Below are 72,089 nucleotides of genomic sequence, written 5' to 3'. Positions count from 1 at the left end.
GTCCAGTCAAAGATGCCATTAGGGTTTCTTGCACTGTAAGCCACCCTCTCCCCTATATAAGGAGAGGGGGCAGCCCTCCTTCACGGGCGCGGAACACAGCGGGACATGAGTAGCACAAACCTGTAACTTGTGAGAATCAATGAACATAGGTGATCTAGAGCGAGTTCTTCCTTGTGTCTTTCTTCTTCAACCTCTGGCCTTGGCCAAGTTCTTGAGGGAACCATCCGGAAGTTCATCCTACCCGATCACAAACCCTCCCCCGAATCCTCTAGCGTCCATTCGGCCCCAATCTAAGCCATTCTATGGCATCTGCTCGTTCACCACGACGACACCGGGCCTAACCCTAAATCGCACGCACGACTAGACAGCGACAAGAGATTGAACGGTGGTAATGGCGGACTAGGTGTTCTTGGCCAAGTTTTTCTCCATTCAAATCTCCAATTATAGCAGCTATTCCCCTACGCTGGTTGATGTCCTTTCTTCATTGCCCTCGTCTCGTGGCCCTCCTGCCCAAGCTCTCTGTAAGGGTATTCTACCCTTATCCATTATTTTGGTATCTATGACACCGTGCTAGAGTATCTGGACTAATACATGCCTACAAGATGACTTTCAGGTATTAGCCAAAGAGGTATGATGGTGTTGCAATGGAACAAAAGGCAACGGGAGACCCCCCCAATTCGACGAAAAATCAGCTAGTTTTTCTGAGCCGGAGCCGGTCACAGATCCGGTTGGACCGGCCCCGGCACCGGGCAGCCCTGGTCGCCAACCGGACCCCGAACCGGTGCCATCCGGCGACATCCAGTAAAGAAACGAAGCCATCCGGCGCGCGTCCGGTCACCAGCCCGGTTTCGGACCGGCTGCTCCGGTCCACGGCCCGGTCTGACCGGGCGCCTGACCGAGCGGCCCGGTCAGCAACCGGGTTCTGCGCCTGTGACATCCGGGCCACATCCAGTAAGCCCAGAAGCCTGCCCGGTCAAGTCCCGGTCCCAGCTCCGGTTGGAAACCGGCCGGCCCGGTCTGTGGCCCGGTCTGACCGGGCTGTGGACCGGCCTGTCCGGCGCAAAATCCGGTTGACCGGGTTTCTCGAAGAATCTGCTGATGTGGCAAGTGACCAACGGCCGTATTTAGAAGAACACTATAAATAGGTCTTCTCCTACCTCTCGAACAGTTAGGCACTACACTACAAGCTGTTCTTGAGCTCTCTCTCTCATACTCCATTGCTAGAAACACCAAAAGCCTCGGATCTCCCTCCTCCTCCACCCAAACTCAAATCCCTCCGGGAATCATTAGAGGAGGACCCGATCTACCGTTCTACCAAGCCAAATCTCATTCCCCCTTGTATTCATTGAGAAGCTTGCTTCCTAGGGTTCCTAGGAAACCCTAGGTAGGCAAGAGGAGTCCGGAAGCATCCGGGCTGTGGATTTGCTCCGGCAAGATTGTGAAGGTTTGGAGGCTACCTCAAAGTCTACCACAAGTGAGTGAGCTATTCCTTCGTGGGATAGGCTCCGGAGAATAGGGTGAGCCTTCGTGGCGCGGGGAATCCTTCGTGGGACCTCCACTCCTCCAAACGTGACGTACCTTGTTGCAAAGGAAGGGAACACGGGAATACATCCTCGTCTCCGCGTGCTATCGGTTATCTCTAACCGAACTCCTTACTTGTGATTTAATCGCCTCTGTGAGAGCCTTCGTGCTCGAGTTAGTTGTATCCTCATATAGGTTGCTTCACCTAGTTTGCATTAGGCTCATCTTTATATTCCGCAAAGCCTAATATTGCAAAGAAAGAATTAAAATTTGTAGAAACCTATTCACCCCCCTCTAGGTTTACCATCTCTATACTTTCAATTGGTATCAGAGCCTGGACTCTTATTAAGGGCTTCACCGCCTTAAGAGTGAGATGGATAAACTCTTCGAGGGTCTAGATGAAGACTCTAACCTTTCGGTTAAAGAGATGAAATCTAGATTCTTGGCATATGAGGCCGAGAAGAAGAAAAAGGAGGATGAGCTACAAAACCAAATGGCAGAAATGACTGCCATGCTTAAGAACCTAACTGCGGGTGGAACTTCTAGTGGGGCTTCGGTCTCTAAGGAGTCCTACCATGATGTTAACTATAACTATCCTAGAAACACTTCACCCATGCCTCATATAAACCATAGTGGGACCGTTCCCCATTACGATGGAACTCACTTTCCACATTGGAAATCTGCTATGGAATCTCATATTCGCAGCTGCAGTGTGGAGCTATGGGAGCTCATTGTTCATGGATATCCGGAGCCACAAGATCCCACTCGGTTGACATCCACCGAGTTCTACAACCGTCAACTCAATGCATCCGCACGTGACAAGATTAGAAGTGGCATCAACCGCAAGCTTCTTGATCAAGTCGATGACATTGTCTCCGCTAAAGAGTTGTGGGATCGGATCGTAGTACTACAAGAGGGAACCGATTTGATCCAATCAGCTCTCTATGAGACCGCAAAGCAAGAGGCCTACCAATTCATGATTCGGGATGGAGAATCCATATTTGATGCCTATGCTAGGCTTGGTGCTCTGAAAGTAAGGGTCAAGGGACTTGGTGTTGAGAAGTACAATGACGGATTTGAGATGAACGAAGCCTTCATAAATCCAAGGTCATTGCTATGATTGCCGTCAAACAAGAAGACACCAACCTTGGACTCAACTTGCAAATCATGACCAAGAGTGCCGATCTCAACTCCGATGATCTAGTCTCCTATGTGGCCGCCAATGAAAGCATGGCCAAAGCCGGGAAGAGGCTCAAGGCAATGAACCGTGTTGATGAAGCCTCACACAACCATGAAGCGTCACACAACCTTGCTCTCAAAGCTAGAGCCGACCATGAAAGCAAAGAAGACTATGAGATTGAAGAAGATGAAGAGATGACTTCAACTAGTGACATTGCTACCGACTTTGCTTTCTTTGCCAAGAAGTACAAGGCAAAGTTCCCAATGCTCCTCAATGACAAGAAGAAGAAGAGAACTTGCTACAATTGTGATGAAGATAACCACTTTGCAAATGAGTGCCCTTATGAGAAAAGGGTAGACAAGCCAAAGTTCATCAAAGGGGTCAAACCAAGATTGAAGCCGAACCCAATCAACGATCGGTACAAGAAGAACAAGGGAAGAGCTTTTGTTGGGGCCGAGTACTTGTCCGATGAAGAAGAGGAAGATGAGGAGAAGGAGGCCGGAGTGGCCGGTTTAGCATACTCTAAGCCCGGGTCACTCTTCACATATGACTACTCCAAAGATTACTCCACGGAGAATGATGTTGGCTCTTCCTTCATGGCAAGAACAACTCAAGATGATGACTCCGATGACTCTCCCTCCTCTCCAATCATTGGCTCTTGTCTTATGGCAAGGGAAACCAAGGTAATGGAACCTCCACCTTCCCTATCTAGTGTTCTTGATGATGAAAACGAAGATCAAGAAGAATTAACTATGCTTAAGGAACTCTATGATGTTAGATGCACCCTTCGTGGTGAAGCTCTTGTCAAGTTTGATTTCTTGATGGACTCACTCAAAGAAAAGGATGAGTCCATTGAGGAATTAGAATATCAATTGAATGAGAAGGAACGGAGATTCAATCTCCTAAGACAAGAGCTAAAAACCGAAAGGTGCATATCTCAAGGCCTTAAGCAACAAATTGAAACTTATGAACTTGATAAAGTTAAGGACCTAGAAACTATTGACAGGGCTCAATTATTGACCCAAGAGCTCAATGCTTCAAAGGAGGAACTTGAAGTTGCTCATGCTTCTCTCACTAGGGATCTTGACCACCTTGAAAGAGCTAACAAGCTTGTCAAGGATGAGCTCAAGAAACTTGGAGAGAATCATGATCTACTTCAAGAATCCTACAAAAGGCTCTTGGATCAATGAAGGATCCCATTGATGTTGAAAAGCTTGCTTGTTCCTCCATTTCCTTTACTAGTGAGCATGCTAAACTTGTTGAGGAACATGTTCGTTTACAAGAGGAACTTTCTTTGCATGTTGAGACCAATGCATATCTTGAGTCCTTGGTGACCAAATATGGTCTTGACTATCATCCTAATGAATCTTCTTGTGAGCAAGCATCTATTCTTGAGGAAAATGTTAGGCTAACAAAGGAACTTGCAAAGTTCACCACCGCCAAGAACAAGATGGGATTGGATGACCTCTTGAGTAAGCAAAGGTCAAACAATCAAAAGTATGGACTTGGATATACTCCCAAGTCTCACAAGAAGAACAACTACAAGAAGGAGAAACCCGCTCAAGATAAGAACAAGAAGGTCACTAACAATGGCAAAGCCTCAAAGGGCAAAGCCACTAATGGTGCCCACACGGGGCCAAACGATCACTATGCATTATTTGTTGATTATTATGGTGATGTCTATGCTAACTATGTTGGCCCTCCTAATGGCTATGCTTATAGAGAGTACTCAATTTGGGTACCAAAAGATATTGTTGCCATTGCAAAGGAACCCATTAATCGATGGGTTCCTAAATCCTCTACTTGATCTTGTAGGGGTATTCCTCCGGTGGTCCAAAATGGGTGTTTGATAGTGGATGCACCAATCATATGACCGGAGGAAAAGGTGTGCTTGATCAATTCATTGAAGATATCCACAAGAAGTCAAGCATTACCTTTGGTGACAACTCAAAGGGAAAGGTACTTGGATATGGCAAGGTAGCAATCTCTAAGGACTTGTGCCTTGAGACGGTTATGCTTGTTGAACACCTTGGCTATAACTTACTTTCTATATATCATCTTGCCGATGCTCGGTTACAATTCATATTTCACTAAATATTATGTGCAAGTCTTTAGGAGTGACAATCTCAAATTGGTCCTTGTTGGATTTGTGGAGAACAACCTTTATGTGGTTGACCTCTCGAAAGAGAGCCCCTCCTTCTCCACATGTCTAATGGCGGCCAAGCATGACGAAGGATGGTTGTGGCATCGCCGCCTTGGTCATGTTAACATGAGGAATCTTAAACAACTCCTAAAGGGTGAGCATATTGTGGGACTAACCGGTGTTTCTTTTGAGAAAGATCGTGTTTGTAGTGCATGTGTAGCCGGAAAGCAACTCAAGAAGAAGCATCCCATCAAGAGTATTGTTACCACATCTAGGCCTTTGGAGCTCCTTCATTTGGACCTCTTTGGGCCATCACACTATGATACTCTTGGTGGAAGCAAGTATGGACTTGTCATTGTTGATGATTACTCAAGATACTCTTGGGTCTTTCTCCTTAAGTCTAAGGACGAGACCCATAGAGAGTTCATCACCTTCGCCAAGAAAGCTCAACGTATGTATGAATCCGAGATCAAGGCAATTAGGACCGACAATGGCACCGAGTTCAAGAACTACACTATGCAAGAGTTTGTGGATGATGAGGGTATCAAGCATGAGTTTTCGGCGCCATACACCCCTCAACAAAATGGTGTTGTTGAAAGGAAGAACCGGACTATCATTGAGATGGCAAGAACCATGTTGAGTGAATTCAACTCACCCCACAACTTTTGGGGAGAAGCCATCTCTACGGCCGTCCACTACTCCAACCGGCTCTTCCTCCGTCCCCTCCACAACAAAACCCCATACGAGCTCCTTACCGGTAACAAGCCTAATGTCATGTATATTCGTGTCTTTGGATGCAAATGCCTTGTTAAGAACAACAAAGGAAAGCTCGGTAAATTTGAAACTAGAACCATAGAGGGTATATTTGTTGGATATGCGGAGAACTCTCACGCCTATAGATACTACAACCGGTCCTCCGGGACTATTGAAGTATCTTGTGACGTGGTGTTCTTGGAGGATAATGGCTCCCAAGTGGAGCAAGTTGTTCCATGTGTTGCGAGTAATGATGTTGATCCATCTAGTGCCATCAAGCATATGGGCATTGGACACATCCGGCCCATGGAGGTTCATAACGATGATCAAGATGATGGAGTAGATGTCTCAAGCACGCCACAAGTAGAGCCTAGCTCAACTCAAGCCGAACCATCAAGTGCAACTCAAGAACCATCCTCCACTCAAGATGAGTCTCAATCCGAAGAACAAGAAGAAGATCCTCATTCCATGGAGCAAGATCATGATGACGATCAAGAAACATCCTCTACTCATGATCAAGCTCAAGTGGTCCCTCATGATCAAGTACTTGCAAGAGATGAATTCATTGATCATGAAGGAACCATTCGGAAGATCAAGGCCGCTACAAGGGCAAGTGACATGAAAGTGGATCAAGTCCTTGGTAGCATCTCAAGAGGAGTGGTAACTCGTAGACACCATGCATTACTTATCACTTATTGTCAACATCATGCTTTTGTGTCTAGTTTTGAACCACTTAAGGTACATGAAGCCTTGGTTGATCCGGATTGGGTAATTGCCATGCAAGAAGAATTGGAGTGTTTCACTCGTAATGAAGTATGGTCTCTAGTTGAGAGACCCAAGGATCATCGCATCAATGTCATTGGGACCAAATGGGTATTCAAGAACAAGCAAGATGAGAATGGCATTGTTATACGAAACAAAGCAAGGTTAGTGGCGCAAGGGTTTGCCCAAATAGAAGGTATGGATTTTGAGGATACCTTTGCGCCGGTAGCCCGTCTTGAAGCTATTCGTCTTTTGCTTGCATTTGCATCTTTCCACAATTTCAAATTATATCAAATGGATGTGAAAAGTGCATTTTTGAATGGTCCCCTAAAAGAAACCGCATATGTGGCTCAACCCCCGGGTTTCGAAGACCCATGCCGACCCAACCACGTGTATTTACTCCATAAGGCACTCTACGGTCTCAAGCAAGCTCCACGTGCTTGGTATGAGTTCCTTAGGGATTTCTTACTACATGATGGGTTTTGCATGGGTACGGTCGATTCCACCCTTTTCACCAAGCGGGTTAAAGGGGTGGCCTCTTTATATGTCAAATATATGTTGATGATATTATTTTTGGTGGAACTAACCCCAATCATAACAAAGCTTTTGAGCTATTGATGACTAGGAAATTTGAGATGTCCATGATGGGAGAGTTGAAGTTCTTTCTAGGCTTCCAAGTGAGGCAACTTGCAAAAGGCACCTTCATCTCTCAAGAAAAGTATGTGAAGGACATGCTCAAGAAATTCAACATGACCAATGCAAGTCCAATGAAGACACCCATGCCCGTAAAGGGGCAACTTGGTTCATGTGACGGTGAGAAGGATGTGGACATAAAGGTATACCGCTCCATGATAGGATCCTTGCTCTACCTTTGTGCCTCTAGGCCGGATATCATGCTAAGTGTAGGGATGTGTGCTCGTTTTCAATCCGCTCCCAAGGAGAGCCATTTAGTGGCGGTCAAACGGATACTAAGATACCCTGTTCTCACTCCTACTCTCGGGCTATGGTATCCAAAGGGGTCAACCTTTGAACTCATTGGCTATTCGGATTCCGATTGGGCCGGTGATAAGGTTGATCGGAAGTCTACCTCCGGGGCTTGCCAATTTATTGGCCGGTCATTGGTGAGTTGGTCATCCAAGAAACAAAACTCCACCGCCCTATCCACCGCCGAAGCCGAATACATATCCGCGGCATCTTGTTGCACTCAATTGTTATGGATGAAGCAAACCTTGAAAGACTATGGTGTGTCTCTTGGTACGGTGCCTCTTCTTTGTGACAATGAAAGTGCAATAAAGATCGCCAACAACCCGGTTCAACATTGTCGCACCAAACACATTGACATTCGCCATCACTTCCTACGTGATCATGTTGCCAATAAGGATATTGATCTCACTCATGTGGGAACAACCTACCAATTGGCGGATATTTTCACTAAGCCTTTGGATGAAGCCCGCTTTGTTAACTTGAGAGGAGAACTTGGTATTCTTGATCCTAAAAACTTGGATTGATTAACTTCTTGCACTATATTCTTGCATTTATCTTGCTATCTAGCTTAGAGGCATAGCACATATGGGGATAGTCATCTTACCATGTCTTGGTATGATGCATACCTATGTGTGCAACATAAATAGACCCAATGTCATTATATGGACCCAAGCATGTCTCTTCGAGGTCTCATGACATTTGCGCTTTCACATAGGGGGAGTAATCCCCCGCCCCTCATTGAGCCTTCATTACAACTTGATTTGACTATATAAGGCCAAATGATCTTATTGCAAAAACTATTTCAAAATGCTCTTATGATTCTTGATATACTTCGAATCATGCCCATTGTAGCTATTTGTATCTTGTTTGCATTTTCACTCCAATGGGTATGCCTAGAGAACTTTGTGTTTTCCAATCCCATGTCTATGCTCATCTCATCATTATCTATCTATCTATATGTACATGTCATCATATGAGCACTCACACACATTTACACAAAGAATAGGGGCAAAACGAGGCAAAATGACACATTTTTGGGAAAATTGTCTCTGGCCGGTCACTGGCCCGGTCGGACCGGCCTGTGCGCCGGGTCGTCCGGTCACTGGCCCGGTCGACCGGGTGCCCGACCGGCCGTGCGGGCTGTTATGTTTTGAAGAGGATACCCCTTGGGGATCTTCTTCCTCATTATCCCCCACCTCTCAAACCTCCATGGCCGCCGCCTCCACCATCTCCACCACATCCTAGGCACTTCCCACCACTAGATTCTCCCCAAACTTCACACAAACATAGATCGGGATCTCGCAAGCATCTTCACCAAAGCATTTGGTCCCTCTCAAGCTAGTTTGGGAGATCGTGGGGATTTGGTCCTCAAGCCTTCTTCACGAGTTCCTCTTGCTCACTTGGGCCAAGAGGACAATGTCTTCGGGTAAATCTTTCTCCCTATCCCTCTCCCTCTTGCTTTCCCTCCCACATTGCTCATTTTTGAGGAAAGTTGAGAAAAATTAGGGTTAGGGTTAGGGTTAGTAAGTCCTCATGCCACCTAGAGTGTCACACCCCTCCTATGCACATTGTTCACTCTCCTGGTATAATCTATGTTCAAGTTTGTGAGTTATGCATGATTTTATGTCGAATTTCTGGGCAAACGTTACAACTCAGCATGACCCGGTCCACAGCCCGGTCGACCGGCCTCTCGACCGGCTGGTCCGGCGCACAGCCCGGTCAACCGGATGGCCAACCGGCTCGTCCGGTCTGTCGTCCGGTCGGACCGGCTCCTGCGCCGGCTCGCTCAGCTTTTTCGCATGATCTCGTCGAGGCACTTGAACCTAGGCTATGCTTTTGGCTTCCTCACATATGCTGATGACATGTACACTTACCTCTTTGCTATCCTCTCCCTATTATGCTGATTCACAGGTGATGAATGGACTGAAGCGAACCCTGGCCATGTTGCCAAGAGAGGGAGGAGCTCCGGGGTTCCACCCCGGCGCTCTACTGGTCGTGCTCCTCTGACTAGGGGTGGCAGCTCAACTGGAGGCCGAATCAAGAAATCTGCCAATAAGAGGAAAGATAAAGAGGCAGCACAGGATGGTGATGAGGTACTGCCAGATTTCCATGTTGGCAGTGTGCATATTGGGGCATGGAGAAGACTCAGAGAGTCCAACCCCTATCGCTTTGCGGAACCCACTTACACAGGGGGAGATCAATTCTTCTGGACCAACACACAGCAAGTCATGTGGGAAGAATTCTATGACTCCCGCGAGTACATGAAGAAAGGCACCATTGTTATGCCCAAGGCCATCAAGAATGTCATTGGAATGTATGAAGCCACCAAGTTCCGCTTTGTGGTTGCGACCTTGAGGCGGATGGGGTTGTATGATCTTATGTGCTTGACACCTACTGATGGGTGCTATTGTCCAACCTTGGTGAGACAGTTCCACTGCACAGTTTTTTTCCATGATGATGCAGCTCGGACTATGACTTGGATGACGGGCAAACAGCAATACACTTGCAACTATCTTGATTTCTGTGAAGCCTTGGGGTTTGGTGGAGGGCGTACTTCTGGCTTCAAGATATATTCTCGACGAAGTTCAACCGTGGGGACATTGCTGGTTGCTATCCGCCGGAGCCCACACTGGACCTCCCACCATATCCGGGATGTACTACTCCTACCTCTTACTTGCCAAGCTCTTCCGTGAGACTCTCATCGGCAAGTCCGGCGATACAAGTGAATGCCGTGCATACCATCCGAACTTGATGTACTATCTTGTCTCCCCGAGCACCGGCAACCTATTGATGGCTGTGATCTCATCTACTGCGAGTTACGGCGCTGTGTTCGCAAGAGGTTGACTCCTAATCTTGCCCAGTACGTTCAGCTGCTCATCAACAAGGTTGTGCCCGCACCTCTCAATGTTTTAGGTGAGCGGGTCAGGATGGAAGCATTCAAAATCCCTGCCCAAGGTGATAACCCGGATGTTCCGGAAATGATGCCTTCTGAGCGCCGGTCCAAGGCACGCCATGACCATGCTAGCTCCAGCTCCTCTCGTCGCCCACAGCGTGGTGTCGCACGGTTCTTCTCTCGCTTATGGCAGATGTGCAAAACTACACATGATGTTGCACATCAAAGTCTCGCTTTGAACCAAGAGACAAGGAGGCGCCAAAATGAGTTCATGGCTGCTAGGAATGTGCCTATCCCTCCTCCTGGCCCTGAGTTGGAGCCTGTCCATGCACAAGACTGGGAGATGCCTCCTCTCACTGATGAGATGTTCCAGAACTTTGATCCTTCTCTGTACTTTGGTGGTAGATTTGCTCATGCACCTCCTGCTGATGATGATGATGAAGAGGATGATGACGGTAATGAGGATGATGATGAAGAGGATGATGATGAGGATGATGATGACGAGGATGACGATGGGGATGGTGATGGCAACTCTCCATCCGCGGTGCCCCACTTCTATTGATGGGACGCTAGCATCTCTCCTCTTTTCTTCGCCTTTTTGGTGTTCCGATGCCAAAGGGGAGAAGAGAGTAGAGTCTAGAATTACGGGGTTCTTTCGTTGTCACAAGCCATGGGAGTTGCTTTATTTGGATTTTATATGGCTTGTGCGTATTTGCTTTGATTTCTCAAGAACCATTTGCTACTTTGAATGATTCATGTATGGATATGTATGGACGACTATTATGTGTGCTACTCTATGTTAGGATAATTATGCTTTATGGATAATCATGCTTTGTGCTTATATATGTTGATATACTTGTCCATACCATGCTTGTTTCCTAAAGATATTGGGGGAGCTTCTCATATTCCACAAATGGTGCACTTTGCATTCAAACGCAAACTCTCCAAGTGCACACATTATGGGGGAGCTGTCGTAATATCTTCTATGGAATCAAGGTTTAGAGCTTATCATAATATCTATGTGTTACTCTAGCTCGGTTTGTCATCGTATACCAAAAAGGGGGAGATTGTAAGGGTATTCTACCCTTATCCATTATTTTGGTATCTATGACACCGTGCTAGAGTATCTGGACTAATACATGCCTACAAGATGACTTTCAGGTATTAGCCAAAGAGGTATGATGGTGTTGCAATGGAACAAAAGGCAACGGGAGACCCCCCCAATTCGACGAAAAATCAGCTAGTTTTTCTGAGCTTGGCCGGTCAGAGATCCGGTCGGACCGGCCCTGGCACCGGGCAGCCCGGTCGCCAACCGGACCCTGAACCGGTGCCATCCGGGCGACATCCAGTAAAGAAACGAAGCCATCCGGCGCGCGTCCGGTCACCAGCCCGGTTTCGGACCGGCTGCTCCGGTCCACGGCCCGGTCTGACCGGGCGCCTGACCGAGCGTCCCGGTCAGCATCCGGGTTCTGCGCTCGTGACATCCGGGCCACATCCGAGTAAGCCCGAAGCCTGCCCGGTCAAGTCCCGGTCCCGGCTCCGGTTGGAAACCGGCCGGCCCGGTCCGTGGCCCGGTCTGACCGGGCTGTGGACCGGCCTGTCCGGCGCAAAATCCGGTTGACCGGGTTTCTCGAAGAATCTGCTGATGTGGCAAGTGACCAACGGCCGTATTTAGAAGAACACTATAAATAGGTCTTCTCCTACCTCTGAACAGTTAGGCACTACACTACAAGCTGTTCTTGAGCTCTCTCTCTCATACTCCATTGCTAGAAACACCAAAAGCCTCAGATCTCCCTCCTCCTCCACCCAAACTCAAATCCCTCCGGGGAATCATTAGAGGAGGACCCGATCTACCGTTCTACCAAGCCAAATCTCATTCCCCCTTGTATTCATTGAGAAGCTTGCTTCCTAGGGTTCCTAGGAAACCCTAGGTAGGCAAGAAGAGTCCGGAAGCATCCGGGCTGTGGATTTGCTCCGGGCAAGATTGTGAAGGTTTGGAGGCTACCTCAAAGTCTACCACAAGTGAGTGAGCTATTCCTTCGTGGGATAGGCTCCGGAGAATAGGGTGAGCCTTCGTGGCGCGGGGAATCCTTCGTGGGACCTCCACTCCTCCAAACGTGACGTACCTTGTTGCAAAGCAAGGGAACACGGGAATACATCCTCGTCTCCGCGTGCTATCGGTTATCTCTAACCGAACTCCTTACTTGTGATTTAACCGCCTGTGAGAGCCTTCGTGCTCGAGTTAGTTGTATCCTCATATAGGTTGCTTCACCTAGTTTGCATTAGGCTCATCTTTATATTCCGCAAAGCCTAATATTGCAAAGAAAGAATTAAAATTTGTAGAAACCTATTCACCCCCCCTCTAGGTTTACCATCTCTATACTTTCACTCTCCCAATGTCGGCCAGCAGCCACCAAGATATTATCTTGTTGACGATCCCCACAACAAATTTCTTACTTCCCTCCTCGCATTGGAACTTCTCGTGTGTTCCTAGTACGCATGCTTTCTTTTCCACAATCCGTTATGTTCTTGGTTTCACTTAATGTTGTTTGAACATAGGAGCTGAACATAACACAAGTATTTAAGGGAGCGGTGTTTTGGAACATGGGTGCATATGCTTCCTATATTTCGAAATGCATCTTACATATATTTTAATTTAAAAAATATTGAAACTAAAAGTTCGCACGTACATCTTCACGTGCTACGTGCTCACAAAGTCGTTTCATAAAAATTGACTTATCATGTGACGTGTGTAAAAAAGATAAAATTCAGTGTTAAAAATAATGCTTTTCACAATATAAACTTTCTCTTTTTTATATAGACCACACAAAAAATTGGTTTTTTGTGAAACTTGACGAACGCACGTATATTATGAAGATGTACATGCATAATTTTTTGTCCAATTTTTCCGACATTTCGAAATATGATTTTTTGGTAGAGGGAGCATACGCACCCGGGAACCGAATTGAATTTCCGCTATATCTAACACAGTATATTTTGTGTTCTCTGCTTGTATTATTTTAATGTTATTACATGTGGATACTAATATATATACATTCTAATATACACCAGCTATTTTTTTTACATGTACACACGTTTATATTGTCTAAACTCAACAAATTATTGAATTTCATCGTTTGTACATCCAAACAAGAACTAAAATTAGATTCCGCCATGATTTCAATAGAAAATTCTAAATACACCCAAATAGTGGAATTTCCATTAGAAGTCATTTTCTTTCCATTTTAAATTTAAATATCAAGTCCAAATAAATTCCAGATTCAATTATGTGCATCCAAGCACATTATTAGCAATAAGGAAGGTCCAGTACACGTAGCTGAGTATGGGTGCAATCTGTACTAGTGAACGCTGCAGCAGGAACGTGATCAAGTCGTGTTTTTCCATATATAAATAAATTATTTGGAATCTAACCAATATAAAAACTGTACATTATCTGCTGGCAAACATCGTAGCTGCACAGCTAGTACTTTGGACCCACTGATCTGAGATGCGCCTGATCTGGTCAATAAACAATAGGGTTTTCTGTTCCCGTGCCCCTGGTTCGTTAGTTGTACTCAGTTTTCTCCAGTCGCTTAACTTTTTCTCAGTTTTCTCCTCCCTCTAGTTTGAAACCCCTTGCAGACGCTCGGACGGGACGGTTGTCGTCTGGTCAGAGGCCTTCCGTTACCGGTGACGGCTAGGGAGCCGCGGTGGTTTTGACTTGACCATTGCTTTCGAATTGTGTTGACTGTTGACTGGAGGAGCTCACCCAAAGCTTTCCCCTCCGCCCGAGACTGGAGGATCTCACACACCGCCCCTCCACCGCCACGTCGTCCTGCCCACCTACCTTATGGCGTCGTCCGCCGCCGAGCCGCCTCCGCCCCCACCACCACTCCCGGGAGGCGGAGAGGGCTCTGCCTCGACCAGATCTAGATATACCCCTGTCGAGGTAGAGTTTGTATTTCCGTCTGGTGTGCCGCCTCTTCCCGTCAACCGCGGAGAAGATTGGGAATCGGAGGGATCTAACGCATGAATTCCATCTGGGTAAGCATCGTCTGCCTATGTGAATTAAAAGTAGGCCGTTTTTGAGCGCCAATCGTTGTTGCTCAACTAATTATGTTGCTTTTCGAATAGGATTGATCCAGCGCTGGCTTTTCGGCTGGTGGTTAGGCTGGATTCTAGCTTTACGCGTGATTCTAAACGCCATAAGAATGGGTTTTACTTCCCTACGGTGGTTGCAACCACCATCTCGTTGAGGGATTTCAAAGCTAACATCTATGATAAGTACGCCTGGAGCTCTCGCGATGCAATTCATTTTGAATATTTCAATAGCACGGAGCGAAGATTTGTTCGACTAATTTCCGACGACGATCTGGGAATTCTTTTTTTGCTTTGAATGCTTCTTTCCGTTTCGGTAAAATTCGTATCCATGTGGACAGGGGCCAGGCATCATCTGGTGTTGGGGCATCATCAGGTGGTCAGGCATCATGTCTCTCTACTGCTGTTGCCTCTGCTAATAGTGTGCGTCGCGGTGCTCCTTGTAGATCCACAGCAGCACCATTTGTCCCCAGTGCTAGTGGTAGCCAGATCGTTCCTGCGATCGATGTGGAGGACGATGCAGAGATTGGGGATCGGTCTCCTCAAGATGATGAGGATGAGTTGATGTTTCCTGAATTGGTAGATTGATGCAGTAAGCAGGCAATGGAGGATCAATACATGGAAGATATTGCTTTTGGTGCCAGATTTGATGACACTGATGATGAAGATAAGAATGAGAACAATGACAACCTCGTTTTAGCCGATTACGAAGGTGATGACTTGCCAACAATTGAGTGGAACAGGGAGGATCCTCAGCTTGCAGCAGGCACCGTATTTCAAACGATGATGGACTGTCGTAATGCAATTAAAGAAGAATCTTATGGAAATAGCATGGAATAAGGTTTGATCCTATTCATGGGGATTCCCTAAATATCCCATTCCAAAAATCGAAACAATCGGGACTTTTCGGAGATTGGATGCAGTTACTAATTCATGATCTGGCATGTACAGAATGAAAACTTCATTCTCGATTCTTACTACATATTGCCTTCGCTCTAAGAATAATTATGAGGTTATTAAAAGTGAGCCAGGTAGGTTCACAGTTAAATGCCCATACAAGAGGTGTAGGTGGAGGCTGCATGCATCCACAATGCGCAGAAGCACCTTGGTTCACGTACTACACCAACCAGTTGTGTATTTTAGATCATGGTGTAAAATTTGTTAACTGTTACTGGCATCCCTTATAATTATGTTCCAGATAAAGAATAATTAGCACGTCCATACTTGTCCACCTCAAGGGAGGAGCCAGAGGTCAAAACAAAGCTAACGAAGACTAGGTGGTTGGCAGATATAATCCTAGATTGGCTGAGAGAAACTCGTTCACTTGGTCCAACAGCACTCAAGAAAAAAGATGCTTGAGAAGTTTGATATAACAGTACCTTACATGAGGATGTTCTATGCAAAGGAAATGGCTCTTGACAAGATCAATGGTCCATGGAATGAAAGCTTTCAGTTGCTTTACACTTTCAAAGCTGAAGTGGAGATGGCTAGTCCAGACAGTGTTGTAGCGATAGACAAGCATACTGTTCCCTACAAATTGAAAAGCGGGAAGGTAATGCTGAAGGAATGTTTTAGAAGGGCTTTTGTTTGTTTCAAAGCTTGCTGGAAAGGCTTTCTGGACGGTTGCAGGCCTTATTTGGCCGTGGATGCAACAGCTCTTCATGGCAGGTTTAAAGGACAGCTAGTTCTTGCTACTCTGCGAGTTGATGGACACAATTGGATGTTCCCTGTTGCTTATGGAGTTTTGGAGGTTGAGTCAGAGGAAAGTTGGACTTGGTTTCTGCAGAATTTGTGCGACCTAATAGGTCATCCACCGGGACTTGTTATCCACACAGACGCTTGCAAAGGTTTGGAGAGTGCGGTAGAAGCAGTATTCCCTAGAGTGGAGCATAGGGAATGTATGTGACACTTGGTACAAAATTTTACAAAGAAATTCAAGGGTAAAGTTTTTATTGACAACCTATGGCCAGCTTCATACACATGCAGCTCTAGGAAGCATCTGTTTCATTTGGATGTGTTGTATAAACAAAAACCTGGGGTGAAGGAGTACTTGGATGAACATCATGGTAGGGTGTGGTCAAGAAGCCAATTCAATAAAATTTGCAAGATAGACTATGTAACAAGTAACCTTGCGGAGAGTTTCAATTCAAAGGTCAAGTCATTGAAAGGGCTTATGATGTGGCAAATATTTGATAAGATTAGGCAGATGATCATGATAAAGATCGATTCGCATCAAAGAATTGCATCCACAAAATATGCTAGCCATCTCATGCTCCCATCTTTGATTAAGTCTTTGCATGACACGGCAAAACAATTGAAGATGCAATGCGTCAGAAAAGGAATGGAGGCTGAGGTAACCTACACTGACAGTAAAAACATGCAGTGGAGGTATCCAGTGAGTTTGGTTGATAGGAAATGTCATTGTAGGGGATGGCAGATCCGTGGGATACCCTGCATACACGCATTGTTTTTCATGAGTGTTATAGGGGGTGAAGAAGGTGAAGTTGATCAGTATGTGTCAGAGTATTTCTCTATTGCCAAATTTAGGGCTGCATATGCTATGAATGTTCCTACCTTGTTGGGAAAAGACCAATGGATGAAAGTCGATCCAGGCTTCAAACTGTACTCTCCAGTTTTGACTAGACCGGCAGGTAGTCCGAGGAAGAATGGGATCAGAGCTAGTGCAGAGGGTGGTGCACCGATTCAAAGACGTAAGTGCAAAAGTTGTGGAATCCCTGGACACATTGCTAGGCTTTGTAAAAGTGGAGTTGACCCAGCTTTTGGAATGGAAGATCAGGCGGGAGCAGCAAATGCAGAGGAGAATGAAGCAGCAATTCAACATGAGGAGATTGAAGCAGCAATTCAGCATGAGGAGATTGAAGCGGCAATTCAGCATGAGGAGATTGAAGCAGCAATTCAACATGAGGAGATTGAAGCAGCAATTCAACATGAGGAGATTGAACCGATGGATCGAGAGCTGTTTGATCTGATGGATCGAGAGCAGAGGAAACAGATGGATCGAGAGCTACTTGAACCGATGAGTCTAGAGGAGAGGGAACAGATTCAGAGAGATTGCTTTGAATTTAATATGGCCCAGCTGAGTGCTAACTTAGAAGAGCAGATTGCAGAAGAAAAAGCACAAGCTTCGCAGAAGAAGAACAAGAAAGAGGGCAAAAGGAAGGTAGACACCGGTCATATCCCTGGTAGGGTTACCCGGAGTAAGGTGGTGGCCCTAGCGAGTCACACCAGGAGCAAGAGAAAGATTTTATTCTGAATAACTAATTTTAATTTGTATGAACAATTTGAATTTGTATGAACAATTTGTATTGGGGATCCATTTGTATTGGGGATCCCTTTGTATTGAACAATTTGAATTTTTATGAAAAAATTGTATTGGGGTTCCCTTTGTATTGGGGTTCTCTTTGTATTGAACAATTTGAATGTAGGGATCCCTTGAATGTATGTGTTAAGCCACATTTAAGCCACATTTATCATTTTCTCTAGGGTTTAGGGTTTTAGGGTTGGGTAGGGTTTACGGTTTAATTCAAAATAATTCAAATCATGGTGGAACCTTCCCATGGAGTCTTGTTATGTTACCTACAACCTAGAGAAATAATAATGGAAAAGGAAATATAGAGATATGAAGTTTTTATGCCAAAAACTTCAAAACCACTTCCTAGTCCATGAGCTACTAGCTATGAAGATGCAGGGCTTTCTACTCAACACACCTCCCAAATACCCACTATGCTTACAAACTTTGTCCAAATGAGTCCAAATTCGTCACACTTGTGTGTCTTTGAATTGCAAACAATATCACGTCGGCCAAAATGTACTATACTGTTCAAATAACACAATTTTATAATTTTTATGCCAAAATCTTCAATTTCCCTTAGTCCCTTTATTATTTGGGTGCCCCTGTTTTAGTTAGTGTTACTCAGTTTTCCCCTCCGGGCCCACTTGTTTTACTCAGTCCTACTCAGTTTTGCCCTTCCGATAAACATTTCCTCACATTTCCCCCTCTTAGTTCTACTCAGTTTTCCTCACTTGTACTCACTGGCTAATCTCTGATTGGTCGAGATGTATGTCACACGGATCTTGGTTGGTTGAAAGCTCAACGAACGCTTGCACCGTTTAATCATTTATGATCGGACGGCCTGTATATCTCTCTACCACGATGGACGCATACGGAGAGAAGAGCAGAGCACATACCTACAAACCCTGGCAGTCGCATATTCCAGTCGCATCTTCCTCTCTCCTATTTCCTCTCTTACTCCGGCGGTCGCGGCGGCGCGGATCTAACCGTGCGTGCGGCGGCGCGGATCTAACCGTGCGGCGGCATGGATCTAAGAGTGCCGGTGAGGATCTAACCCTGAGAAATAGTTGAAATGTCTCTCTCTTTCTCTCTTTCGTTTCTCTTCTCAGATCTGTTGATGATGAAGAACACCAAGATGGCGGCCGTGCCGACAGTGGTCATCGATGGCAAGATCATTGAAGCCATCACCTACAACATCACTTCGACGGCGTAGATCTAGCATTCAATGTCGGAGCCTGTTGATGTCTCACTTCCGTTGCCCTCCTCAGATCCGTTACTGATGAAGGACACCAAGACGGCGGCCGTGCCGACAGTGGTCATCGATGTCACGAACATTGAAGCCATCGCCTACAACATCGCCTCGACGGCGTAGATCCAGCATTCAATGTCGGAGCCTGTTGATGTGTCACTTCCGTTGCCCTCCTCAGATCCGTTGCTGATGAAGGACACCAAGACGGCGGCCGTGCCGATAGTGGTCATCGATGCGATGAATATTGAAGCCATCGCCTACAACATCGCTTCGACGGCGCAGATCCAGCCTTCAATGTCGGAGCCTGTTGATGTCTCACTTCCGGTGCCGAGAGTGCGAATCGATGCCAAGACAATTGAAGTCATCGTCTACAACCGTGCTGCGAAGCCGCCAATCCAGCCCTTCGCAGATCCGTCGCTGATGAAGTACACCAAGACAGCGGCGGTGCCGATAGTGGTCATCGATGCCACGAAAATTGAAGCCATCGCCTACAACATCGCTTCGACGGCGGATGGCGCAGATGACCACCCCTCAGCCACCCGTCGTCCCGGCCCTTCTTGCCCATCGCTGCGCGGCCATGTTCGACGCTGCAAATTGGGATAAATTATGATAAATTTGTGTTTTTAAATTTCGAATTGGGATAAAAAAAATTCAAACTACTACCTCCGTCTCAAAAAAGCTTCTCCACGTTCTTGATGTATCCATGTACATCCGTATGTATGATTTGAATTCTATCACAACTTGATTGGGAAGATTGATATGTATTTGATCCGAGAGGCTGGTACATGCTTTCACTTTTGGAATCCCTTCACTTTTATAAGATGTTCATGCATGCTAAAATTATCGCGCGCATTACTTAGCACAACTAGGAAATTGTACGCTAACATACAGTGATAGAGCCACAACAAAATACAGTGGTTAGAGCCATCTACTGAATAGCAATTTTATACTATCTAAATCGTCTACCACAACCACATAATTGCTAGGATAGGGATGGCAATTAATAAAACTGCCCAGATGAATCTACTTTTGTCCTCTCCCATCACTTGAAGTTTATGTTCTAGATTTTCTACCACTTGATCAAATACGGCAAGATCTATCTCAACTCTCAACTTCTCCTTGCGAATAAGCTCTGAATTCTTCTTTTCTTCCCCCGCAGTACACTTCAGCTCGAATATCATCAGGTTTTTACGGGCCAATTCATCACCTAAATTGGCCACCTTCTCCTCCAAATCCATCCTCTGGCTACACCACTGGGTTGATTCATCTTGGTATGCAATGTACCATGGATCATCGGCTTGCACTGGCTAAGCTGTAACAATAATGGAAAAAAGAACAACTGAAATCACTCCAACGAGGCCATGGCGGCACTTCAAATTCAACGGTAGTACGAGATAGCGAAGCTAGATACCTGCACTTCCGACGAGGTAGGAGAAGTAGAACGTGGCCACGACATGATCGAATCCCCACCCTCGCCGGTGTACCCGCTACGACCAGACATTGAGGACTATTTCACACCTGCAAACTCCAATAAATTACGGGAACCGAATCGATTAGGGGGCAGGGGAGGCAGAAGCGGAGGTCTTACCAAGCTATACTACCAATTGGTGCGCGGAACAAATCCCAGTCGTCGTGGGCGGCGGATCTGCTTGCGGCGGACTTTCTTGCGATGGGTACAATGCATGTGGACGAAACAAGTGCTGGAGCCATGGTTGACGTGCACCGCCGCAGTCTGTCCGACGCCACCGGGGGACAGAGCCGGGGGCGCGACAAGGCGCCGGTGATGGCTGCTCCGTCCGAGGGTGGGGAACGAGCTGCCAGCGGTTCTCCGGTGACTAATGAGATACACAACACTAGGTTCCAGCCATGTTTAGCATAAAATTCACGTTAGAATAAGCTGCGAAAATAGTCACCTGATGGGTCTAGCTTAAGAAAAATTAATTAGCGAACTTGTTGCTTCTCTCTATGATATTCTCTAAATAAATAGACAACCCCATCGGTCATTGGCTGCGGAGACCCCACAGAGTGGCAATATATGATTTTCTCTAAATAAATAGACGACCCCATTGGTTATTGGCTGCGGCAGCTCCACAGAGCGGCAATATATGTCTTTTCCTAAAAAATAGACGACCCCACTGGTCATTGGGTGCGGAGGCCCCACAGAGCGGCAATATATGATTTTCTCTAAATAAATAGACGACCCCACTGGTCATTGGCTACGGCAGCCCCATAGAGCCGCAATATATGTCTTTTCCTGAAAAATAGACGACCCCGCTGGTCATTGGCTGCGGTATCCCTATAGAGCGGCCCCATTTGTCATTGGCAGCACCGCGTATAAAATCATGAAATACAACGGCCCACACGTCAGCGATAGATGGATGGCTGCTCCGACGTGTCTCCTGACCCTACCCGTCAGCACGAGACGGTCAGCGAGGAGCTGCCCCTGTGCAACCCCACCCGGTCAGACTAACGGTCAAGGCCTCTGATCTTACGGCTACCGGCCGTTCCAGCACTTGTGAGTGTTGTTTCAAACTAGAGCGAGGGGAAAACTGAGGAAAAGTTAAGGAGCTGGGGAAAACTAAGGACCTAAGGACACGAAAATAGAAATCCCTAAACAATATGGAAGCTAAACCTTAAACTATCAGAATCATTCACTTTCAGTCCTTATCTTAATTGAACTATACAAGTATATGTTATGGGTGGCCAAAAACTCAAGGCAATTGTGCAAAGGAGAGAGATAGGATGATGTTGAAAGGAAAGAAAGATGGCCCTTCGTGACACAACGCCTAAAGTGAATTGGGATAGAGATAGAGAAATCGAGCGAGAAATTTGTTCAGAGACACGAGGGTTTCAAATTTTGCGTTAATATGTTGTTTTCGACATCTCAATTAGATGGGCTTGGTCTGCTTCAAAACCAATTATGTTGGTTGACCGTTTCTTCTTTCCACACTAGTGATTTACTCAACTTAATTGAAAAATGTTGAAAATTGAACTATTCTAAGAGTTCAATCTGTTCTAAACTAAAAGTATTTTTTACGAGCAAAAGTGAACATTTTCAAAAGTTTAAGGAGAAAAAAGTGGACTTTCTTCTGATTTGTCTGAAACTAATGGCGCAACCTTTGGGTTGTTACCCTGTTGCTATACGAAAGAATAATCATATAAATTTTATTGTCGACCTTCATCTTTCTTCATACAGAGGACAAATCTGAGATATTTCCAACATATGACGTATTATACCAGGAGTAGCAAAAAGATAGTAGAACGTGTCTATCTTGATTGTTGATGTAGAAATTGTTGAATGTAGATGGGCTGCAGTCCATTAAGGCAGCTCATGTAGCTTACAATTTCTGAAATCTGAAAGCTCATAACATTGGCAGCTTGGGGACAACCTTGGGGAAAAAGTTTAGTCCCACATTGCTAGTTGGGAGGGAATTGGAGTGGTATATAAGGGTTGTTCTTCTAGTTCTTCCAAGTGAGTGAGAAGAGAAGGAGCCCTCACGCACTCCTCCTCCTCCACCGCCCGCCTCGTCACGTCGCGTGACTCGAGTTCGAGACACCTTTTGAGAAAACTAAATCGACCATGCATGTGCATGCTCGCCGCGTGTCCCTGGCTTTCTACGCGTGGCAACGCGGTCGGTCGAATCTCCTCCCACGTGTTGTCTCTCTCATGAAAAAAAAGTTCCTTTTGCTGCGCTGCTCTCTAGTCTTCTCCATCCCGAAGACTACGTGCACAACCGTCCAGGAGAGCAGGCCTCCGAAACCCCTTCCATCGAGATCCTGCACCGGGAGGCGGGCGATAAGGTTTTTGGGAAGCGTCTCGGCGCGACTGCTCACTACTGTTCGTATTCTTGTTCGCCGGTTCGACTGCTTCCTTTAAAAATCCTACTACACCATGTGCAACATCAACGATGGCCATGGTAGTGGTGATGCTGCTGGTGCGACCTTCCCGGCCGCAATGTACGTGTGTTTTCTCTCTTATCTTGCACTGCTACTTGTACCATGTTCAGATCTGATGCATCTGCTTAGTCTGATATGTGCGGTTAAGTTTGCTAGTGCTTCTGTAGTGTTGTTTTTGGTAAATAAACTCACTCGGAAATTGCCTAATATTCTAACAATCCAAAAACCTTATATGCTTAGGCAATTTTCATCGTCTGGTTTTGCTGTTGCGCTCAAACCGAGCCGGTTTACCGGTTCTCATTTCAAGAGATGGTAGACTAAGACCCTCGTGTGGCTCACTGCCATGGGCGTGCACCGAGTTACGGATGGTACTCCCAGAGGTCTGCTTACTCCTAATAATGATAAAGCGTTCGGGGAGGCCACCATAGTTTTTGTGGGTGCTGTCCTAAGTGTGCTTGGAGACAAGTTGGTTGATGCTTTTTTGCACATCCGAAATGGAAAGGATCTGTGGGATGCACTGGACGCTAAGTTCGGTGTAGCCAATGCCGGAGGTGAACTGTATGCTACGGAGCAGTTCAATGGCTACAGAATGGTTGAGAACTTATCTGTGGTGGAACAGGCTCATGAGATATAGATCATGGCAAAGGAATTTGAGCTCCTCAAGTGTGTGCTACCGGACAAATTTTTCGCGGGATGCATTATCGCTAAACTTTGCCACTTCTCTGAAATATCAAAGGCATCAGTTCTCTGTTGACAATATCACTGGCTCTCTGGATGTTGAGGAGAAGGCAAGGGCAAAAGACACACACACTGGAGGAACTGAGGGACGTTCTGCAGCCAATATGGTGCAGAAAAATTCTCACAAGTCCAAGGGAAAGAACAAGGGAGTCTCCCAGATTACCAACTTCAAGAAAAAGTGGAAAACGGAGAAGAAAGATCCTTGCTGGGTGTGTGGCGAGACGGGCTAATGAGCCACAAGTATAGGGGATCGCAACAGTCTTCGAGGGAAGTAAAACCCAATTTATTGATTCGACACAAGGGGAGCCAAAGAATATTTGTAAGCCTTAACAGCGGAGTTGTCAATTCAGGCTTGCTCGCAAGAGTTTATCAGTAGTAACAGTTTTATAGCGATAGCGATAGTGAAATATCGGTAGCGAGTGTAACAAAGACAGCAGTAGTGATTATAGTAAACAACAGGATTAAAATACTGTAGGCACATGGATGGATGAACGGGCGTTGCATTGATGAGAGAAACTCATGTAACAATCAAAGTAGGGCATTTGCAGATAGTAATAAAACAGTATCCAAGTACTAAACAATCCATAGGCATGTGTTCCGTATATAGTCGTACGTGCTCGCAATGAGAAACTTGCACAACATCTTTTGTCCTACCAGCCGGTGGTAGCCGGGCCTCTAGGGAATCTACTAGAAATTAAGGTACTCCTTTTAATAGAGCACCGGAGCAAAGCATTAACACTCTGTGAACACATGTGATCCTCACATCACCGCCTTCCCCTCCGGTTATCACAATTGCTGTCACTTTGGGGCCTCGGGTTCCGGATAGCGACATGTGTATACAACTTGCAGGTAAGATCATAAAACAATGAATATCATCATGAAACAATAACATGTTCAGATCTGAGATCATGGCACTCGGGCCCTAGTGACAAGCATTAAGCATAACAAGTTGCAACAATATCATAAAAGTACCAATTACGGACACTAGGCACTATGCCCTAACAATCTTATGCTATTACATGACCAATATCATCCAATCCCTACCATCCCCTTCAGCCTACAGTGGGGGAATTACTCACACATGGATGGGAGAAACATGGCTGGTCGATGGAGAGGCGTCGGTGGCGATGATGGCGATGATCTCCTCCAATTCCCCGTCTCGGCGGAGTGCCAGAACGGAGTTTCTGGTCCCGAGACGGAGTTTCGCGATGGCAGCGGTGTTCTGGATGGCTTCTGGTGATTTCGTCTAACCCCCGTGCGTTTTTAGGTCGAAACCCTTAAGTAGTCCAGAGGGGGGCACCTGGGGCTGCCCGAGGCGTCGCCACCATAGGGCGGCGCGGCCCAGGGGCCCACCGCGCCGCCTTATGGGGTTGGCGCCTCGTGGCCCCCTCTTTCTGGTCTTCTGGCTCCGTCCCTTGATACGTCCAAAACGTATCTACTTTCCCGAACACTTTTGCTATTGTTTTGCCTCTAATTTGTGTATTTTGGATGCAACTAACACGGACTAACGCTGTTTTCAGCAGAACTGTTCTGGTGTCTCGTTTTTGTGCAGAAATCCAACTTTCAGGAAAATACTCGGAATTTATGCAGAAGTGATACGCGTACAGCACGCGACCGTTGGGAACCCCAAGAGGAAGGTGTGATTCGTACAGCGGCAAGTTTTCCCTCAGTAAGAAACCAAAGGTTTATCGAACCAGTAGGAGCCAAGAAGCACGTTGAAGGTTGATGGCGGCGAGATGTAGTGCGGCGCAACACCAGGGATTCCGGCGCCAACGTGGAACCTGCACAACACAACCAAAGTACTTTGTCCCAACGAAACAGTGAGGTTGTCAATCTCACCGGCTTAATGTAACAAAGGATTAGATGTATAGTGTGGATGATGATTGTTTGCAGAAAACAGTAGAACAAGTATTGCAGTAGATTGTATTCGATGTAAAAGAATGGATCGGGGTCCACAGTTCACTAGAGGTGTCTCTCCCATAAGATAAATAGCATGTTGGGTGAACAAATTACAGTTGGGCAATTGACAAATAGAGAGGGCATGACAATGCACATACATGATATGATGAGTATTGTGAGATTTAATTAGGCATTACGACAAAGTACATAGACCGCTATCCAGCAAGCATCTATGCCTAGAAAGTCCACCTTCAGGTTATCATCCGAACCCCTTCCAGTATTAAGTTACAAACAACAGACAATTGCATTAAGTATGGTGCGTAATGTAATCAATAACTACATCCTCGGACATAGCATCAATGTTTTATCCCTAGTGGCAACAGCACATCCATAACCTTAGGGGTTTCTGTCACTCCCCCAGATTCACGGAGACATGAACCCACTATCGAGCATAAATACTCCCTCTTGGAGTTACAAGCATGAACTTGGCCAAAGCATCTACTAGTAACGGAGAGCATGCAAGATCATAAACAACACATAGATTGATAATCAACATAACATAGTATTCTCTATCCATCGGATTCCAACAAACACAACATATAGCATTACAAATAGATGATCTTGATCATGTTAGGCAGCTCACAAGACCCGACAATGAAGCATAATGAGGAGAAGACAACCATCTAGCTACTGCTATGGACCCATAGTCCAGGGGTGAACTACTCACTCATCACTCCGGAGGCGACCATGGCGGTGTAGAGTCCTCCGGGAGATGATTCCCCTCTCCGGCGAGGGTGCCGGAGGCGATCTCCTGAATCCCCCGAGATGGGATTGGCGGTGGCGGCGTCTCTGGAAGGTTTTCCGTATCGTGGCTCTCGGTACTGGGGGTTTCACGACGAAGGCTATTTGTAGGCGGAAGGGCAGAGTCGGGAGAGTCACGAGGGGCCCACACGCTAGGGCCGCGCAGCCAGCCCCTGGGCCGCGCCGCCCTACTGTGGCGCCGCCTTGTGGCCCCACTTCGTTAGTCCTCCGGTCTTCTGGAAGCTTCGTGGAAAAATAGGCCCATGGGCGTTGATTTCGTCCAATTCCGAGAATATTTCCTTACTAGGATTTCTGAAACCAAAAACAGCGAAAACAAGCAAGCGGCTCTTCGGCATCTCGTTAATAGGTTAGTGCCGGAAAATGCATAAATATGACATAAAGTATGCATAAAACATGTAGATATCATCAATAATGTGGCATGGAACATAAGAAATTATCGATACGTCGGAGACGTATCAGCATCCCCAAGCTTAGTTTACGCTCGTCCCGAGCGAGTAAACGATAACAAAGATAATTTACGGAGTGACATGCCATCATAACCTTGATCATACTATTGTAAGCATATGTAATGAATGCAGCGATCAAAACAATGTAAATGACATGAGTAAACAAATGAATCATATAGCAAAGACTTTTCATGAATAGTACTTTCAAGACAAGCATCAATAAGTCTTGCATAAGAGTTAACTCATAAAGCAATAATTCATAGTAGAGGTATTGAAGCAACACAAAGGAAGATTAAGTTTCAGCGGTTGCTTTCAACTTGTAACATGTGTATCTCATGGATAATTGTCAATATAGAGTAATATAACAAGTGCAATATGCAAGTATGTAGGAATCAATGCACAGTTCACACAAGTGTTTGCTTCTTGAGGTGGAGAGAGATAGGTGAACTGACTCAACAATAAAAGTAAAAGAAAGGTCCTTCAAAGAGGAAAGCATCAATTGCTATATTTGTGCTAGAGCTTTGATTTTGAAAACAAGAAAGAATTTTGTCAACGGTAGTAATAAAGCATATGTGCTATGTAAATTATATCTTACAAGTTGCAAGCCTCATGCATAGTATACTAATAGTGCCCGCACCTTGTCCTAATTAGCTCGGATTACCTGGATTATCATTGCAATGCACATGTTTTAACCAAGTGTCACAAAGGGGTACCTCTATGCCGCTTGTACAAAGGTCTAAGGAGAAAGCTCGCATCGGATTTCTCGCTATTGATTATTCTCAACTTAGACATCCATACCGGGACAACATAGACAACAGATAATGGACTCCTCTTTTATGCATAAGCATGTAGCAACAATTAATTTTCTCATATGAGATTGAGGATATTTGTCCAAAACTGAAACTTCCACCATGGATCATGGCTTTAGTTAGCGGCCCAATGTTCTTCTCCGACATTATGCATGCTCTAACCATTTTAGTGGTAAATCTCCCTTACTTCGGACAAGACGAACATGCATAGCAACTCACATGATATTCAACAAAGAGTAGTTGATGGCGTCCCCAGGAACATGGTTATCGCACAACAAGCAACTTAATAAGAGATAAAGTGCATAAGTACATATTCAATACCACAATAGTTTTTAGGCTATTTGTCCCATGAGCTATATATTGCAAAGGTGAAGAATGGAAATTTTAAAGGTAGCACTCAAGCAATTTACTTTGGAGTGGCGGAGAAATACCATGTAGTAGGTAGGTATGGTGGACACAAATGGCAAAGTGGTTGGATTTTGGATGCATGAGAAGTATTTCCTCTCGATACAAGGTTTAGGCTAGCAAGGTTTATTTGAAACAAACACACGGATGAAGCGGTGCAGCAAAACTCACATAAAAGACATATTGTAAACATTATAAGACTCTACACCGTCTTCCTTGTTGTTCAAACTCAATACTAGAAATTATCTAGACCTTAGAGAGATCAATTATGCAAACCAAATTTTAGCAAGCTCTATGTATTTCTTCATTAATAGGTACAAAGTATATGATGCAAGAGCTTAAACATGAGCACAACAATTGCCAAGTATCACATTATCCAAGACATTTTAGCAATTACTACATGTATCATTTCCCGATTCCAACCATATAACAATTTAACGAAGAAGAAACTTTCGCCATGAATACTATGAGTAAAGCCTAAGGACATACTTGTCCATATGCAACAGTGGAGCGTGTCTCTCTCTCCCACACAATGAATGCTAGGATCCATTTATTCAAACAAAACAAAAACAAAAACAAACAGACGCTCCAAGCAAAGCACATAAGATGTGATGGAATAAAAATATAGTTTCAGGGGAGGAACCTGATAATGTTGTCGATGAAGAAGGGGATGCCTTGGGCATCCCCAAGCTTAGACAGCTTGAGTCTTCTTGATATATGCGGGGGTGAACCACCGGGGCATCCCCAAGCTTAGAGCTTTCACTCTCCTTGATCATATTGTATCATCTCCCTCTCTTGATCCTTGAAAACTTCCTCCACACCAAACTCAAAACAACTCATTAGAGGGTTAGTGCACAATTAAAATTTACATGTTCAGAGGTGACATAATCATTCTTAACACTTCTGGACATTGCACAAAGCTACTTGAAAGTCAATGGAATCGAAAAATCCATCAAGCATAGCAAAACGAGGCAATGCGAAATAAAAGGCGAGAATCTGTCAAAACAGAACAGTTCGTAAAGAAGAATTTTATTGAGGCACCGAGACTTGCTCAAATGAAAATTCTCAAATTGAATGAAAGTTGCGTACATATCCGAGGATCACTCACGTAAATTGGCATAATTTTCTGAGTTACCTACGAGAGAATTAGGCCCAGATTCATGACAGACAAAGAAATGCGTTTTACGCGCGAGTAATCCAAATCTAGTATGAACCTTACTATCAACGACTTTACTTAGCACAACAATGCACAAAACTAAGATAAGGAGAGGTTGCTACAGTAGTAACAACTTCCAAGACTCAAATATAAAATAAAAGTACTGTAGTAAAAACATGGGTTGTCTCCCATAAGCGATTTTCTTTAACGCCTTTAAGATGGGCTCAGTAAATTTAACGATGCACTCGCATAAGGACGAGAGTTGAAGCAAAGAGAGCATCAAAAAGCAAGTATGAAACAAATTTAAGCCTAACCCACTTCCTATAAAAAGGAATCTTGTAAATAAACAAGTCAATGAAGAACAAAGTGAATAGCATAGGAAGACAAAACAAGTGTAACTTCAAAAATTTCAGCATATAGAGAGGTATTTTAGTAACATGAAAATTTCTACAACCATATTTTACTCTCTCATAATAATTTCCAGTAGCATCATAAACAAACTCAACAATATAACTATCACATAAAGCATTCTTATCATGAGTCTCATGCATAAAATAATTACTACTCCCAACATAAGCATAGTCATTCTTATTAATTGTAGTGGGAGCAAATTCAACAAAGTTGCTATCATTATTATTCTCATCACCATAATCATCAAATGTAGGAGGCATAGTATAATCATAATAAACTTCATCCTCAATAGTAGGTGGCACCAAAATACCACTATCATCATAAATGGGAGGCAAAGTGTCATCAAAGTAAATTTTCTCCTCCATGCTTGGGGGACTAAAAATATCATGCTCATCAAAACCAGCTTCCCCAAGCTTAAATTCTTCCATAGCATTAGCAATAATAGTGTTCAAAGCATTCATACTAATAACATTGCCATTAGCACGCATATAAAGTTCCATAGGTTTTTTAATTTTCTCTTCAAACACCTCATGTCCTAACTCAAGATAAATACTATAAAGATCTCTAATATTTTTGTTGTTTTCCATTAAGCCTAACTAGTAAAATAAAAACATGCATGGAATTAAGTAAAGTAAAACAAGTAACTAATTTTTGTGTTTTTAATTTTGAGAACGCAAACAAGATAGTAAATAAAGTAAAACTAGCAACTAATTTTTTTGTATTTTGATTTAGTGCAGCAAACAAAGTAGTAAATAAAATAATGCAAGACAAAAACAAAGTAAAGAGATTGCGATGTGGAGACTCCCCTTGCAGCATGTCTTGATCTCCCCGGCAACGGCGCCAGAAAACAGTCTTGATACGCGTACAGCACGCGACCGTTGGGAACCCCAAGAGGAAGGTGTGATGCGTACAGCGGCAAGTTTTCCCTCAGTAAGAAACCAAGGTTTATCGAACTAGTAGGAGCCAAGAAGCACGTTGAAGGTTGATGGCGGCGAGATGTAGTGCGGCGCAACACCAGGGATTCCGGCGCCAACGTGGAACCTGCACAACACAACCAAAGTACTTTGTCCCAACGAAACAGTGAGGTTGTCAATCTCACCGGCTTGTTGTAACAAAGGATTAGATGTATAGTGTGGATGATGATTGTTTGCAGAAAACAGTTGTTGGCGTCCGAAACCCACCGGCGAGCAACGGCTGGCAACACGAAGAGCCGGGAACAACCTAGGGCTGCGGCTGGCCCTGGTCCCTCCGAGCGACGGCCCGCAAAGCTCCTGGTACACACGTCCCGATGCTGGTGCAAGGGCGTGCCACCTGACCTATACCGATCGGGAAGGTGATGGATTTGCTTCGCTTAGTTTCCTGCATGGCATACACGTAAACATTAAATATGAGCCTCGATCGGCTCTCAGGTTGTCCTGTGAATCGGCTCAAGGAGCCGATCCACCCATGGTTCGTATGAGGTCTACGATCACATGGTGGTCCTGCTTGATCAATATAAAGCTAAAACGACCTACGACGATGTAGGGTTTTCACCACATAATCGGAACATCCTACGCGTGATTGAGCCTGGCAGCCATGCACGGTGATAGTAAACCAACCCTAGACAAGGCCTAAAAACCAACATGAAGTTGATCCCCGGAACATCTTATCTAGGGCTAGGAAACTACACCCTACATGCTACTGGATCCTTCAACCCGTTTGCAAGGCCTAACTATGCAGATATTAAACTAATCCTTGAAGAACAAGGAGCAATCATAACGGATCGGATCTACTAAATAAAGATCAAGCAAGGTGCCGCCCTTACACCTAAAATAGGCGTAAAGGCGGCTAGACGTCTAAGGGTTGCATGGACGAAAGCATGTAACGCGATGAAACAATGCTAACCCTAACACATCTATGATAACTACGTTGCTCGCCATCAACAAGGCTTCAGCACGAGCAACGCATGAACAACGAATAAACGTGTACTGCCTAGATCGCAAGATGCGATCTAGGTAGCATGATGCTTACCCGGAAGAAACCCTCGAAACAAGGGGGTTGGCGATGCGCCTAGATTGGTTTGTGATGAACGTGATTGTTGTTTTTCTCAATAACCCTAGATACATATTTATAGTCCGTAGACTTTCTAACGTGGGAATAATCCCAACCGTGCACGAGCCAAATTCTACCTAACCGACACGTATCCTACTATATTTACAGATACACGGGCAAACTAGCCCAAACTTTCTTGTACAAGGCCGCTTCATGTATATCTTCCATGTATATTCTTCAAGCCCAATCTTGAATGCGGCCCACCTCTAATCCAGTCAAATTCTGGTGATAACACATGCCCCCCTGGTTTTGGAATTGATAATTCCAAAATCACTCTACTTTTCCTTCGTCGGGTCATGTCGTGGCAGAGCAGAACCGTCGCAGTATTCTTCATCATGACGCCTTGCCTTCTCAACTCCTCTGCAAGATTTGATAGCCTTAGCATCACTTCCTCGGAAACTGTAATGGCATTAAATCTCCACTATATCCCCTTTTATTTAACCGCGCCGAACAGTTCGCCTCTTCATCCCCTTGCTCTGTTCTAACCATCGGCACCAAAAAACCCTCTTTCCCTGTAGCAATGTCTTCCTCTTCCTCCGTCTCATCAGGCCTCTCTTTCCAATCTTCTTCCTCGAGTGAACCAGAGTGGGACTTCGACTTCGTGCCAGATGGCCCACCCGAGGCCGTCGTTGGGTCAGATGGTGACTTGCCCCTGACTGATGGGGAGGACGACCTCCAGTTCCTCATCGAAGGGGAGCTAGAGAGCGAGAGCGAGGACGACCTCCACTCCTGGGCGAACCCCACCTCCTCCGACAAGGAGGAGGAAGAAGAAGAAGAGGAGGAAGAGGAGGAACAAGAGGAAGAAGAAGAGGATGATTCCTCCTCCTCCGCTGGATATCCGCCGGCGAAGCGCTTCCGTGCTTGGGCGGACAGCGAAGACGATGATGATGACGAGGAGGAGGAAGCTCCGGCCGAGGGCTGGGGCAGCAGCGACGAGGAACTCTCCGGAAGCAGCGCCGGTGGTAACTACGATGCCGACGACGAGGCCAGCGAGGATTAGTAATGTAGGATTAGTAGTTCCTGAGCAATCGGCTCTTCTTTTGTTCCTCCTTTCTTGAGCAATCGGCTCTTCATTGTAAGAATCCCCCTTTTATTAATGAAGAAGTGTTCCCAATCAATTTTTTGCCGACAGTCAAAGTCAAACACCCCCAAAAGAGCCGATGGCATCGCATCGGCCTTACCATAAAACGCGAGTAAGGCCAACCCAGTTGCCCCTCCAAACGGTAACCTGCGACCTCCATCTGAGAAAACAAACTCAGATCCCCAAATCGCCGCCCGAGCAGCTCCAACTCACGGCCACCCGCATCTCAGATCTCGACCGCGCCATCCCAACTCCACAGCGCATCCAATGGCGGAATCATCCAATGCCAACGCCATGGTCTCCGGTCTGAAGGTAATCCTTAACCGCCTCTCGCCATTCGAATCAACGTTAGGATTAACAGCAAACACCTGAATTAATGTCCTATTCCGTTATTAATTTTAGGTTTCAGACATCCTGCTGCCACATCCTTCTCTCGCAAATTCTACGTGTCTTGGTCCCCGTTCTTCCGAGAGCCCCGCTCTCTTAATCTCGTGCGAGGCTAACAGGATCCCCTTCGTGAACCAGAACTTAGATCTGTCTTCTTGGGCCGACTGCCTGCGAGCCTGGCCTAATCCTCCTGAGGGTTGGGTGGCATGGTACAATAGAGTGTCAAAAACCCATTATGCCACCTGGGAAACTATAGGGATAGCCGATGCCCTGTCATTATCATTGTCTCCCCTTGAAAAGAATGAAAATATTCTGAAAACCATCGGCTACTTACGGTCCGATGCACTGAACTGCTTCATGTTTGGCCACGGCCCTATGACACCAACTCTGCTGGACGTGGCCATGATCACAGGCCTAGACATTGCATCCCCAAGCCCCTCTGCGTTTAAGCTGCCAAAGATTCCTTTCACCCTTTCCTCTAAAAAAGAGTGTACCAGCTGGGGTGCCTACCTCAATCGTTATATGAAAACCAAAGGTCCTGTGACAGAGAGAGAACACACAGCCTTCCTGAACTTCTGGTTGGAGCACTTCATGTTCTGTGGCCCATCACTCGCCCCAACCAAGAATTACCTTTCCCTGGCCTATGAACTTGCCAAGGGCACTCAACTTGGCCTTGGCAAACTGTTCCTTGGAGAGGTCTATCGATCTCTTCAACTGATGTCTGTCAAACTGTTCTCTCAAAAGACAGTTAAAACCGGAGGCCCCTGGTGGTTTATTCAGTTATGGGCTCAGTTGTACTTTCAGAACCAGATCCCAGACTTCCCACCTTTGGCCACCTGCACCTTCCCAGATGCTAATGGAAAGGAGATCCGATGCACTAGCTATAGCCAAGCTTTGTATAGTCTCCCAGGCAGCAGGCTGATCCCTAAGGAAGCAGCAGGGTGGTTCAAGATTTTCTTCCAAGGCTTGGACAATCCTCTGTTCTTCCCTTATCCTGAATCTGAACACTTTGAGAACCCAGTTTCCTTCAGGTTGGATAGCTTTGCCGATGACCCCAGCACTCGGCATTTATACTCTATCATGATCCGTCCTTGCTTTCTTCCCGTTGGCATGAGCACTTCAAACAGGATCATCAAGCCTGGTTATGAATCTTACCAACCGGTGGTAGTAGCCCGGCAGCTTGGTCTCGGGCAAGTGCCCCCACACTTCTCTCTCCACCATCTGACAGCAAGCAGGGCTGAACTGCCTGACATCCTTACTGGCCAAAGGTGCTATACCTTTTTTGACGCTCTGGCCATTCCAATTCCTCACAACCTCTGTTTCACCACTACTACCGATGGTTTCGAGACTTGGTGGTCCATGTGGAAGACCCATGCCTTCAGAAGAGCTCTAGGACCGTTGCTGAGGCAACTTGATGCCGAATATGACGTTCCTGCAGACCAGGTACCATCACTTATAAATTTCTTGCAATGGCTTATGATAATTGTCTGTAACCTGGCTCTATCTCTTGGCAGCAACAAGATGGCCCAGAGCCCATGCAAGCCGATGGCTCCCCCTTCAAATTCCTTCCACCAGCCCCGGTGGTTCTCTTCTGCCAGAGCTCGCCACCCTTGAAGAAGGTCATAATGGAGAGCCAGCCGATTTCACCGAAATCGGCTCCCAAGAGTAAAGCGTCCTCGGGGCCAGTTGCCCCCCGAGCCTCAATCCAGACGAGGAAAGCGGTGAGGAAAGTAGCTGCCAGAAAGACCCTGAAGCGCAAAGCTCCTGCCCAAGAAAGCTTGCACGTAAGCCGACTCATGCCTTGGCTAAATTTATCTGTCCTCCCAGTCTTTTGCAACATGCCTGTACTTCTTTTTACAGACTTCCACCAAAGAGAACTCCAGCGGGGAGGCGCAGTCCAGCCAAAGGGACTCGAGCCCGGGCAACTCCGGGAGTTCCACCACACAGAGCCAGACGGACTCGCCCGCGTCAGCTTCCAAGAAAAGGTCAACTCCCGAGCCTGCTGCCTTTCAAGCTCCGATCAGAACAGGGTCACGCGTGAAGCGTCGCTGCGTCAAGAGGGCTCGCAAAGACCCACAAGCTTCTCCATCAAGCCAGGAGGTTTCAAATGTAATTACCTCCCTGGTTTATATTTCATGCTAACCCATTGCCACTCGGATCGGCTAATCACTTCCTTTTGTAGACCAATGATACCTCTAGCGGAGACGCCGAAGAGGTACTGATGCCATCCGCCACGCTAGACCTAGCCACTTCAAAGAGCATGGCTGATAAGGTGGCCGACCTAACCCAGCCCACGGAAAAACCGATCATCACAACATCAGCTGCTCCTCCCACCTTGGGAGAGGTATACTCCATCCTCTTGGCTCTACCCTCTCCTTTTGCTGTATACTAATGTTGTTCTCGTTCGTCTATCAGGGTTGTGATCTCTCAAGCTTGCTGACGTTCGACCCTGAATCCATCGAACCATCTACTTCCAAGGCAGGTGAAGAGCCAAGTCCTAGCACGGCCCATGGTCCACTCCAGCGTCTCAAGGCTCTGCTCTCCTCCTCGGTTGAGACCCTGGTTGAAAACCCCGAGGAAGTAAAGGGTATTCTCGAAGACATCCAGCCTCATATCCCAGTGACACTGCAGGTGAAACTTTGGCCGGCTGTGACTCTGTTGGTCTTCAAGTCAAGGGTGCAATCGGCTCGTCAAAGAATTATCCTTCGTCACGCCCAGCTTCCATTGAGAGCCGATATTGCAGACAAGTGTCAACGGCTCAACGAGAAAAAGGCTGCTTTAGACGCCAAGACTGACACTTCTGCCGATAGCGCCGAACTCGAGACCCTGCGTAAGGAACTGGAGAACCTTGAAGAGAAGGCCAGGGTGACCAAGCAGCTTATCCAAGACAAGGAGGCCCTTATTGCTCGCTCTCAAGAGGAAGCAAAGGGCCTCACAGCCGATCTGAAGACCGATCTGGCTGAAATCCGTGCCCTGAGCAGTCAGCTGGTGGCGGGCAAAGACGAGGACGACGAAGCTGAGATCGCCGAGGTGGATCGTATCCGTGCTGACGCCCTTCACGCCCTCAATGTGTTTCTTCAATAGAGCTTCTCTGTGTAAACTGACAAATATTTTGCTGAACTTGTACCTCTAGAGTCGATGACTGTGCATCGGCTTTTTACATTCTGAAGTCGATGCCTTTGCATCGGCTGTACTTGTATACTGTTGCATCGCATATTTCCTCAAGTCGATGTCTGTGCATCGGCTGTGACTTGCATGTACATTTTTTTACTGGCCGATTTTTCTATCGGCCCCCAATATTTCATTGCCCATGTATCGCACATGTCCATCGCACATGTTCATCTGATTAGGTGCCCCCCGAGCCGAATCTGTCAGGTAACTGCAGATATCGGCTCTGTAGTTGGCCAAGGAACTGTACTTGGTTATCGGCTCTATAAGGACCAATGTTGACTTCTTCTAGCTCATCAGCCGATGTAAACCCATACCCTAGCTTTCCGTCACCTGTTAGATCAACACTGAACACAAGGAAAATGTGTGGTAAGGATAATATGGGCCGATTGCTGGAATCGGCCCCCATTTTGGTTGCATTGCTCAATGAAGGTTTACATCGTGGTCTTGCTTTACTATGACTACGTGACATGCTTGAGACAAGATCATTACTTTTTATTTTTTAGGGCCGATCACAAGGATCGGCCTTGCCACGTACATCTATAGCCTTTGCTCTTGTTACACGGTCAGGCCGGTGGATAAGACCAGCCTCACCCCGTTTTTTGTCACGTCGATGCGCTCGCAGTCGTCCAACGTGATGCCTGAGAGTGGCTCTTGGCCTGCCGTCTCCCAAACGTTCATGCCAGCCGTTGAAATCTCGGCTGAGTCATCTGCGTGGACGACCTCTACTTCATCTCCATCCCACTGAATTAGACATTGGTGCATCGTGGATGGAATGCAACAGTTGGCGTGGATCCAATCCCTCCCTAGCAGGACAGCATAAGTGCTCTTGCTATCGACGATGAAGAATGTCGTAGGGATGGTTTTCCTCCCTACGGTCAGATCCACGTTCAGAACACCTTGTGCTTCAGATGCTTGGCCGTTGAAATCGCTCAGTGTAACGTTGGTCTTGATCGGATCCGAGCTAGAGCGTCCCAAACGACGTAGCATGGAGTATGGCATGATGTTGATCGCCGCTCCGGTGTCCACCAGCATCTTGTTGACGAGGCTGCCCATTGATGTAACCTCGTAAGTACAGGGCCTTCAGGTGTCTGTAGCTTCTTTCTCGTGGCTTCTCGAAGATAACTGGCCGTGGGCCGCAGTCAAGTTGTGCCACAGGTGCTTCGTCTAATCCTAGAGCACAAAACTCCGCTGGAAGGATGAACACCATGTTTGTACCAGCCGATGTCTCATCATCGGCTCTCTTTTGCTTGGGGCGCCACTCCATCTTTTGTGGTCGACCCTCTTCGTCCAGAGTTCGCTGAATTTTTGCGGCTAGATCAGGCCGCGCCTTCCTTAACGTGTGCAGGTATAACCTTTCAGCTTCCTCCAAACCACGTAATCGCTGAACCCTACGCTTTTGGGAACGGCTGAGTCCATCAGGGCACCACCTTGGCCGGTGGTACTTATCTTCTTCTTCTTCATCGTCATCTTCAAACTCCTCGAGATCTTCCACCCGAGAGGACTCAGCTTGCTTGTTCCGAGATGGGAGAGGTCCCAGACGCTTGAACACTGACACGTCTCCTGTGCTCTTCTTCTTCTGTCTACATTCTGGGCAGTTGCCGATTGTAGGCAATCGGCTCATTCCTGAATCCCAGCAGTGTTTGAAGAAGGGACAGTCCCAGTGCTTGTCCACGTCGTCTTGCTCTCTTGACTTGTTCTTGGCATGGCGCTCATATCTCTCCTCGTCTCGATCATGCCGACGATGTCTCCTGGCGTCCCTGTTAGCCAGACGATCTCTTTCATCGTCGTCGCTGTATCATCGGCGTTGGTCGTACTGACTCACATATTTGTTGAGGAGATGATCAGAGAGAGGTCGTTGATATCGCACATTCTTCACTTCTCCCTCTGTGATGTAGCGCTTGCCATCGTGTCGGAGCCGATCGCGTGGAACGGCTTCTTCCTTGTCCTTGCTACGAGAGCGGCTGCCCTCGTTTATGTCCTTACCAGAGTGGTGCCCAGGCCCTACCATGTTAATGCTGAACGAGAAACCTGGTTGGCACCTCCCAGGGTAAGTGCACTCCACCATGTTAACGGCGGGGAAGGGGTGTGTGTCGACTTTCATGGTGTACTGGTTAAAGATTAGACGCCCTTGCTCTATCGCCATTTGGATCCGCTGACGCCACACCCTGCAGTCGTTGGTGGTATGGGTGAACGTGTTATGTCATTTGCAGTATGGCTTTCCGTTCAACTCCTGTGCCGTGGGGGTTTTGAGGCCTTCGGGTAACTTTAGCTGCTTCTCCTTGAGCAAGAGGTCGAAAATTTGCTCAGCTTTGGTCACGTCGAAGTCAAACCCTCTTGGAGGTCCTTGTGGCTTAACCCACTTGCAGGACACGGGGCTTGCCCCCCGAGTCCATTCAGCCACTGCTACCTCTTGATCTCCCGCAGAGCCTTCATCTTCATCTACTTCAACCAGGACTACCGCACGCTTGAACTTGTCCTGGTACAACTCTGGGTGGCGCTGTTCATATAATGATAGTTTCTGAACCATATGCGCCAGTGAAGGGTAGTCTGCTTGGGAAGCCATATCCTTGATCGGCGATGCGAGACCCACCACCGCCAACTCGACTGCCTCCTTTTCAGTCAAACGAGCCGAATAGCATCGGTTCCTGATGGTCCTGAAGCGCTGGATGTATTCTGACACTGTTTCTCCGCGCTTCGCCGTACTTGTGCTAGATCGGCAATGCCAGCCTCGGAAGCCTCCGAGTGATACCGCATGTGGAACTCGTTCTTCCAACCGCTTCCAAGTCCGGATTGAGTCCGGTGGCAGCGATGTGTACCACCCGAAAGCCGATCCTGTGAGGGACTGTGCAAAGAACCTCACACGTAGTTCATCTGATGCTGAGATCGTGCCCAGCTGCGCCAAATATCGGCTCACATGCTCGATTGAACTGGAGCCATCTGCCCCACTAAACTTGGAGAATTCAGGGAGCCGATATTTGGGTGGTAATGGGATCAAATCGTACTCGTTGGGGTACGGCTTGGAATAGCCGATTGCCCTCCTTTTCGGCACCATGCCGAACTGGTCTCTCAAGATTGTACTTATCTGATCCGCGGTGCTGGCTGCAGGAGTCGAGCTCTGGAGGTTCGTCGGAGTGGCATACTTAGCTAGCCACGTCTGCTTCTCAAGATCTGGTCCAGAAACTCCTCCTGCTGTTCCAGAAGTCCCTGCTGTATGCGATCCGGTTCGTGAGTGCCCGATCCATCGGCAGTCTGGCACGTATGTGCATGTGTACCCGTGAGGGATCTCCTTAGGCGCCTCATACAAGAACTGGTAATCACTAGGGTCACCACCGATCTTGTGGACGACGAATGCCGGTGAACTCGGCACTTCTGGTGCTGCCAACGCGAATGGCAGCGGTGGTCGGGACTGGAGTGGTATCTCTCCTTGGTGAGTCCCTAGAGCAGGTCCCGACGGAGAGTACTGATGCCTCATGATTTCCTGGATCACCCGAAGGGCGACACGCTCCAAAGTGTTCACCAGGTTCTCAGAATGGCGGTGTAGCGAATGCGCTACCATGAAATTAATCTCCTGACGCAGAGACCTGGTGCGTTCTTCTGAAGGGGTAGACAGGTCCACTCCATCGAGCGCGCCTTCAGGCGAGAACCCTTTCCACCTGATGCCGTGTGAGCGGGTCCTCTGGAAAGAGCCGATGAGGTCGGCTTCGAGGATAGCTTTGACCTCGTCATACTTCTTCTTGAGCTCCTCGGTCAGATCCTCGTACGTGATCGGAGTACCTTCCGCCATCTCAGATGTAGATGGCGATGCAGTTGATGTCGAAGACTGTCCCACCGGGCGTGCCAGAATGTGTTGGCGTCCGAAACCCACCGGCGAGCAACGGCTGGCAACACGAAGAGCCGGGAACAACCTAGGGCTGCGGCTGGCCCTGGTCCCTCCGAGCGACGGCCCGCAAAGCTCCTGGTACACACGTCCCGATGCTGGTGCAAGGGCGTGCCACCTGACCTATACCTGATCAGGAAGGTGATGGATTTGCTTCGCTTAGTTTCCTGCATGGCATACACGTAAACATTAAATACGAGCCTCGATCGGCTCTCAGGTTGTCTCCGTGAATCGGCTCAAGGAGCCGATCCACCCATGGTTCGTATGAGGTCTACGATCACATGGTGGTCCTGCTTGATCAATATAAAGCTAAAACGACCTACGACAATTTAGGGTTTTCACCACATAATCGAAACATCCTACGCGTGATTGAGCCTGGCAGCCACGCACGGTGATAGTAAACCAACCCTAGACAAGGCCTAAAAACCAACATGAAGTTGATCCCCGGAACATCTTATCTAGGGCTAGGAAACTACACCCTACGTGCTACTGGATCCTTCAACCCGTTTGCAAGGCCTAACTATGCAGATATTAAACTAATTCTTGAAGAAGAAGGAGCAATCATAACGGATCGGATCTACTAAATAAAGATCAAGCAAGGTGTCGCCCTTACACCTAAAATAGGCGTAAAGGCGGCTAGACGTCTAAGGGTTGCATGGACGAAAGCATGTAACGCGATGAAACAATGCTAACCCTAACACATCTATGATAACTACGTTGCTCGCCATCAACAAGGCTTCAGCACGAGCAACGCATGAACAACGAATAAACGTGTACTGCCTAGATCGCAAGATGTGATCTAGGCAGCATGATGCTTACCCGGAAGAAACCCTCGAAACAAGGGGGTTGGCGATGCGCCTAGATTTGTTTGTGATGAACGTGATTGTTGTTTTTCTCAATAACCCTAGATACATATTTATAGTCCGTAGACTTTCTAACGTGGGAATAATCCCAACCGTGCACGAGCCAAATTCTACCTAACCGACACGTATCCTACTATATTTACAGATACACGGGCAAACTAGCCCAAACTTTCTTGTACAAGGCCGCTTCATGTATATCTTCCATGTATATTCTTCAAGCCCAATCTTGAACGTGGCCCACCTCTAATCCAGTCAAATTCTGGTGATAACAACAGTAGAACAAGTATTGCAGTAGATTGTATTCGATGTAAAAGAATGGACTGGGGTCCACAGTTCACTAGAGGTGTCTCTCCCATAAGATAAATAGCATGTTGGGTGAACAAATTACAGTTGGGCAATTGACAAATAGAGAGGGCATGACAATGCACATACATGATATGATGAGTATTGTGAGATTTAATTGGGCATTACGACAAAGTACATAGACCGCTATCCAGCATGCATCTATGCCTAAAAAGTTCACCTTCAGGTTATCATCCGAACCCCTTCCAGTATTAAGTTGCAAACAACAGACAATTGCATTAAGTATGGTGCGTAGTGTAATCAATAACTACATCCTCAGACATAGCATCAATGTTTTATCCCTAGTGGCAACAGCACATCCATAACCTTAGGGGTTTCTATCACTCCCCCAGATTCACGGAGACATGAACCCACTATCGAGCATAAATACTCCCTCTTGGAGTTACAAGCATCAACTTGGCCAAAGAATCTACTAGTAACGGAGAGCATGCAAGATCATAAACAACACATAGATTGATAATCAACATAACATAGTATTCTCTATCCATCGGATCCCAACAAACACAACATATAGCATTACAAATAGATGATCTTGATCATGTTAGTGTTTTACGCGAGAGAAATATTTAATAAGCTTTCTCGCGGTTGACAGTATAAAGTGCGGGCGTGCCAGTATACGATTGTATACAATTTAAATAACACAAACACAAAGATCATGCGAAGGAAACTTGTAGTTTTTTATTAACTTTTGTAGATCACATACAAGTCCTATTACATATTCTCTGTGTAGCATCTGACATACAAGAGACGATTGTGTAGTTCTCAACTCCTAGAACCTCGAGAGGACTTCTAGTTAATTACATCCACAGTTTACATCTATGGACAACCTCCGATTATGCTGCATCAAGCGGCCATCATCATCATCCACTCGTAGCTCACATCTGCCAAGGCGACATGCAAATATTTGACAACTTAATTTAGTTGCAGCCACATCAACAAATTAGGATGCAACGTCTAATCAGGCACCATATTCAGAAAAAGCCTCAACATAGATGTTCGGCCTCGTCGGTCGCGAACAATATTTGTCCTGCCTCGTCGGTCAGGATTTATATGCAGGTTCTGGCCTCGTCGGTCGCGGAAAAAGAGGTGTCCCGCCTCGTCGGTCAGGATATATGTGTAGATTGTGTGTAGATTCCGGCCTCGTCGGTCGCGGAAGAAGAGTAGGCTATACTAAATCACAAGCCTGATGTGAATCGTCGCTCTATAATTTGTTGATCATGGGTCTTTGCTTATTCCAATGTAGATGACCATGTTTTTTCAAACGTCACATGCATATGCCCCCTTTTTAGAGAAACTTGGAGGCTATCTGGCGTATGTATATGGGAGCCTCTCAAATAGACAGATATACTTGTATTTCTGAAGATTTCCGCAAGTCTTGAGATGCCACGAAATATCATGAGACTCTCATTTTGCGCTACAAATGCACCGGCGGCGATGTAAATCGCGTAGAGCCTGTCACACCACAATCTTGTAGACGGGATGATAAAAAGTCTGCGGCGGCGACGTAGATCGCGTAGAGCCGAAACAAAACTGATTTTGCATATAAGATCATGAATATCATCGGCGACGACATGAATCGTGTAGAGCCGAGATAACACCAATTGTGAAGATACCATCGGCGGCGACATAACTCGCGTAGAGCCGAGCTAACACCAATTGTGAAGATACCATCGGCGGCGACATGATTCGCGTAGAGCCGAGCTAACACCAATTGTGAAGATACCATCGGCGGCGACATGATTCGCGTAGAGCCGGGACGACAACAAATTCTCGGATCGAAACAAGCGGCATCCGTGGCGGTGATATAAATCACGTAGAGCCACAAAACACCATGAACCTGAAATACTGAAAAAGATATAAAGATGTTGCATGCTACCTCCATGCACTATACTCACCAAGTGACGCCATTGACTTGTGACTTGAAGAAGCCAGCCGATGGAGATCGGAGATCGGCAGGGGCAAGATGTAGATGCGGGGCGTAGGGTGGACTGGAGTGCAGGTGGATCGAAGCTATGTTTATGATGGTGGCGGCGAAATCACGTATCAGTATGTTGCAAGTGTGTCTCTAACCTCTCCCCACGATCACTGCAGGGCCCTTTTATATTAGCCCCTCCCGCTGAGCCACCGGTAGAGATAAAGGGATAAGTATAAAGTGCGTCTCCGCCGCGGTTGTTAGCGAGAATCTTGAGCTGCTCGGCTCGGTGAGGCACTGGCCGTTTACATCGACCTGATCCTCTAGCTATGTATGGTATACATACGTATTTTCTCCATGTTTAGACGTGGGTTCGAAGTTCAAAAGCATGCATGTTACAAGCTAGTTGGCTAGCTGATACGAGATACTATACTGACACTTGAATCTCATTGCTGCAAAATAAAAAATACCAACGAGTGGTCCATTTCTGCCTTGCATGAAGCTGCTGCCATTTCATCATGCATATTACGGCTGATGGCTTCAGCAGCCAAAATCACCTTACTCGACAAAGTTGTCATGTGATTCTTTTTGCTCCTTGACCACTAGATATTTATATATATAATGCTCAAGAAATTTATATTACCATAATTTTCTGTAGCAGCAACATATTTCAGAAAGTTTCATAGTTCCCTATGACAAAAACACCGTCAAACAAATGCCCCTCGCCAAGTTAAGTTCAAACGCGGAGCAGTTTGTACTTTGCTTGGTGAAATAGATTGATTCATATCTCACCGAAAGAGCTCAATCCCAACTGCCAAAATGACCCAAAAGTATCGCAACTTTGTTACTTGCTTAACTTCTTTGTTGTAATCCAGACTATTATTTATCAATAAAGGGCGACAATTTTCTTTCGTATCCATGCTGCACGATCTTTTATTTACTAATACTGCATATTTCTGTCCGATGACTGTTCTAAAACTCGTAAGATTAACTGGTCTTGAGCACTTATATTTTCAGTCATGAAGTTTTGAACCTGTGTGTCCAAGCTTGAGCGCCATCCACAAACCTCCTTGCCCTATACATGCAAATTAAATTCTCGAGCAGCCTATCAGACCACTATCAAAGTTTCTCTGTTTTGTTAGAAAGTAGTCATTGTCTTGTATTCTGGTAGTTTGTTTTATGTAGAACCTGAAACTCAAAGTTTGTGAAGCCATCCTTTACATATCAGCGTGGAACCTAAAAACTCAAGGTATGTGAAGCTATTACAGATCAGCTCATTTCATTATTCTTTATGATTCTGGTACTGCAAATAGTGTAGTCCACTTGATTATTGCCCATTGGTAAAATCAGTATTCGACAAGGTCACAGCGAAAGTCCTTGCTGCGTCCATGTCATAGTAAAATGAATTAATCCCACTGCGACCATGATGGTGCCAGCCATATGGGTTGCCGGTGTAATGACTGGCATATACATTCTGAGTTCTGACGAAGTACCATGTCTTCACCACAGAACGTCTCTGGAACCAAAGCTGCTCGGTGTCAACCAGAGAATTTCACGCCAAGTCATTTCCTAACAATCTTGAGACGAGGCGAAAGGACTTGCCGTTCCTCAAGGAGTTTCATCAACCCTACTGCGACTGTTATACAGTGCCAGCCAGCGGAGTCAAAAAAAAGTGTCAGCGGGTTATGGCGAAACATCATGCCACTTCTACCCTCTAAATTTTAATTCACATTATAGAATTCATCAAAAATTGACAAAAGCATGAAAACAGTCATAGAAAGACGTGAAGTAAAAGATGTGATGAAGAGCAAAAACAAAATCTGATTTTTTTTTTTGTTTGTGGGCTCCGCCTTTAAATTGTTAGACTATGGGGTGACCCATGAGTAGTGTTGCAAGAGTTATTTGTATCTTGCATGATTGTATATGCCTCAGCGTGGCTCTGTGCTCCTGCTTGGGCTGTTTCGCGGGGTTATGCGCCCACAGTTGGTCTCAAGCGATTGCATGCTTATGATGCAGCAGTCATCATGGGATGAGCAACATATTTTGCGAGTGCTCTCGCCTTGCACGGTTTCTTGTAGAAAGTGTTTCTTCCGAGCTGTGGGCCAGCACAATTCACTATTTTGCCCCACTTTGCCAAGAGATCAAAACCCGTATGCAACTATACTCATGTGCCACAGTCAAACATCGGAAAAGGGGAGCCCTGGATTTTTTTAATATGGGGCGGACTATGGCCCTTTATTTATTTATTTTTTTTTTACGAGGAAAGAGAGAAAAAAAAAGCCATATCAGCAATGAGGATGCTGTATGTATTCAACCCTCTTTTTTAGCTTCTAAGCAAAATATTTCTTGAGGAACTTGCCATTGATAGGTGGCATTGGGTGTTGGCCCTCTTGATCGATTAGCTGATAGGCACCGCCATCATAGACCTGTTCGATGATATATGGCCCCTCCCATTTGGGCTCCAGTTTGCCTTTACTTTTTCCCAGGAGTACAATTGGACGTCGGAGAACTAGCACTAACTCCCCTTTTCTGAACACCCGTGGCTTGACGAGTTTATCATAGGCGCGCACCATATTCTTACGATAGAGCTCAAGATTTTGAAGTGCATGTAGGCGCTCTTCTTCAACGAGTCCAACTCCTGATACCGTAACTTGACTTGCTCATCCTCTCGTGAGTTCATCATGTATCGCAACTCGGAGCGAGGGTATTTCAACCTCAAGTGGTAGAACAGCCTCACTACCAAAAACAAGAGCATATGGCGTGCTCTGTGTGGGTGTGCGAACGGTAACACGATATGCCCATAAAGCTTCAAAGAGGCGATCATGCCAATCTCTTTTATGCCTCGCCACTGTTTTCTTCAATATCTTTCCTAGGGTCTTGTTGAATGCCTCGATCAATCCATTGGCCTGTGCATAGTACCCCGTGGTAAAGTTCCACTGTATTTTATACTTTGCAGCAAACCTGTACATCTTGTGTGATTTAAAAGCTTTGCCATTATCAGAGGTGATGCGATGCGGGACTCCAAAGCGATAAATGATATTTCGCTCCAGGAAATTGATAACATTTTCGGTTTTCACCTCAGGTAACGGAACTGCTTCAGCCCACCTCGAGAAGTAATCTGTAGCCGCCAATATGAAACGATGACCCCCGGCGGATGGTGGATCAAAAGGCCCCATCACATCGATGCCCCAAGCATCAAAAGGCCAAGAAGGGACTGTAGGGTGGAGTGGTGCTGGCGGCCTATGCTTGAAGTCTCCATGAATCTGGCACATATGGCATGCCTTAGCGACATCTAAGCAATCTTTCATGATGCCTGGCCAATAGTACCCAGCTAGCCTCACGCTATGGTACATTTTCGCTCCACTTTGGTGTCCGCCACACACCCCAGAGTGCACTTCATTCAACACCATCTTGGCTTCACTCCGTGACACACAACGAAGGAGAACTCCATCAAAGGATCTTTTGTACAACACATCAGCTTTCAACCAATAGGAGGGAGCTCGTCGTAGCAGTTGTCTTCTCGTCGCATGATCATCTGGAAGGCTGCCATGATTGAAATAATCTAAGAAAGGCTTACGCCAATCACTTTCTTCAACATTAGCGACGATGATGATATTTACCTCATATTCCTCTTGGACAAGTTCAAGGACAGCCGGGAGTAGCCATCGTTCTTCAACTCTTACTTGTACATGATCATCCCCAGGGAAAACAAGTGATGATGCTAGCTTTGCTAATGCGTCTGCAGATGAGTTCTCCCCCCGTGGAATATGATCAACCTGAATATTTTCAAATTTTCTCATTAATTTCTGGGCAGCCTGGCAGTAAGGTGCTAACTCGGGTTTGTGAACCTCATACACACCATTAACTTGTCTAACAATTAATTGGGAGTCACCAAATGCATGCAAAGTGTGTATGTTCATTGAGAGTGCTAAAAGCAAACCAAATATGAGAGCTTCATACTCTGCCTCGTTATTAGAGCATCCCTCTTTGAGAAGGGAAAATGAATGATAGAAGGTTTGACCCATCGGACTTTTAAACACCAGCCACCGCACCAGCTCTCCTTCTAGGCGCACCATCGAGATCCTTCTCCGTGCGGGCAGCACCGTCGAAGTGCAGCTCCCACGCCTTTGAACTAACGGTGAACACCTCCTCATCGGGGAGGTCAGTTATCAAGGGAGAATCATCAGGCACTGGATGTGCTGCAAGGAAGTCAGCTAGAGCTTGCCCCTTGACCGCCTTTTGTGGCACATACGTGATATCGAACTCCATCATCAAAACAGCCCATTTCCCAAGCCTTCCTAGGAGTGCCGGTTGGTTCGGAACATACTTCACCGGATGCTGCTCGGCAATTAGTTGGACCTCATGAGACAATGTGTAATGTCTTAGTTTCTTCAAGGAAAAGATCAATGCAAGGCATAGCTTCTCAATACCTGTATAATTTTGTTCTGCGCCCACCATGGTTCGACTGAGGTAATAGCATGCTACCTCCTTCCCTTCCTCGTTGTGTTGTGCAAGGAGGGCGCCTAGGGAAGACTCCTGGGCTGAAATGTAAAGGATAAGTGGCTTGCCCTTAACAGGTGCTGCTAGAATAGGGGGGTTCAACAAATACCGCTTAATGTTCTCAAAGGCATTTTGGCATTGCTCGTCCCAGACGAACGGTGCGCCCTTCTTCATGAGTTTGGAAAAGGGTTGTATGCGCCCTGAAAGGTTTGATATGAACCGTCGAATGTACGCCAACTTTCCCTGCAAAGATTTCAACTCTTTCATATTTTGAGGGGGCGGCATTTGAATAATTGCCTTAATGCTCTTTGGCTGAATCTCTATACCACGATTGTGGACAATAAAGCCCAGGAACACACCTGATTGGACGGCAAAAGCGCACTTAAGGGGGTTCATCTTCAATTGGTGCTTTCTCAATCTCTCAAACACGACACGGAGATCTTCTGGATGACCTCCTCGTTCTCTACTTTTTACCACTATGTCATCAACATAACATTCAACCGACTTGTGTATGAGACCATCAAGCACGTTCGTCATGGCCCTTTGATAGGTAGAACCAGCATTTTTCAATCCAAAAGGCATTACCGTATAATGGAAATTTCCTCTGGGTGTTCTAAAGGCTGTGTCAATGGCATCATATTCATCCATTTTAATTTGATTGTACCCTGAAAATCCATCCATGAATGATAGAGCACCGTATCCAGTGGTAGCATCAATCACCATCTCAGTAACGGGTATGGGAAAATCATCCTTAGGACAAGCACGATTGAGATCCCTAAAATCCACACATACTCGTACTTGATTGTTCTTTTTCATGACTGGCACAATATTTGCCAACCACCGCGCATATTGTACTTCTTTTATGAAACCAGCAGCAATCAACTTATCCACTTCAGCAATTATTTGATCTTGTAACTCGGGACGAAAACGCCTTGGCAGTTGTTTTACTGGCCTAAATTGTGGGTCAATCGCAAGTTTGTGTGTTGCGACTTGAGGGTCAAGTCCAGGCATTTCTCTATATGACCAGGCAAAACAATCCCGATATTGCATCAGAAACTTCCTGTATTCTTCTCGCTCTTCATTGCTGAGGGCTGCACTAACATATGTAGGCCGGGGATCATCCTCTGTCCCTAGATTGACTTCAGTTAGCTCATCGATGGTAAGTTTGACTTCATCCTCTAGCTGTTGTGGAGCCGGGGCAGCCTCAAGAACTTCCCCATGAGCTATCGGCATCGCCTCATGTATTCTGGAGAGGAGATATTGTTTATTTCTTAGCCCCCGGCATGCATTGGCTGCAGCTTCAAAAGATCGAGGTTGATGTTCAGATGGGTATATTGATACTAAACCCTCTTCATCTGAAGACTCTGCCTCTTCTAGGTCGAAATAATGTCCCTTTGTAGTTGCAGAAGTAGTGCAACTGTTAACTCGATGTTTTTCATATAGTTCTTCTTCATCGTCTAAGGGATCCACATCATGGTAACCAAGACCGTACTTTGGGCGGAATGATGTACCATTCCTAATCAATCTCTCTGCCTGTTCCCACCATTCTTCACATATAACAGGTGGCGGGGGTAATCTACTATTTCCTTGGAGGAGGATCCCTGCCTTCTTCAACAAAGGGATCAGTCTCTCTTCTACCTTCATTGTCACAAGTGCTCGGTCTACTTTATTATCCACACTTAGTTGGTGATATTCAAGATCACATGGTTTCTTTTGTGGAACCTTGTAAAATAGAGTGGGGAAAGTGCGCTCATGTACATCGTGAATAGCAAGCACATCCAATGGTGTAGTGACCGAAATGTACAACGCGGGTGGTTGTGAAAGAGTGGTTGAACTTGATGCCCCAGATACGGTGTCTGAAGATTCTATGATCTGCCCTGTTGGACGAACCGCGGGGTTTTTGCAGGTTTGTGCCCTTAATAGGATAGGAGTCGTAGTTGACAATGTACTATGTCCTAGACTTTCCTTTGTTGATGAGATTTGCGCCGAGGAGGTGGGAACGTCAGCCTTCAATAAGATTGGCTTAGATGATGGTAACCCTTGTTCGAGAAGCTTGGGTGTGGATCCTCTTACCTCTAAACTATTGTGACCATAATGTGCGCCTTCTTGCTTCCTTGGCAAACTATTATTTTTTAACTGACTCTGGCAAGGTGCAATTAGGAATTTCATCTCTGTCATAGTAGGGGCAGCATCGCTTGACGGAACCATTATATCAGCATTAGGCGTTGTTCTCCCCTCATGCTTTCCTTGCTCAATACTTGGGAAGTAATACTTTGCATCGGCATGATGCACTTCTTGGATTGTATATGGAGCAGTATTTCGGAAATACGTTGTTGTTCTCCATGGCTATCCATAAATTTCAGGCACCGATGTAACGTTGAAGGTACTACTCGATATTTGTGTATCCATGGCCGCCCCAAAAGTGCGAGAATATGAGGCGTTGGCTTCTATGACGAAAAATTTCACTTTGAAGCTATATGATGACATTTGAAGCTTTAGTGTGATAACACCCAACGCTGGCTTAGCATGATTATCATACCCACAAATCACCACTTCGGTGGGGCTTAGGTCGTCCATTACATATCCCGCTCGAACCAAGCTTCGGATGGGCAAAATATTCACCGCAGAACCAGGGTCAATAAGTATCCTTCGAAGATGTGCGGCTCCAATATTTCCCTCAATGTAGAGGGGGCGATTATGATCACCATATTCCAGCATTTGATCCTCATCAGAAAATGATATTTGATTGGCATATAATAAATTTTCAAACAACCTATGTTTTGCCATCGCAGCTTGGTAATGCTCAGGTTTTTGTAGAGCCTTGATGAGAGCCTCTCGGAGTTCTGGCAGCAGTACCAATGCATCATAAACACTTAGAAGAGCTGGGATACGTTTTAGGTGAGCAATGACATTATATTCTACATCATGTTCTTTTTCAGGCTCTTCTCTCGACTTATCTTGCTGGCTTTTAGATGTTATTGCCTCCCTGTTCATTATTGGCTTATCTTTCTCTATTCTGTATTGCTTTGTTTTAATGGGCTCAGATACTTCTTTCCCCCCACGCAAGTTCATGTTTACCTCCCTCTTATCTTCACTTGGGGATGCATCGCCTTTCAACGTCTGACGTTCTTGCTCTGTGAAGATTACTTCTCCTTCCGAGTCATATGTCTCCTCATTCGAGACAACCATATTACATGAAGCATTTCTCGTACTAGATTCTGGCATATCCGATGACTCGCTCATTAAAGCCTGAGATGTTTGTTCCCAATTTTGTGGGAAAAAATGGGCTAGAGTATGCTGTGTTGGCCTTGATCGAGGGAAGGAATCGTCCCCTTCAGACCTGGGAATAAACCTTGGTGGCATACGCCGGCGACTAGGAGCAGGCCTTGCCCTATATAGCAATGCAGGATGCGCTGCAGGGGGTGTGTGTGATCCAAGGAGAGAAGATGAGGCTTTACGGTGTCCATTCCCCTGATAGCGTCTATGGTGCACTTGATTCCACGATTGTGTGGTGTGGTTGGACAAGATAGGGGTAAGACAAAGTCCCTCAAACTGAGACTCGACTTGAGAAAACGGCATCCAATACGTTTCTTCGGTGCTCCTGTTTCCTGATGCCTCTCTATCTCCAATTGACAACATGTTTACTTGTTGAAAATTAGGATTTACCGCCTCTGGGTCCAAGTTTAATTTCTTTTCATCAATTGCCCTTTGCAACCACTCTTTAAAGGCAACACAATCCTCAATTACGTGGCCCACGTACCTATGGTATGGGCAGTATAGAGGATTTTCTGTCATCCCTGTTTGATCTGGTCGCCGCGGTTCAGGCAAGTTTAAGGCCCCTTGTTGTAGCAATTGATTGAAGAAAGTTTTCACCAAATCTCTCCGAAATATGTATTGCTTTTTGAGTAATTCATGAATACTAGGGCGTGCTCTCTGTCCATGCCCCTGTTCATTCCTGCTTCCGAGGATATGCATGTTTGGACGAGGTCCTGTAGACATTCCAGACAACCTGGTAGTATTACTTTCAGCTTGTTGTACTTTAGGCTTGTTACCATTGTTAAATGGTTTGGTCGTGGACTGAAACTTCTTTGTGTAGTCTGAGGTGCCTGCATTCCTGTATAATTCCATGATATGTGGAGCCTTTTCAAACTCTAATTTAGTAGCAGCTACAGCACTACCAAGAGCGCTAAAGGTTTTTGGCTCACGCCTAGACACCTCCAATGACCAGTGTTGTTGCATTCCATGGACGCACATATCAACGGCATCTTCTGGATGCATCTCTCTAGTCAAGCGCACATAGCTGTTGCGAAATCTAACAATGTAGTCATCGATATTTTCATCTCTTCCTTGTTTCATTTGTGATAGTTCCGAGCAGGGACGTGTCTTTGCTCATGCTAATGAAATGAGATTTGAATAGATCCTTCATTGTCCGCCGATTGCGCACCGAACCTGTGGGAAGACGGCTATACCAATGAAAAGCCGGACCCGTCAGTGATGATGAAAATTGGCGAAGTAAAAGAGAGGGTGTGTTGGCCGTGTCGCCACAAGATGCCTCGAAATATACAAGATGCTCCCTTGCATCCCCATTTCCATCAAACTGCCTGAATGCGGGCGGATGCCATCCGGCCGGGAAAGCTACTTTATCATGCCATGCTGCATATGGTTTCTCTAACTCATTCTCAAGAGCTCTAGGAGCTTGCTCTTCTGCTATGTGTTTCATTTTTCTATCGATTATCTCTTCGGCTATGTCGTGATAATCTCTTAGTGTGCCTAGCGGTGCAGGCGCCGCTGTTGTTGATCTGTGTAGGCATCATCGGGGCATTGATATGTATCCCTCCCGTAGACTGAAGTTGTTCAAAACCCCCATGTGCTCGAGGAGTATGGTGAGATTGTGCCATAGCCTCTAGTTCGGCAACTTGTGGGTCTACGACTTGTGGAGGCGGATTCGTGTGTTGCACCCCATTTATCGCAAGGTTCGCGATCATACTAAATAGTTGGTCGATCTTTGAATCAATCGAATCTATTCTTCTACCATAATCTGCCCCTCGTGCTTCTGCATGTTGAGCACTTGAACTTGATTCAGGATTGTGGGAGGGTTTAACTCCTTCTTTCCCTGTCAAAACCGGTAATGCTTCTTGCGGAAGGCCATGTTGGTGCTCATTGCTGGCTCGTGCGGCAGCGCTTAGGTCGTCCTGACCAGAATGAACTTGCACCGATGCGAGATTCATAGCGCTTATTATGTCTTCGTCATCCGAAGGTTCTGAGGCCGCCAATTCCTGATGACTAGACATATCAACTACTTTTTGTGATGATGACGAGGACTCTGTGCCTGATTCTTCGTCACTTGTGTACTCATCCCTGGAACTATCGTGTGAAAATATCGTGGTTCCTTGAGCTACTTTTCTCAACCGCGTGACAGCTCCACCTCGTTCTGCAATTTGTTTAACCTGGTGTTGATCAGCGGGCAGTCGAGAACTGATACTAGCATATGGTCTGCTGTACTCTCCTGTGCGTAGCAAGATTTTGTCTTCAGGAGTTTGGTCGCCTTTTGACGTCAATGGAAGGCATGACGCTGATGCTATTGCCTCTTTTCTTCCATTTGCTAGAGCACCTTGATACCCCTTTGGGTACATCGAATTTCTCATGAATAACGGAGTAGGATTTGGCAATATTTCCTCATCTGAGGAGTAGGACAATTCGTGAAGAACCACTGGCGGTTCCCACTCCGTGTCTGGATGTTGCCTTGATTGTACTGATGTCATACTACATGTTGCGGTATTTACCCCTTGTACTGTCTTGCGGTCTCGCCTTGCTCTGTTCTCGTCATTCTCAGACCTGGTAAAACGGGACTCTTGCTTGGTTCCTTGAAAAGTATCCCTTCTCCTTGTTGTAATGTCATTGGTTCGTTCAGCCCTCCGGGGTTTTGGGGCTAAATTTTCTATCAGGAAATTGTATCTTTCATTAATTTCCAAGTTTGGAGAGATCTGGAGTGTCACTCGTTCATTATCTTGGTATATTCGACCGTCAGCCCGAACACGGACATGCACATGTTTCAATACCAGATCTTGTAGCTCACGATACATTGCCTCACGGGTTCTCCTGCGCCTCTCGCGCTTGCGCTGATTAATTGTCGATGCATAAGGAACCCTTGGAGGCATGCTGGCAAGTGGCACCGCCCGCGACGGCATTGGCTGCGCCCACCGTGCTGTCGGTGAAGTACCACCACGCTGATTTGATGAAGCAAACCGTCGTGACTCATGGCTTGCAGGCAAAGGGGTTTTCACCCGCCATTCGGGCTTGTATCTTCTTGTCTCGGAAGGTGAGTAGCGGCAACCTTGGTGATTTCCATGTGAGGGAGCATAAGTGCTTCTGTGATAATGATTAGATGTTGTTGGTGATCTATGTCGAGGTGGCATGTTCTGACGTGCCGGTCGGGGATAGTGATCATTAAACCTCGACGTCTCTTCGCCATGATTGTGAAGCTGCCTTTGCATTCCTCTAAGCTGGTGTTGCATTTGCTCCAACTGGTGTCGAAGCTCATCTGCTCTAGGTGCTGGAGCCTCATTGGCCAAAACGGCATACTTGTTGTTTTGTGAAGCGAAACTTTGTCTTCCCGAAATCTGGAAAAAAGGCACACATATCTGCTGGTCCGGACCAATAGAGTCTCTTAGAAAAAATGACTTCCTTCGCTCTCTGATTGTACGCCTCCAGAATTCATTCATGACAGTTTCTTTGACGAGCTCACAAGCCAATTCTTTTTGCGAAGCCCATTGCTCTGAAGAAAGAACAAAAGGTTCGTGTTTGAAATCAGCCTGTTGGCGTTCCTGGGATGGACTCGTATTGGAACCATCATATGGTTCATCCGATCGAGCAGTGCGAGCACTTAGCTGCGACAACAACTTTTTTACTTGCTGTCTCTTTCTCCTGTAGTTGCGATGAGCAATCATGTTACCTACGGACCGAGCATGTGAAATATCAATGTCTAGGCGGCGTTTGATCATTTTCAACCCTTGAAGGAGCTCGACTTCACCAAAGTGAGACGTTAACTTCTTAGGAGCAGCTGGGAAGCTTAAAACTGATGGGTTCCATTGTCGCTCGCAAACGTCCTTAACAGCTTCATTGTGCTTCAGTAGTCTTCTAGCATCACTTGTTAATGCTTGGTACTCTTCCCTAGCTCTCGCAGCTGCGTACGTACAAATCCTTCTGGTAGTGTTCAGCTGAGAGGAGTGCAATGCTTGATATACATGCATCTTGGAAGCAACGCTTGAAGTAACAACTGGTGGCATCGAACCAAAGTGAAGGACATATGATTCTGACTGCATTGTAACATCCTTCGAGCCAACATTGGTGAAGCTCTCACCTGCACGAGATGTACATTGGTTAGAACTTCACCACACCAAAATTGTCAGACATACTTTGTAGCTAGAAAGGAGCCGAGGAGATGAAGCATGAGAAGATTCTGACGACCGATGATGAGCAGCGAAGATGGGAGGAGAGCAGGGTCCCACCGGGCGAGCCATTTGTTTTACGCGAGAGAAATATTTAATAAGCTTTCTCGCGGTTGACAGTATAAAGTGCGGGCGTGCCAGTATACGATTGTATACAATTTAAATAACACAAACACAAAGATCATGCGAAGGAAACTTGTAGTTTTTTATTAACTTTTGTAGATCACATACAAGTCCTATTACATATTCTCTGTGTAGCATCTGACATACAAGAGACGATTGTGTAGTTCTCAACTCCTAGAACCTCGAGAGGACTTCTAGTTAATTACATCCACAGTTTACATCTATGGACAACCTCCGATTATGCTGCATCAAGCGGCCATCATCATCATCCACTCGTAGCTCACATCTGCCAAGGCGACATGCAAATATTTGACAACTTAATTTAGTTGCAGCCACATCAACAAATTAGGATGCAACGTCTAATCAGGCACCATATTCAGAAAAAGCCTCAACATAGATGTTCGGCCTCGTCGGTCGCGAACAATATTTGTCCTGCCTCGTCGGTCAGGATTTATATGCAGGTTCTGGCCTCGTCGGTCGCGGAAAAAGAGGTGTCCCGCCTCGTCGGTCAGGATATATGTGTAGATTGTGTGTAGATTCCGGCCTCGTCGGTCGCGGAAGAAGAGTAGGCTATACTAAATCACAAGCCTGATGTGAATCGTCGCTCTATAATTTGTTGATCATGGGTCTTTGCTTATTCCAATGTAGATGACCATGTTTTTTCAAACGTCACATGCATATGCCCCCTTTTAGAGAAACTTGGAGGCTATCTGGCGTATGTATATGGGAGCCTCTCAAATAGACAGATATACTTGTATTTCTGAAGATTTCCGCAAGTCTTGAGATGCCACGAAATATCATGAGACTCTCATTTTGCGCTACAAATGCACCGGCGGCGATGTAAATCGCGTAGAGCCTGTCACACCACAATCTTGTAGACGGGATGATAAAAAGTCTGCGGCGGCGACGTAGATCGCGTAGAGCCGAAACAAAACTGATTTTGCATATAAGATCATGAATATCATCGGCGACGACATGAATCGTGTAGAGCCGAGATAACACCAATTGTGAAGATACCATCGGCGGCGACATAACTCGCGTAGAGCCGAGCTAACACCAATTGTGAAGATACCATCGGCGGCGACATGATTCGCGTAGAGCCGAGCTAACACCAATTGTGAAGATACCATCGGCGGCGACATGATTCGCGTAGAGCCGGGACGACAACAAATTCTCGGATCGAAACAAGCGGCATCCGTGGCGGTGATATAAATCACGTAGAGCCACAAAACACCATGAACCTGAAATACTGAAAAAGATATAAAGATGTTGCATGCTACCTCCATGCACTATACTCACCAAGTGACGCCATTGACTTGTGACTTGAAGAAGCCAGCCGATGGAGATCGGAGATCGGCAGGGGCAAGATGTAGATGCGGGGCGTAGGGTGGACTGGAGTGCAGGTGGATCGAAGCTATGTTTATGATGGTGGCGGCGAAATCACGTATCAGTATGTTGCAAGTGTGTCTCTAACCTCTCCCCACGATCACTGCAGGGCCCTTTTATATTAGCCCCTCCCGCTGAGCCACCGGTAGAGATAAAGGGATAAGTATAAAGTGCGTCTCCGCCGCGGTTGTTAGCGAGAATCTTGAGCTGCTCGGCTCGGTGAGGCACTGGCCGTTTACATCGACCTGATCCTCTAGCTATGTATGGTATACATACGTATTTTCTCCATGTTTAGACGTGGGTTCGAAGTTCAAAAGCATGCATGTTACAAGCTAGTTGGCTAGCTGATACGAGATACTATACTGACACTTGAATCTCATTGCTGCAAAATAAAAAATACCAACGAGTGGTCCATTTCTGCCTTGCATGAAGCTGCTGCCATTTCATCATGCATATTACGGCTGATGGCTTCAGCAGCCAAAATCACCTTACTCGACAAAGTTGTCATGTGATTCTTTTTGCTCCTTGACCACTAGATATTTATATATATAATGCTCAAGAAATTTATATTACCATAATTTTCTGTAGCAGCAACATATTTCAGAAAGTTTCATAGTTCCCTATGACAAAAACACCGTCAAACAGTTAGGCAGCTCACAAGACCCGACAATGAAGCATAATGAGGAGAAGACAACCATCTAGCTACTGCTATGGACCCATAGTCCAGGGGTGAACTACTCACTCATCACTCCGGAGGCGACCATGGCGGTGTAGAGTCCTCCGGGAGATGATTCCCCTCTCCGGTAGGGTGCCGGAGGCGATCTCCTGAATCGCCCGAGATGGGATTGGCGGCGGCGGCGTCTCTGGAAGGTTTTCCGTATCGTGGCTCTCGGTACTGGGGGTTTCGCGACGAAGGCTATTTGTAGGTGGAAGGGCAGAGTCGGGAGAGTCACGAGGGGCCCACACGCTAGGGCCGCGCGGCCAGCCCCTGGGCCGCGCCGCCCTACTGTGGCGCCACCTCGTGGCCCCACTTCGTTAGTCCTCCGGTCTTCTGGAAGCTTCGTGGAAAAATAGGCCCCTGGGCGTTGATTTCGTCCAATTCCGAGAATATTTTCTTACTAGGGTTTCTGAAACCAAAAACAGCGAAAACAGACAATCGGCTCTTCGGCATCTCGTTAATAGGTTAGTGCCGGAAAATGCATAAATATGACATAAAGTATGCATAAAACATGTAGATATCATCAATAATGTGGCATGGAACATAAGAAATTATCGATACGTCAGAGACGTATCAAGAAGGTCCTATTTTCCCAGAATATTGGCGGAGCCAGAAGGGCAAGCCAGGTGGGGGCCCGAGGGCCCCACACACTAGGCCAACGCGGCCCAGGAGGGGCCCGCGCGGCCCTAGTGTGTGGCGGCCTCGGTCGGCCCCCGACGCCCTCCTTCGGACTATTTATTGCCTTCGACCTAAAAACGCACGGGGAGAAGTCGAAGTCGCCAGAAACCCTCCATAACGCCGCCACATCGCGAAACTCCGTCTCGGGAGCCAGAAGTCTCCGTTCTGGCACTCCGCCGGGACCGGGAATTGGAGGAGATCATCGCCATCATCACCACTGACGCCTCTTCATCAACCAGCCATGTTTCCCCCATCCATGAGTGAGTAATTCCCCCGCTGTAGGCCGAAGGGGATGGTAGGGATTGGATGAGATTGGTCATGTAATAGCATAAGATTGTTAGGGCATAGTGCCTAGTGTCCGTAATTGGCACTTTGATGATATTGTTGCAACTTGTTATGCTTAATGCTTGTCACTAGGGCCCGAGTGCCATGATCTCAGATCTGAACATGTTATTGTTTCATCATGATATTCATTGTTTTATGATCTTACCTGCAAGTTGTATACACATGTCGCTGTCCGGAACCAATGGCCCCGAAGTGACAAAAATCGGGACAACCGAAGGGGATGGTAGTGATGTGAGGATCACATGTGTTCACGGAGTGTTAATGCTTTGCTTCGGTACTCTATTAAAAGGAGTACCTTAATATCCAGTAGATTCCCTTGAGGCCCGGCTGCCACCGGCTGGTAGGACAAAAGATGTTGTGCAAGTTTCTCATTGCGAGCACGTACGACTATGTATGGAAGACATGCCTATTGATTGGTTTGTACTTAGACACCGTTTTATTATTATCTGCAAATGCCCTGCTATGATTGTTACATGAGTTTCTCTCATCCATGCAACGCCCGTTATCCGTCCCCGTGCCTACAGTATTTTAATCCTGCTGTTTACTAAAATCACTACTGCTGTCTTTGTTACCCTGCTGCTGTTATTTCACTACTGCTACTGCTATAAAACTGTTACTACTGATAAACTCTTGTGAGCAAGTCTGTTTCCAGGTGCAGCTGAATTGACAACTCCGCTGTTAAGGCTTTCAAGTATTCTTTGTCTCCCCTTGTGTCGAATCAATAAATTGGGTTTTACTACCCGCGAAGACTGCTGCGATCCCCTATACTTGTGGGTCATCAAGACTGTTTTCGGCGCCGTTGCCGGGGAGCATAGCTTTATTTGAAAGTTCACTTGGATTGATATTGTTCGCTGCAAATTCTCCATCATGGGTAAAACTCGCGATCCTAAAGTCGCCATATTACCATCCACTACAAGAAAAGGTACAACTCTGAGTACCTCTGCTACTCTTGATTCACCATCTGTGATAAGTCAACTTGTTTCACCGCCGCAAGCTTCACTTGCTTGGTACTTCGCTGAATCTGAAAATTCTCATAATATTGATAATGTTTCTGCTGTGCTTGATGATAGTGGTTCATTGGGATCCTTTCTAGATGCTACAATTGCTAGGTCTAGACAAATTGAAAATGCTGAAACTCCTAATGAAAATGCTACTACACCTGTTAATTCACCTGAACTTGATTATTCTAGTGATGATCCCGATGAGGATTATGTGGAGCTTAATGATAATTTTATTAATAGATGCAATGCTACTGCTGATGCAAGAAAAATTAAAAAGTTTCTCACACAATATACTGTTAGACATAAGCTATCTCCTGATCCTAAATTTGCCACATCTCCTATATGCATTAAGGATAAAGATTATGATTTTTCTCTTGATCTATCTCATATAGCTATTATAGAGAAAACACCCTTTTGTGGTACTGAAAAAGAAAGTGCTGTAGAACACATGATTAAACTTTCTTCTATGAGTAGCTTGTTTTCTGATGATGTCAAGATGCGTACTTACTTTGTCGCTAAAATTTTTCCTTTCTCATTAAAGGATGATGCTAAAACTTGGTATAATAATTTGCCTCCTGGTTCTATTAAAAGTCCAACTGAGCTGCGTGATGTTTTCTTTCGAAAGTACTTTCCTGCTAGTGCTCAACATATTGCTTTACAGAAAATTTATAGATTTGACCAGGGAGATGAAGAGAAATTGCCTGAGGCGTGGGCAAGATTTTGTTCTCTTATCAGAGCTCGACCTGGACATGATTTAGAAAAGAATGATCTACTTGATATATTTTATAGTGGACTAACCATTGAGTCTAGAGCATATTTGGATAGTTGTGCTGGTTGTGTTTTCAGGAAAAGAACTCCAGACGAAGCTGAAGAATTATTGGCTAAAATAAGCCGGAATCATGATGATTGGAATACACCTGAACCAATTCCAACGCCAATATTGAAGAAGAGGGGTTTAATTGAACTGAATGATGAAGATATGAGGGAAGCTAAGAAGTCTCTCAAGGAGAAAGGTATTAAATTCGAAGATGTGAAGAATCTACCTCCCATAGAAGATATATGTGAGATAATTCCCCCTTCATCCATGATCGAGGTAAACTCCCTTCAACGCTTTACTAGGGAAGATATTCCGTATTCAAAACCTCCTGCTCAATGCTTAGATGAGTTTGATAATTATATTGTTAAGCAAGAAAATTTTAATATGAGAGTAGAGAATCATCTAATGGAAAATTCTCAAGCTATTAGCAATTTGCATGATATTGTGGAGAGAACCTCCAATGATGTTAAGATGCTTGTTAAACATTTTCAAATGGTTCAAACTCAAATTGATCAACTCACTAAAGTGCAAAATGACTTGTTAAAAAATCTATACCTAATAATAAAGCAAAAAGGGTTTCCGTCGTCCGTTTTTATTTGCCCCAGGTTTTCAGTCGAATTTACAGGCTATGCCACCGGTTAGTAAAATAACGATTACTTTTGTTCTGTTTTGTTCCGCTCCTCATCTGTTCGTTTCGTGAGAGCCACCCATCAAGCCCATGGGCAAGAGGCAGGGGCCCGGCAAGGAGGCTTGACCCGTTGACCGTCAAGGTCAACGGCGGCGCTGGAGCGTTCGAGAAGATCCCCGTCGGTGTTTTGGGTTGAGGCAGTGCAGGTATTGGCGACAGGGATAAGCAGCGCGAGGGAAGGGAGGCCGTCGTGTGAGGGGAGGAGGGAGGCGAGGTGGCTCGCCGGCCGGGACATAGTGGTGCCGGCCACTGAGACTGTGCACCCAAAGAGAGGAGGGAGGACGTGCGAGAGTGGGAGGGAAGTGCTGCTGCATCACGAGGAGGAGGAGATTGAGTAGGGTCGCATGCCCGTGATTTTTTTCAATAGTCCCACCTCAGGCCTGCGAGGAGTTCATCGCGAACGCAAAGAAGGAGCCAATCGATGTTTGTGTCAAGGCTGCCCCGCCATCCTGGTCCGGATCCGGTCACGCTCCTACACGTCAAGCTTCAGGCTCTGCTGTCCCCAGCCCTCCCGGCTTGCCAGCGTGCGGATCCGCGGTCCCAATTTCATTCGCGATTCCATCCCCCAACTCCACAAGCAGAGGCCCTCACCATCTCTTGTTCGCCTGGTGGGTGCACCAATCCTCGCCACACTCCGCCGGTCTCGCCGCAGGGCAGCTCCAGACGAGCTCTGACAAGACCCACGCGGTGCTCCCGCAATACACGCGCGCCGCCGTGGCTGATTAGGTCTACCCGGCGCCCCTAGGTCAACGGGCGCAACTGCAAGTGAGCAGCAGATGAACGGCTCACCTGCGTCGGCCAGGGCGTGGGGAGGAGCATGCCAGTGCGTGTTGAATCGCAAGCCGCTCGCCTTCGTTGGTCAAGGTGCTAGCTTGCGTCGGGCAGCATCCGCCACGACGTTGCTCTGCTCTCGCTCTTCCTCTATTCATCGCCGTATTCATATGTGTGGATCGGATTAGTATACATTATGCAGCTGAGTAGATGATTGCTATTAGCCTATTATATTGCAAGCTCATTGCATGAGGATGGTAGTAAATAGTACATGCTACAAGTGCAAAGAATTGATTTGCAAATGTCAAATTTCGTTTGTTTGACAAAAAATCACATAATAGTTTGAATTATATCATAATTTTTTTGAATAGATAGCTGTATTCATTTATGTGCAAACATTTATTTTCCAAATAAAATAGAAAATAAAAAATAACGAATAGAAGAAAATTTGGCGGTGTTCCAAATAATTTGTGGTGCCATTAAGCGAGCGAGACAAAGTGTTCGTGGACATATGACCCGGTGTTTGAAAACCCCTCAAATAGATGAGTTGAATTTAAAAAGGGGACATGTGCCAGAGGTCCTCTACTCTTCCATTTGTTATTGGATGGGACCACCACTCTTTGGATCGTGGATTTTTGTGTTGAAATCAAAAAAGATTATTTCAATATTTGTATGATATTTGTTCGGTGATTTTCTTTTATCTATCTGCCTGTCAAATCTTAATTCCATAATGCTTTTCAAATCCTCCTATCTATTATCCTACTTTATTCAATTTGTTATGCAGAATTTCAATGGAATTGGATTTCAAACAATAATGTAAAATTTAACATAATTCCGTAGAGGGTAGAGAGTAGTTTGCTGGTTTACGTGGTTTAATACCGCTCTCTCTATTGCAAGGCTAACCATGGTATTTTCGCGTTGCAAAGACACAAGCAAAACCAGGCTACATACCAGGCTACATTTGATATTTTCGGTAAAACAATCATAATTCTTATTCTTTTTTCTAGCACTACATTAGCACAAGCAAGCACTAACTAAAAGTTGTGATCAACCTCTAACCTATTCAGCAAAGGAAATTCAAAGTCACTCAGTATGTATTATGGACTTGGCAATCTTCCACTTCATTGACAAGACACTACTCCATGCCTTTGCCGACCCGTTGTTTTCACTAACAAGGGTTGTTTCACAAATTGAATTCATTAATCTTTTCATTCGTAAAAAAAAGAATTCAATAACTTTTTGTTTTATTCTTTAAAAGTTTAAAATTTATGCTATTCCACGGCAACGCGTGGGCATTGTGCTAGTAATCCTAAAGAGAAACATGCTTATGAAGTAACAACTAGAGGTGGTGTCTCTACCCAGGATCCTTTATATCCTGAAGGGCATCACAAGAGAATTGAACAAGATTCTCAACGAATTGAACCTAGTGCTCCTTCTAAGAAGAAAAAGAAGAAGAAACATAAAAATGTTGTAGAATCCTCTGAACCTGTTAATGATCCTAATAGTATTTCTATTTCTGATGCTGAAACTGAAAGTGGAAATGAACATGATAATGATAATGATAATGATAAGAATGATGCTTCTGATAAAGAAGAGGTTGAAGATGAACCTGAAAAGCATGCTAAAAATAAAAAGTATACTAAAGAAGATTTTATTGCTAAGAAACATGGTAATGAAAGAGAACCTTGGGTACAAAAGCAAATGCCTTTTCCTGCTAAGAAACTAAAATCAAAGGAAGAAGAACACTATAATAAATTTTGTGATTGGATAAAACCTTTATTCTTGCAAATCCCTTTGACTGATGCTATTAAATTGCCTCCTTATTCAAAGTATATGAAAGATATTGTTACTAACAAAAGGAAAATCCCCAATGAGGAGATTTCCACTATGCTTGCTAATTACTCTTTCAATGGCAAAGCTCCAAAGAAGTTGGGCGACCCAGGTATACCTACTATTCCTTGTTCTATTAAGAATAATTATGTTAAAACTGCTCTATGTGACTTGGGAGCCGGTGTTAGTGTTATGCCTTTTTCTCTTTATAAGAGACTTTACTTAGATAAGTTGATACCTACTGATATATCTTTGCAAATGGCTGATAAATCTACTGCCATTCCTGTTGGTATATGTGAGGATGTTCCTGTTCAAGTTACTAATAACTGCTTGATATTAACTGATTTTGTTGTGTTGGAAATGCCTGAAGATGATAACATGTCTATTATTCTTGGGAGACCTTTTTTTAACACCGCAGGGGCTGTTATTGATTGCAATAAAGGAAAGGTTACTTTCAATATTGATGATAAGGAGCATACCTTCTATTTCCCCAAGAGGATTGATAAAGTATGTGGAGTCAATACTATTTCTAATGTGAGAACTATCAAAATTGGAACTATTGATTGTCCTATATATGAGCCTAAAGAAGGTTATCAAAGTCTTATGATTGGGTCCATATCAATACAATTCAAGGTAACATGATTGATTTGAGGTTTATTTCTTCATATGCTATGTAAAATTTATTTGGTGGCAAGACTTGATCAACCTTGTTAACAAATACTTTTTATATGCATAGAGGAGGTAAACAACATCTCTTTCTCCCTCCACTTGTCTTACTTGCTGTAGCACTTTTGATTTGCAAAGTTCCTTAGTTAATTAGAGATTTCAAAAAAATTCCTGGCCAGTAATAATAAACTTAATACCCAGAAATGTGCATTTTTCAAAGTTTTCAAAAATTCACAAAAATTATACCGTTGGTCCTATTTTTCAAAAATGCACCTGGGAGCACCTGGGGATGATCAGTGGGGCACCCCAGGGTGGCACCCCACAGGCCGGCGCGGCCAGCAAGGGGGGCGCACCACCCTGGCGTGTGGGTCCCCCTTTGCCCCACTTTAGCATCTCTTCCTCCCAGACTCTTCTCTCTCCCGAAAAAATTGACACCAGCTTTCTCTCACTCGCGTTTTTGCTCAAGAGCTCAGGATTTTTCGATCTCTTTGCTCAGCCCAGATTTCTGTCTGAAATTTGGCACATTTGCTCTCCGGTATGTGACTCCTCCGATTATCCAAGTAGAATTTTGTTTGGTTGAGTATATCTTGAATATTTTGCTGCAGTAGGTAACATGTTTAGTGAGCTTGCATGCTTGTTCTAAGTGTTATAAACTAGTTTTGATGCATGATTAGTACTCTAGCAAGTTCCTATAGTAGTTCCCCTTGATTATATGTCACCAAATCAAATTTTATATTGTTTGTTGAAAAATTTCAGAAAAGGAAGATGGATAATTTCAACTTTGGAGAAGTGTTTCAGAGAGAGACAACCAGCACCGGAAGGCCCTCTAGGACCGCCACCCGATTCGAGCGATCCTACAATGAGGATGTCATCGCGCCAAGCTTCGCGCTCGAAGAAGACAATGGGGCTCCTAATGCTTCATCTTTCCCATGTTATGATTTTCTGAGTAATGCAGGGTTGTTGGATGATTTCTTCACCCTCGTCAACAGGGCGGGTTTAGCCGCCTACGTGGGAGATGAAAGGGAGCAATACTACATGCTCACCAAAACCTTCGTCGAGAGCTTCAAGTTCCACAACAAGCACTATGGCCCGACAGTTGCATTCAAGATTTATGGTAATCCTATTACTATGGAATTGGAAGAATTTTGTGTTGCATTGGATATTGCCCTTGTAGGTACATCAAGGAGGATTGAGGACAACCGCCGGGTCTTGTTGGAGCTCTATCGAGGGATCGCCAATGATGATTGTCGCACCATTCAGCGTGGCAAGATAAGAAACATCCAACTCCCCGCCATTAAGTATTTTGCCTATTACATTGCTACTAGCATTCTTGGTAGGGAGAACACTAGCAATATTTCTAGCTACCATCTTGCTTTCTTAATTGATGCACTTACTGGAGGGACACCTTATCATCTAGGTTCTCTTATTGCTCGCCGCTTGTCTAACAAGGGGCCTATTTTTGGAGGAACCATTGCATCGCGCATTTTAGCACATTTAAGACTTCCTCTTGATTCTAATGATGTGCCATTAACTCCTAGGAGGCTTGATATTGCTGCTATGAAGAGCCATCATTTTGTTACCGCTGATTCCACTCCAGATAATTTGGTCTATAGAATGTTGTTTGCTGACGGGGATGAGAAGGAAATTCCTTTGCCCCAGCCAGATTTGTTCAGTATTGACAGGGAACCATGGTCGTGCTCTAAGGAGGAGGTGGATGAAAAGATGAAGATACAAGACTTCCACCAGCAGCATGACTCCGAGGACGCCGAGCCCTCCTACGACTACACCGTCACGTATCCGGGTGCTTCTTCTAGCACATACCCGGAATATGATCCATCTTCGTCATACTACGGAGATGCTACTTCATGGGCACGATGGGATTGAACTCCACTTAGGCCAAAAGCCTAAGCTTGGGGGGAGGTATACCGGCATCACTCATTCTTTGCATATTATGGTTGCTGGATACTTGTATATACTTGTTTAGTTTGTTTGAGTGGTTTTCTAATGAGAGGGAGATGATATTTGGGGAAGTGCTGCCTGAAAACAGATTCCGGGCTGTTACCGAAAAATTCTCAAAAATAGCCAGAATGGTATTTTGCGAAGCCAATTTTTGTGCATGTTCCCCAGGTTGTTATCTAACTTTCATTAGTTGAACACTTTTCGATTTGAGCAGTGGAAGAATTACTTAAAAATCGAGTACTGTACTGCTGTCAAGTTTGACGAATTTTTGCTGCCTTGTGTTTATGTGACTTTTTCTAGTTTGCCATTTCTTGTTTTTGCTTTGTTTCTTTCCTAAAACCCAAAAAGACCAAAAATATTTCTGTTGTTTCTCTTCATCATTTGTTTGTTTTGGTTTCTAGCCTTTATTTTGCTTTATTTGCTATCGTTGGTTTGCTATAAGAAAATCCAAAAAGATTTTGCTTTGTTTGCTTGTTTCCTTTTGTTCTTGTTTCCAATTCGAAAACACCAAAAATATTTGCTGTTCTTCTTTGGTTTGTAAAGTTCATCATGAGTTCAATGGTCTTCGGTGGCTGGAGCGTGGTTTTCATTTCATATTATCCAAGCTACACAAGTGAAAGACAATAATGACGATCTACGACAATTGGATTGTGGTGAGAGGCTGGTATGAACTCTATTTGTTTTCATTTTTGTACATATACTCATCCATGTGAGCATGCTTAGTTGGTTCATGTGAGGTATATGACATTTAAGAAAGTCTAGTAGTTCATGATCTCTCATGTTTAGCTCCAATTTATTAATATGAGTAGCATGTCATGGATGTTTGCTTGCATTGTTTTATTCATAAGTAGGTATGACATTGTGGTATCCTCCTCTGAATAATTCATTTACATCGACTTGGCACATGCTCACGCATGCATATGACTGAACAAAAGTCAATTAAGCCTCTATGATTTACATTGCTTCAGAGTTCTTGTATCACTTTTATGCCTCCATTAATTTATTTTGCCGCAAGCATGATTATGACAGTTACTGCTCTCTTGATTTGTCGCTCCCCAGTCTATTGCTAGCCTTCACTTGTACTGAGTGGGAACGCTGCTCGTGCTTCCAAACACCTGAAAACCAAGTTGTTCCAAAGTGTCCACCATAAATACCTATGCATGGCATTTCAAACCATTCCAAGTAAATTCTCATGCGCTACCTTTAAAACCTTCAAAATGCTTCTCAATTTGTGTTAATGTTTCATAGCTCATGAGGAAGTATGTGGTGTTTAACTTTCAACCTTGTCATTTACTCTTGACGGACTTTCATTATGGACTAGTGGCACATCCGCTTATCCGATAATTTTGCAAAAAGAGCTGGCAATGGGATTCCCAGTCCCAAATTAATTAACCTAAATAGACACTCCTCCATGGTATGTGATTGTTGGCAGGCACCCGAGGATTCAGTTAGCCATGGTTTGCGAAAGAAAGGTTGGAAGGAGTGCCACCTAAACATAAAAATAATTCATGGGAGCCGCTCTTGGAAGTCTGGTTGGCGAGGTAGTTGGTGTACCCATTACCATTCGTTGACAACAACAAACACCTCTCAAAATAATTTTACTCCTGTTTTAGAAATGAAAAGCTCTAGCGCATGTTAATCCCTGCTTCCCTCTGCGAAGGGTCAATCTTTTACTTTTGTGTTGTGTCTCCATTCTTTCTATGAGCACTATCTTGAGAGCACAACTTTCATTCTTAGTATAATATGCTTGTCTCAAAATATGATTGATTGTGGTATAACTTTGATGCTTTTATCTTTGACAATCACTACTTCTAGTCTTTCTATGAAATTCAGAGGTGCCTGGGCATTTATGTTTTGCCGATCAAATATGGGCAAGCGAGATACCACTTTATCATACTCTTTTATGAACATTGCAATCCTGCTTATAGACATGATTCATGATGCTTATTATGAATTGTTGGTACCTCTCCATGATTGACATAGCTATTAGATGATCTTATTTGTATACATCTCATTATGAACTGCCTAAGTGTTAGCCATATTATGAGAATATATACATCATGTGAACAAATGTGTTCGTGAAAGTTCTTTTATCGCTCAGTTGTTAACTGAATTGCTTGAGGACAAGCAATAAGCTAAGCTTGGGGGAGTTGATACGTCCAAAACGTATCTACTTTCCCGAACACTTTTGCTATTGTTTTGCCTCTAATTTGTGTATTTTGGATGCAACTAACACGGACTAACGCTGTTTTCAGCAGAACTGTTCAGTGTCTCATTTTTGTGCAGAAATCCAACTTTCAGGAAAATCCTCGGAATTTATGCAGAAGGTCCTATTTTCCCAGAATATTGGCGGAGCCAGAAGGGCAAGCCAGGTGGGGGCCCGAGGGCCCCACACACTAGGCCGGCGCGGCCCAGGAGGGGCCTACGCGGCCCTAGTGTGTGGCGGCCTCAGTCGGCCCCCGACGCCCTCCTTCGGACTACTTATTGCCTTCGACCTAAAAACGCACGGGGAGAAGTCGAAGTCGCCAGCAACCCTCCATAATGCCGCCACATCGCGAAACTCCGTCTCGGGAGCCAGAAGTCTCCGTTCTGGCACTCCACCGGGACGAGGAATTGGAGGAGATCATCGCCATCATCACCACCGACGCCTCTTCATCAACCAGCCATGTTTCCCCCATCCATGAGTGAGTAATTCCCCCGCTGTAGGCCGAAGGGGATGGTAGGGATTGGATGAGATTGGTCATGTAATAGCATAAGATTGTTAGGGCATAGTGCCTAGTGTCCGTAATTGGTACTTTGATGATATTGTTGCAACTTGTTATGCTTAATGCTTGTCACTAGGGCCCGAGTGCCATGATCTCAGATCTGAACATGTTATTGTTTCATCATGATATTCATTGTTTTATGATCTTACCTGCAAGTTGTATACACATGTCGCTGTCCGGAACCAATGGCCCCGAAGTGACAAAAATTGGGACAACCGGAGGGGATGGTAGTGATGTGAGGATCACATGTGTTCAGGGAGTGTTAATGCTTTGCTCCGGTACTCTATTAAAAGGAGTACCTTAATATCCAGTAGATTCCCTTGAGGCCCGGCTGCCACCGGCTGGTAGGACAAAAGATGTCGTGCAAGTTTCTCATTGCGAACACGTACGTCTATGTATGGAACACATGCCAATTGATTGCTTTGTACTTAGACACCATTTTATTATTATCTGCAAATGCCCTGCTATGATTGTTACATGAGTTTCTCTCATCCATGCAACGCCCGTTATCCGTCCCCGTGCCTACAGTATTTTAATCCTGCTGTTTACTAAAATCACTACTGCTTGTCTTTGTTACCCTGCTTGCTGTTATTTCACTACTGCTACTTGCTATAAAGCTGTTACTATCGATAAACTCTTGCGAGCAAGTCTGTTTCCAGGTGCAGCTGAATTGACAACTCCGCTGTTAAGGCTTTCAAGTATTCTTTGTCTCCCCTTGTGTCGAATCAATAAATTGGGTTTTACTACCCGCGAAGACTGCTGCGATCCCCTATACTTGTGGGTCATCATCCCTCTTCTATGAAAATAGGCCCATTGGAATAAACTCCGGGGATTTTCCTGAAAGTTGAGTTTCTGCACAAAAACAAGACACCAGGGCAATTCTGCTGAAAACAGCGTTAGTCCATGTTAGTTGTATCCAAAATACACAAATTAGAGGCAAAACAATAGCAAAAGTGTTCGGGAAAGTAGATACGTTTTGGACGTATCACGGGCAATTGGGCTCATCGTTGTCCACAATGCAATGGAAAGAAAGTTTGGGCTGGACAGAACTCAAATTCGGTCAACATGGTCACAGAGGAAGGAACTACAGGGTGTGGTAATATATTACCTACAGTTCTTTCGGTGTTTCAATCAACAGAATGGTGGGTTTATATGGGTGCTAATGTTCAATTGTGTGCTGACGCCTGACATCACCATGTTTACCTCTTATCGAGCCCGAGGTTTCTTAGTAATGATGGGGAATGGGTTAAATGATACTGTTCGTGGTGTTGGCACGGTAAATCTGAAGTTTACTTCGGGCAAGATCGTGCGATTGAAGAATGTGCTGCATGTCCCTTGTATCAAGAAGAATCTTGTTAGTGGCTCCCGTCTTATGAAAGATGGGTTTAAGTTGGTGTTTCAGTCCAATAATGTTGTATTGTCTAAGTATGAAACTTTTGTTGGAAAGGGCTATGAATGTGAGGGAATGTTTCGCTTCTCTCTTGAAGACTTCTGTTATAATGTTGCGAACCATGTAAGAACTAGTGTTAATGAGACTAACGTTTCGCATTCACGACTTTGTCATGTTAATTTCGGTTGTATGTTGCGGCTTGATGATATGAGTTTAATTCTAAATTCACCTTTGCCAAAGGCTCTAAGTGCCATGCATTTGTGCAAGCAAAGCAGCCCCGCAAGCCCCACAAGCCTACGAAAGAAAGAAACTTGGCACCACTAGAGCTCATACATTGAGATCTATGTGAGATGAATGGTGAGTTGACAAGAGGTGGAAAACAAATATTTTATGACTTTGATTGATGATTCCACTAGGTACTGTTATTTGTATCTCCTGAAAACTAAAGATGGGGCTCTTGATTTCTTTAAAATCTGTAAGGCTGGAGTTGAGAATCAACTTGAAAGAAAGATAAAAAAGGTTCGGTCCGATCGTGGTGGAGAGTACTTTCCTAATGAGTTCAATTTATTCTATGTGGAAAATGGTATGATCCATGAGAGGACGCCTCCCAATTCCCCACAATCCAATGGGATTGCGAAAAGGAAAAAACCGTACTCTAATAGATTTGGTTAATGCCATGTTAGATGTTTTGGGTTTATCCAAGGAATGGTGGGGGAGGCTATATTGACTTCGTGTCATGTCCTAAACCATGTTCCAACCAAGAATAAAGAGATTACCCCATATGAGGAATGGGAAAAGAAAAGGCCAACACTCTCCTACCTACGAACTTGGGGTTGTTTAGCTAAAGTGAATTTGCCAATCAACAAGAAGCGATAAGTGGTAGCCTCCTGAAAACAAAAGTGTAAGGGTATATTGCCCCTATGTGTGGTTTTGGTAATTAGTGACAACCCCTATGGACTAATGTTTTCATTGAGTTTATATGAAGGAATATTCCATAGGTAATACTTGTAGTCCATTTGTTGGATTCAAGTATGGATGCCATGAAGATAAAGATATACCTTGAGTATTGGCATCAAGATCATCGATTTGAAGAAATATATGTGATATGATCAAGAAGAAGAAATGAAGATGGAGTTCTTATGTGGAACTCAATATTGGCCATGCTCTAGCTTATGTGTTAAGCAATGAATGATCAAGATCTTGAGTGCTTAATTCCGAGTGAAGAATTCAAGATATGGCTCTAAGTCGGTGTCATGATAGTATCATAAGTTGAGCTATGGTTGACTAACATTTAGACCATGCAAGCAAATGAAGAATTCTTTACACACCTCAAGAGAGTGTATGATGGAGCATGAGAAGATACAAGGTTGACCAATACAAAGAGTGAAGAATAGATTCAAGTTTGGTCAACACATGAAGCATGAAGAATGTGCCACTTGAAGTCATGTGGTATGGTAATCCTTGTCAATTATGCTTCATAAACTAACCCATCATATATGTTCCCTTGTGTTGTCTATGGGGGTTAGGTATCTTTCCATGGGCATACATAAAAAGTGAGATCTCATATAGCCCATGAGAGGATGACATCAAGTGGTGATCATCATCAAGGTTGAGTTGCGCAAGTTCAAGTTGAGCATCTCAAAAGGATCATATGCTTGAAGCTTGCCGTCCATTTGGTGATAATGGACATGTGAAGATGTGCATCAATGGAGCTTTCCCATCATGGTGTATGGGGGAGCATTTGTGAGTCTTCACGAAGCAACAATGATCAAGTGAGACA

The sequence above is a fragment of the Lolium rigidum genome, chromosome 7 (genome assembly GCF_022539505.1).
Source record: "Lolium rigidum isolate FL_2022 chromosome 7, APGP_CSIRO_Lrig_0.1, whole genome shotgun sequence".
NCBI classification, from domain to species: domain Eukaryota; kingdom Viridiplantae; phylum Streptophyta; class Magnoliopsida; order Poales; family Poaceae; genus Lolium; species Lolium rigidum.
Note: the sequence above shows the minus strand (reverse complement) of the source record.